Source organism: Hyalella azteca, unplaced genomic scaffold (genome assembly GCF_000764305.2).
Source record: "Hyalella azteca isolate HAZT.00-mixed unplaced genomic scaffold, Hazt_2.0.2 contig5178, whole genome shotgun sequence".
Lineage (NCBI taxonomy): Eukaryota > Metazoa > Arthropoda > Malacostraca > Amphipoda > Hyalellidae > Hyalella > Hyalella azteca.
This window is the reverse complement of record NW_025935377.1, coordinates 153,018-221,263: the sequence shown is the minus strand read 5'-3', so window position 1 is coordinate 221,263 and position 68,246 is coordinate 153,018. Positions and strand designations below refer to the sequence as shown.

At 37.9% G+C, this 68,246-nt stretch overlaps 2 protein-coding genes across 2 annotated transcripts; both read right to left on the bottom strand.

Moving 5' to 3' along the window:
• Positions 1-11,611: 11,611 nt before the first annotated feature.
• Positions 11,612-13,739, bottom strand: LOC125177832. Its single transcript, XM_047880319.1, has 2 exons — positions 13,656-13,739; positions 11,612-13,235 (listed from the first exon to the last, which is right to left on the bottom strand). The coding sequence occupies exons 1-2, from the start codon at positions 13,718-13,720 to the stop codon at positions 12,590-12,592; spliced, it is 711 nt and encodes a 236-aa protein (XP_047736275.1). The 5' UTR covers positions 13,721-13,739; the 3' UTR covers positions 11,612-12,589.
• An 895-nt stretch (positions 13,740-14,634) lies between these two features.
• LOC125177831 lies at positions 14,635-24,802 on the bottom strand. Its single transcript, XM_047880318.1, has 14 exons — positions 24,774-24,802; positions 23,871-23,953; positions 23,403-23,591; positions 22,773-22,957; positions 22,472-22,594; positions 21,116-21,312; positions 20,248-20,410; positions 19,686-19,835; positions 18,784-19,062; positions 17,682-17,912; positions 17,145-17,364; positions 16,063-16,220; positions 14,875-14,979; positions 14,635-14,688 (listed from the first exon to the last, which is right to left on the bottom strand). Exons 2-14 carry the CDS (start codon positions 23,944-23,946, stop codon positions 14,635-14,637), a joined length of 2,130 nt encoding a protein of 709 aa, XP_047736274.1. The 5' UTR covers positions 23,947-23,953; positions 24,774-24,802.
• Positions 24,803-68,246: the final 43,444 nt, after the last annotated feature.

Sequence of the window (68,246 nt, the reverse complement as noted above, 5' to 3'; positions counted from 1 at the left end):
TACGGGTTAGATACAGTAAATAAAAGTTACAGTTATTTTTATGTTTTACCTTCCCTACATGGATGTCTACTTTAATCTACCAATCTAAAAAATTATCCACATATACATATAAAAATCGGTCTTTAATTTGTATATATATATGTGGATAATTTTTGAGATTGGTAGATTAAAGTAGACATCCATGTAGGGAAGGTGAAATATAAAAATAACTGTGTAAAAATAACTGTAAGCAAACTGAAACATGAAAAAATACGTGTAAGTGGTAACTGGTAACAACAATTTAACAAGTAACAACTAACATGTTGACACTATAAGTAACAGGCTGAGGTTGACAACATTAAACCGAAATCTTTCGTACAGTTTTATTCTGTAATTTATATTATGTATGTATCATGCTGTTTTAAAAAACTATTTAATACTATTGAGTAAAATCTAAAGGCTTTATCTGGAAAATGTAGCGGTAGCGCTGTAGTGGCAAAACCTCGTATCGCTACTTAAATATGTAGCGGGTGCTTCCGCTACCGCTACATTGCCTTAAACGTAGCGCCGCTACCGTTACCGCTACATGTAGCGCGCTACTGCCCACCTCTGAAGTTAAGTTGTATTTCTATGCAGCTTCGAGGAATTTAAATAAGTTTCTATCGTGAGATTGCTGATCAGCATCACAAGTAGTTTATGTTGTCGACATATGCAAAGGTGTCCCGTAAATTTTCTTTCGCGATGATATTATCAATTGTCCGCAGAAAACAAGCCACTCCGTTGGTTACACCGAAAGGTACCCGGCAGAATTGGTACAAGCGCCCGTTAGCTTAAAAAGCTGCGAAAGGTTTTTATTTTTCTTGAAGAGGAATCTGAGGAGATGCTGACTTTAAATCAAGCGCACTATTTAGTATTTCTTGCCATAGTTGAAATGTTAGGAAGTGGATAAGGATTCTTCCCATTCTGAACTGAAATGCCAAAGACCGGAACGAAGCCCTGGTTGCCAGATATCTGAAAGAAAAAATCTGCATTAATATCTTTGTTGCAATCGAACACCTTACATAACAGACCATTGTCGAGTAATATATCTATTTCCTATTGACTGTAAAATATGTTTACCAGTGGCCCTTTAAATAATGTTAATTCAATAGGAGTTGAAGTGATTGTGCCTAATTCAAATGCAATTCAATGTTTTTAATTAAATGTATTTTCCCCAGAATCTGTCGCCTGAAAGTCTGTCTACTTCGTTTCCCGAAAAACCCGGTAGCAGAGAAACCTTGGTTGATACAGAACAGTTACCGGTNTATGCCTGCAGTACAAAAAAAAAAACTTGAAAATTCATTTTCTTTACAAACATTCAACAGAAAAACCTTTTCAGTGCTCTGAGTGTGATTATGCTTGCACCACGAAACATGATTTGAACAGTCATTTTTGTTACAAACATTCAACAGAAAAACCTTTTCAGTGCTCTGCGTGTGATTTTACTTGTGCCATGAAAAAAACTTGAAACCCCATTTTCTTCAGAAGCATTCAAAAGAAAAACCCATTTAGTGTTCGGAGTGTGATTATGCTTGCACCACAAAATGGGACTTGAAAAAACATTTTCTTTGCAGGCATTCAACAGAAAAAGACCCATCTGTGCTCTAAGTGTGATGAGGTGTGTGTTGAAAATGCATGTTTCAACAGCATCTGCTCTCCAGAGGCCATCAGAAACTGCTTCAGTGGCCCAGGTGTAAGGATGCATTTGTATCTAGGAAGCTTAACACAGGAATCAAGTGCAGAACATTTGATCTTTTGAGACAACAGGACCATGCTATGTAGAGTACCTAACCCAAGGCACCCACTGCCAACAAGGAAGAATGACATACGTAGGTGCTCAATAACCCTGGAAGGTGGCAGTCACTTGTTACGGCGTGGATATGAAATAGAACAAAGAAGCCAAGATGACACCGACCGCAGGTGCTCAGTCATAGCAGTCGTTACATATTTGAATAAGATAGGCCATGTACATGGAAATAAGAGTTGGAATAGACATAGTGGTTGTTATATACATCTCTGCAGACGAGAAAATGTTTTAAAATGTTGTTGCATGAGCTCGGATTTCGTTTTGTATGAAAGAAGCAAATTTTTAACGGAGATGGAAAGTGAGTGCCTTTTGCTCATTGGAGCTTGAATTCTACTTTATTTTATTATCAGCACCCATTTTTATTGTAGCTTTCTTGATGGGCCTTCTTGAGGAGGTGACACGTCAGTGTTGTAAGAGTGAGTCTTGCTCCTAGGGATAACAGGATAACAGTGTTGCAATTATTGCCTGGTTTGCTAACTGGCGGTTTCTAACTCTGGTGACAGTTTTCTGACAACAAAATACTCTTATTGTGGTACAGATTTATTTTATCAGCAATCATTCAATCTTGCGATGGCTTTGGACCACAGAATTTCATATCTTTCGTTGATGTCAACATTTCCTTTACGTTCTATGTGGTAGATTTTACTGTATGAGAATAGCAAACGCTTCTCCGATGTAATAATATCATAAGTTTTAGTGTTAGAAGCACTAGAGATTAGTACTTCTATTTTTATAAGTTGATTATTTCCAGAGGACGGCTTGTTCATAAATCTGGTTCAATTTGAGCTAAACCTCGCTGCTTTAAGACTGATTACTTGATTTTGTTATCTTGCAGTTGATATAAAATGTACCCCATACCTATGACGGCTGTTATTCCACCAATGAAACTAGGCGGCACTATCGTTCTCAACCACCAGATGGTCGGGAACAAGGTTGTGTCCAACCGGTTCAACCGAGCGGTTGTCCTCATGTCCCGACCAACACTTTTGTCGCCGTCTGGATGCCTGCTGTACCCAAAGCCTTGTGCTAATACAAGGTCCTTGTTACTTGATTGTTCTTTGTTGCTGAAATTTTGATTTATTATTTGTAGAAGCTTAACCTGGCGTAGCTTGGTAAATACATTCTCCGAAGTTTGAGAATCTGGCTATTCCAAATCCCGCTACATGATATCTCCAGAATTCTGTTGCTAGTCGTCAAACTTAAGTAAATTTGAATAAAAGCAGCAAACAATCGACGACGAAACCCAGTCAATCACCAATGTGGGCAACGGTGTGGATCAGATCAAGTATCCGAGTGTAGGCAACTTTACAGAGCAAACCGATAAATTCATGCGCAAACATGTCGGTTAGCTATTCAATCTAATAGAATAATGAATCGGAAATTGATATGCACTTTAATTTATGAATACCCAGTCAAAATTGTGTTCAATCTAGTTCAAGTGATAGAATGCGCTACTTCGGGTCCATTTCTGATGCCAGTTACGATTATTATACCACGTAACTATTCTAATACTTTGAAATACGTAAGTGTTTTACTAGCTTTCCCAGTTTGAACGCTTCCGTAAAGACGAACGTTTTAGCCTTAATGTTATCTTCAGGAGTTCAGGGGCCGGATTATCAAAACTTCGTAACTTTTTGTACCTACGACAAAAAAGTTCTGTGCAACGTAAATACACCCTAATTTTGGCATTATCAAAACTTTCGTACGCAAGTCTTTGCTAAAAGCCTAAATTTTTTTCTCGCGCAAATTTTTCCCGCGCAAATGTTTTTATAATACCACCGCTAGTATTCGCGTTGTCATAGCAACGCCACTCGTAAGTCGATTTTGCGTACTTACGAAGTTTTGATAATACGGCCCCTGGATAATGTAATAATGTTCAGTAGATATCGATTAATTTGCCTTAAAATTTTTTTTCTAACGTGAGTGTAAAGAAAATGTTTTCTACATGCATGATATAAATCTCCTGCCATCAACTAAAAGTCGCATGAACAAACTGCTTTAAAACTTTGCAATATTTTTTATTTAGAAAGATCCCATTATAAACTTCTTCATAGTTCATATTCAAAACATTTTCATACAGCTGTTGTAGAGTGTTCCATTAATCATTTTAAATTTGCTTCAATTATCCAACGAGGCTGATTAGAGGCAATAAATATAATGAAAAATTAATTTCGATGAATGATTATGAAGGAGCGCACAAAGCACGCTTACAATACTTTCGATGTTTTAACTAATTGAACACACTTTTGGTATGGAAGGGATGTTTGAACAAGCGACTAAATAACGTTTAGAGAAAGAAAACGCGCCAAGCGCAATATTGAACTCGACCACCTTGCGCAATGAAGCTACTACGCTATTAACCTCCTCGTAGCATCGTAAAATCGTGGCAGCCGAGGTATTATTGATATCTTGGTATATTAGTGGCCAAAAAGATAAGAATTATTGTGAATCATGATGAAACTCGAGGATTTTCAATGCGATGACTGAAATCATAATGTTTAAGGCGTAGTCTTGCATTCTATAAAGAGATTTTCTGCTATTAACAAAATAAATAGGTCGTCAACAATGCCCAATTTCTTCATATAATTCTATGATGCAAACAGTATTACTTAGAAGTACATGAAAGTATACAGGGGTATTTCTTCAGGAGAAGAGACGCAGCGTAACATGAAGCATTCGAGGAGAAGCAAGATTCTGATTCGAGGCGGCAAGTGAGACTATATGAATTTGTAACAGCATGCAATGCACCGAATTTTCAAGGGAACATGTAATCATTAAACTTGGTAATGTTTATTTCGGTAGGTGCCCTGAAAATTGTTTACGCGCCTTGACAGAATCATTTAGACCGCTTTCCTGATTTAATATTCTGAATTATGGTCGCTGGCTAACTGGCATGATTATCGTAAACATGGTGCAATTGGTATACCTCTTTTTATGTTTGCTTTCAACGAAATATTCATTTATGTTCGGAATCATCCATTGTCAATGTTACGAATCAATTTATATCTATTATTCTGCAGCGAGATTGATAACCAGCGTGACCAGGGCAGCGTGAAAGATTGTCATTCATGTTGACAAAGTATATACGCTTAGCCCGATCATGCCGCTCGTAACTTGTTTCATTAGCAGAATGTTTATGATTAGCATGAAATTTTGATCTAAAATTGAATTGACGCCAGTGCGTCAAATTTGAATCAACCCCTAAAAAAGGAAAGTAATATTTCCAAAAGTTTGTCTAGAAGTCGTCATATTTACAGCCTATTGGTGTGTGTCGGAGGTTTCGGTCATTCATCACTGGATACAAGAAAATGTTTAGAGAAACGAGCACTTACGGATGCTGTCGTCGTCTTGATGATTGGTTGTCCCGAATACTTTTTCAGCCCCGAAGTTCTGAGCGATATTAGATAAAAAATGACATAATTGATGATGCTAATAAACTTCCTTAAAGTCATGTGGTATCTAACTGTTTCAGGTTAATATTGAGCGCGAAAGTTCATATAAATTTCTCGCAATTGACATCGGTCACAGAAGTTTAGCAATTGTCTGCTCATAGCAAAATTATTTAGCACAAATATGTCGGCATTTGTTCAGTTTGCTACAATGCCAGAGCACTGCCCAGAACTAGCGTTGCCAGTGAAATAATTCTCTCACATATCGTAGAATACCTCGAAAAAATCCAGACATTACCATTGATAAAGAAGAGCAGAAATTTATTTATTAGGATTCTATATCACTCAATCAAGGGATTCCAAAAAGTAATCAGGAATTCAGAGTGAAAATTCACTGAGTTTTTGCATTTAATATACACAACTTTTGAAAAAAATTCATTGATGCACCTGATTTTCTCGCCAAAATTTTTTTTGCAATTGAAAGCATTCAAAAACTTGATATATTTTGCTATTTTTCTTTGTATGCTGTAATCTAGAACGAAGTAATAGTCTTCGCTATTATTTAAAAAGCTAGTCATGAACTCAAGAGGCATATATTGTCTCGATGTGATTATTGTCTTTGAAGAATAAAGGAAAATGAGTTTTACCCAGTACGAAGTTTAGGATAGTCTCATTCAAAGATGTCCGGATAGATTAAGGCCGAGTTCACTCCATAGTGCAGGACACGTGCCAGGCATATGTCAGTTGCGTTTCAGTCCAATATTTATTGATACATTTCCATAAAAGCATTGGCACCATGGGCACGGCAGGTGCCTTGCACGTGTAACCGGAAACACCGCCGCGAAGTCGAAATAATTACAGGTAGCGTGCCGACTTGGTGATTTTCGTATTGGTTTCAACACAAGGGCTAAAGAGTCGCTCTATGGTCTGACTCTAAATTTCCTTGCGTTGGAGAGAGGAGGAATGAACACGAGGAACTTTTCGTTGTTAGGGGATGCCTGTATATATAATAATTTTATCGATAGTTAGGTTACGTTTTTGTCATTTTGTTTATGAGTTACTATTACGTGACCTCATGTAGACCCGCCCTGTAACTTTTCATTGTTATGTGATCCACCACAGAGGTTAGTACTTGCATTGTTTATCGTGTGTTGATCTTCGCGTTGATTTAGTGGTGGTTTTTTTGGTGATATTTAATATTATTATTTATATTAGTTATTATTTATGTGTTATTTTCATTTGTTCGAGTTCCGTTACTTCAAGTCCTTAATTTGTATTTATTCGTGTTTTTCAGCGGGGCTCCGAACCTAGGATTCTTACGAGTTGAAAGGGAAAGGCTAGATAGACACACGGTTTATAGTTTTGTAATTTGTTTTCTTGTTATATATCGTTCGTTTATTATTATGGGTTTTCATTCCTTATTTTTATTCATCCTTTGAAAACGATCACTGGTCAATTGTTTGGGGTCAAATGAGTCAGTGGTTAATACACCTATTTATTGATTAGTCCCAACATCGTAATATATTGGTGATTTTCTGCCGATACACAAATTCCACTGTACGAGGGCACCCAATTCATTATTTGTTAATAGTCCAAAAGCTCAAGGTCTTGTCAGGATTGTGTGACAGCTCTTGGTGTCTTCGTCTGTCGTTTCCATGTCCAAGCTCGACGTGGCGTTACGGCTGTTGGTCGACGTCAATACAGAGGTACGAGCCCTAATACGCTGCCAAGAGACACGAAAGTGGACAGCAAGGGTACGGGTTCTGGCCGCACCGCTATGCTAACACCAGCTGCAATGATCAGTGGTACGAGGCCTAATACATTGCTAGGAAACACAAAAGTGGGATGAATATTACGCCCCAAAGGCAAGACTATTGAGAGGTACAAGCCCACAATGACCCGCTGACGAAATATCGAGCGCAGAGGTTATTAGCCACATTACACGAGGGTGCGAATGGTACGGTTATAAAACTCCCGAAGCGCGGCCAGCACCATCAACAGCAGGGATTAGCCGAAAGTCTACCTTTCACCGTACTTACTCCGTAAGTATTGATTTCCTAACGAGATATCTCCAGTAATACAGTAGACTCTCGGATGCCTAGATCTGGGGCCGTATTATCAAAACTTCGTAAGTACGCAAAATCGACTTACGTGTTGCGTAAGTGTTGCTATGAAGACGTAACTCTAGCGGTGGTATTATCAAAAAATTTACGCGGAAAGATACATATAAGCAATTGTTCGTAACTGTACGAATACTCGGAGGAGTCGTGAGCGGAGTTCCGCGCAAGTTTTGAATGTGCCGAAGCAATATAAAACTATTGATTTACTTGCAACACGGTGAATTGTGATAGAATTTTGCAAATAATTTTACATAGGCATAATATGTTATCGTGCTAAACGGTGCTTTTGGAATAAAAATTTCAATTGATTTTTTGCTATAATTTACAAGCAAATGTTGATATTCAATTCTAAGAGACTTATGATCATTCACTTGAACAACATTTTAATGCCTTTTTGACTCAAAATTATATTGAGGGTGACAAGCCAACCATTTTTATAATTCCCTGTAAACAAATTTATTCTTTTTATGACAGTCGCAACTCCAACTCACGAAATTTTCTAAATTCTATCTAACTTTCTAAAAAATTCTTCTAATTTTGAATGGGAATATAGCATTTCAAAAAAATATTGCATTTATTTTATTATATATAAATATTGCATTTATTTGCCCTTATAGCAAGAAATTTCGGTTAATGATCACAACAACAAGTGCATTGCTATTTGGATAACGTCTCATTCATTTATCCAAATACACCCTAGTCAGGCACTGCAAATGCCGCTGACACTACACATCATGCTTTCAACCAAGCGCACAGCGCACTGGGCGAGAGAAGCTATAGAAACAGCAAATCCAAACCCTCTGGTTGGTTAGTTAGCCAAGTGGTTTTGATAATACGCTTTTAACTAAGTCTTGCGTACGAAAGATTTGATAATTCCAAAATTAGGGTGTACTTACGTAAGACGTAACTTTTGTCGTAAGTACAAAAAGTTACGAAGTTTTGATGATCCGGCCCCTGGCTCATTGAATTTGTGCCTAGACGATCGGACCCCCACCCACTGAGCACAAACAACTTGCCCGCGTGGGGTAACTCAGCTGAAATAATCTCATTATGATATCTCGTTTACAAGGCGTACGAAACGGGCTGTAAACACTCTCTATGTGCAAAAAAATACAATATAATATATTACAAGTAAGCAGAATCATATACAAATTCTTCGGTCACACATTAATGGACGAGAGTCGATTTATGACAGAATTACTCTCAAAAATACCTAACTCGCAAGCACGTGAGTCAATAACTTCGTAGCACTTCGTCTAGCCAAATGAACATTGACTAAAAGTATTACCAGTTACAATGAGAAGTATTACCACTTAATAAAATCATAGCAATAAAAAGTTTAACATTTTGGCAACCTAACTACAAGTTATAATCGACTTCTTATAGAACATCTACCTCGAGATGTCTAGCATGCTCGGCCCAAAATGGCGACGCAACCGTCCTCACCTTAACGACGGTATTGTAGATTGACAGCACTTATTTACGTAAAAACAGTGAATCATTTCATTCATTAGTACAAGTGCACGTTAGATTGCAGTCTGTTCGAACATGCACTTGGACAATCACGGAGCTTGTTTGATGCATTACTAAGCAGAATTTTATAGAAATGATGCAATTAAAAACCCTATGCTCACACTTACATATGCTTTTGAAGTGTTTAAAATGGTACTCTCACCTCCATTAATAGTCATTGGAATAATATACAAATGCGACTCTTTTCTCACAAATAACCGTGTATCTAATATCGAATCTCCTACCGAATGTAGGTTAGGACGGTCGATAGCAATCAGGACGGTCGATAGCAATCTTTCATCTCGACTGATGCTTGCTATCTTCATTAAAATCATTTGCAGCTGCTTTAACCGAAGAGCAAATATCATTTGGAACAATTAAAGATTAGTGCGATTCAGTATAGCAAGAAATTAGGCGGTAACTGCTGCAAACTGTAGGTCAAAACCCTACTAAAATACATTTGATTTTGAAGGTGTGTCCACCATTTTATCCAACCAACGAATATCAATCATCAATTGTTTCGCCTGTCAACCCGTAATTACATCCTGGTCGAGGAAGTGAAAAATTTAAAATTCATGCGGTTGTTTTGTGATGCACTTTTGAAATAATGTTCAATTGTGAATAGAAATCCATCAATATTTGCAAGCCATTCACAAAATGATATAGAGGAGTAAGTGCTCAGCGTATAAAATAGAGATAATCGCTTTTGGCGCTGAACTTTCATACCAGTCAACGGCAAGAGAATGTTACAGTTGGATTAATTTTTAACAGTTTCTAGCCTTAACTAACCACAGCAACAGTCATTATCAATGCTGCTTAAACATTCATAAATCATGTAATGACTAGATGTAAGTTTACGAAGTAAATATTTGCATCGCTAGAATGTTACAAAACTGAGGAAGGTTTTTCGAAAATGTCAGCTAGGACGTTTAACTGAACTAGTACTTCTTCCTGTTGGGACCTTACCCATAACTTAACGATGTTCTGAGCCTCGACTCAAATGAATTCAATCAACGAACACTGTATAGCTAAATATTAAAAGCATGTTAGGCCGTTTTTTTCTGCTAAAAGAAAACATGTCAAGACAACGTAATGAGTATGCAAAATGATCTTACTAAAACTTTACGCAAGCACGATTTTAGCACATGTCACTGAAAGTTCTATCAAACGCTTATGGCTACATCGACCTGTCTGATTTTTTTGTGGAGAGATACAGAAAAACATAGGAAACAAATCCTGACCTTTCAAAAATTTTTAACTCTATTACTTTTCGAGTTACAGCCATTCGAAGTTGGGTATCGTTTTTTTGGGACACCCTGTATATGAACCCCAGTAGGACACTTCATCTCATAATGCGGTGTCATTATTGCGGCGGTGATCCTGCCTATAGCTACCCCTTCGACTTGTTAGCACACTTGACTTCGATTTGACGTAACACTCCATTATTTTAGGATTTAGTCTTATTTACATTTCATTATTCGCGAACATCGTCTTTAAACTATACAATATGTATGAGGAGTATTTGTACGAGGAGTAGACGTTACTCCACCTGACATGACTAGTGAATTAATAGAAAACTTAGGAGAACGATAAATTTTCCTAATTGCAGAAGTTTTTCTGCCTATTTACGGTAGCAGTCAAAGTTACGTGTTGCAAATGAGAGCCTATCTTTAAGATTTAATAGTCACAGAAGTTACAAAAATCAGTATTGATTAAACCTTGTTTCCTGCATATCACAATTTTTTATCACAATGATTTATGGTTTCTTGGTTTGATTACCGTATGTCATAAATCAATGTAATTATTTCATCAATTGGTAGTAAATGCCAGTTCCCAATAATTTATTCCAGTGACCTAGGTACTTTGTTCGGGAACGCCTTTTAATAATAATTTCATCAATAGCTAAGTTACGTGTACTGTGATGCATCTTTTTGAGTGACCTATTACGTCACCTCGTATAGACCCGCCATGTACCTTGCCATTGCTACGTGATACACCATAGAGGTATGTACTTGTTTTGTTTATCGTGTGTTAATATTGTGCTGATGTTGTGGTAGTTTTCTGGGCGATCTTTATTATTATCATCTATATTAGTCTATATTTTTGTGTGATATACTCATTCGTTAGTGTTCCCTTACTTCAATTCCTTAATTTGTCTTTATTCGCACTTTTTCAGATTCGGTCGTGTATATGACGAAGCTATCAGGTGCCAAATACGCGCGCCCCACGAACGCCTTCAAGCTCACGCGTTCTATGACCAGATTCTAGTCAGACGCTTGTTTCACTCGTACAGCCAGAGCATAAAGCGGACATAGAGCCGCTAATTTACACGCTAGGCGAGCCAAAGGCGTCTTTAATTCAGAAGCTAACCACCCTCAAAATTTCGATGGGGCAGCCGCAGCTCTCGTCACAAGCACTGATTAACTCCAAGCTCTCGCTACCAGCTTAACTTAAATTCTTGTTCCGCATACTTACCAGCTCCACTGCTACTTACCGTTGAAGTTGTGTCATAGCATCACTAATACTCCCATACTCTTTTCTTTTGTTTTGTTGAAAGTTAGTAAAGGATAATTTGGGGAAGTGATTTTCCTCTATCGAAAAGAAAAATTCCCAAAAAACATCCGGCGTACGAATAAGAAGACAAAAAAGAATTAATACTATAAGCAGCTGCCTCCTGTATCATCGCGTTCTAATTAAATTAATTAATTAAAGATGTCGGAGGTCGTGTTCATGAAATAAAGGACAACGATTGGTGTCTGTGGTGCTTTATTTTCAAGCGTAGATTCTGATGTATTTTGCGAGGTATGGTTACTTATTCTAGACAGGTTGATTTATTTAAAATTAAACTATTCTCATCGAGAACTATCAACTGGATAGACACGGAGTGTAGTTTCGGTATATGAATTATATAGATAATATTCTCACGTCGATTACCATGTATGAGCTTCAACTTCATAACTTAAATTTGCATATTCAACTCATTCAACCTAATAAATGGCACCCGCACTTAACTTGACTGGCTTAAACATTTGACTGGCAAGGACATAAAACTTGATGAACATTATCAGCACACAATATCATTGGTTTTCCAAAGAAATCAAATTAGGTTCAGTGAATTATAGAATGGTAATGCACACCGATTGAACTGAAAAAAGCTGGTTGTCCGAATACACTGTTTACTTGTAAAAACTGTAAAATTATTGAGTTGGATGAAATTTTAAAGTATTAATTGACTCATGGAATAAAGTCGGGTTTTGAGTTCAGTTTTTACAACGAAAATCTTAAAATATCATTACTTATTCAAAAACACCACATACATACATATACGTAATTGTTACCTAATATATTAATAGGTATGCAGAAAGCAGCTGATATAGCGAGTGTGTGCAGGAGGGTGGCTGTTAATTATCCTATTCTAGATTTTTTAACCGTTATAATTTATATTTTTTTATTCATCTTCTTCAGTATCAACTAGTAGTCGTGTCGTTCGAGGCATAAATATAATATGAACCCTGATTCAGTCATGAAGATAAAACATTCCAAAAAACATATCCAATTAAAACGAGCACAAGAAAATAAATCCTCCTGACATGTTTTTAAAATTGAAAACCAAAATAAGTTATAGTTAGTTAGTTGGCCGGAGGTCTTACCAAAATCTTGATTGGGGACGGAATTTCGAACTGTTTTTCTTTACTCTCGATAATAATTGAAAGCATTGGTTTCCAAGAAAAGAGGTAAATTTCTTACGTGCTGGAATTGCATGAAGGATACTGGATGAAGACCCGGTTCCTCAGCATCATAATCATGTAACCAGACAACCCGAAGAAAATGAAATCAAACACAACACCCACAACAAAGAAGAAATAGCTCCAGATTGTGAACCGCTTATAAATAGCAGCATATTTTTTCTCCGCTTCCTCGTTGTCCTCCCAAGCTTTGCAGGGAAATTTGCTGAAGCTTTTGTCCATTGGAGTGAGGGCGACTTTGGTCGATACGTCCCAATCAGTCAAGTTTTCTTGAGTTGAGTACACTGGCGTGATTATGTTCGAGTCGAAGTAAGGTCCTTCATTTGTTGATCGCAAGCTTTTTATTTCTTTTACTCCAATGCTGGACTTCACGCCACCTTTCGCTGCGCCCGTGGGCTCCACATTAGACTGTAAAGCTAATTCATTTCTCTTTGCCTGGTCTTTAGCTTTTCGATTTTTGAAGGCAATGAGCCAGCGGTACACGCCCAGGTGATTAAGGCAAACGAAAAACATCCTCAATATCCCGTAGAAGAAATAAATATCGACGAATTTTGGGGCCGCCGAGATGGGGATGACGACGCAGATTTGCGAGTACAGGCCAGCCTCGACGATGAGGCAGGCAAGCGTCACGGCGATGCGGTCTCTGCGGTCACATGAGCTCTGCATTACTTTGAATACCTGAGAAATTCTTGCTTACCGATATAACAGGTAGTTTTCATTTATAATAATAGCCAGGCTTAGTCTAGGTAATCTCAATTCTTATGTTGCCTTTATGACCTCATTAATTTTTTCCTCTACCAAAAATTCAATTTTCAGTCAACATATAAACAATCACTTACTCACTGCCATTTACTTATATGGATAAATAATTCAAATATAAAAATAGTTAGTTTACGCTTAAGCATGAGATAGTTTTGACCAAATGCATTTTACACGATGCGATTGCTCATCTTAATTCCAGCCGTATTATATTTCCAAATGTAGTCTGTTGTACGGAGGATCTATACTCTGTAGTTCCTATGTGCACTGATGATCAAATTTCGAGCAAATAAGTTATGGTTACTGGAAATTTTCAAAGGCATAGAGGAGCGTGGAGACGCCGATGATGGTGATGACCACGACCGGCATGAAGATGCTCAGTACGAAGCCTCCGAAGAGGCTCTCCAGCAGCACCTGCTTGTGCAAGCATAACTCAACACAATTTCTTCTTAGCTCATGAACGATACTAAATATATTTTGTGGCACAAAGTTATTTATTTGCTTGAACGAAATTAATTTTTTAATTTACAGGAATTAAACCGGATTTTTATAAAACCTGTCAAAATTTAGACGCAGCTGTCGGTCGGGTTTCGGTTGCAACTCTCGGATTAGAGATGAATCAGATGTGAAATGGCCGCCTTCCCCATTTAGCCGCCCATTAGGATAAATTTTGGGTAGTTCCAGGGGAAAAAATATAAGGGAAAATGACACACGAAATCAGCGGCTGGTCAGGCCAACATTGGCTTACCCTGCTCAGTAGCTGGCATGAGTTCTTAGCGCGAGCTTGACAAGCCCCTGCCTTTAGTTGTAACGTTGCATGCGCATTGTGCATTTGTTTCGAACTTATCAACACGCGAGCGTTTCAACACTCTTGCATTGCGTGTGCGTCAACATGCTTGCGTTGCGTTGCCTTCAACACGCTCGCAGCGAGTGCGTGTTGCTCACACGAGAGTTACGTGAGATTCAACCCTCGTGCAATGCGTGTCTGCCAACGCGCTTGCTTTGCGTACGCATAGAAAAATACGTGGGCATTGCGTTATCTGCGTTCGCAGATTGCGCGACCATTGTATGATTCAGCTAGCCTTAATATGACTTGACTTGATATGCTAGACTTATACTAGACATTAACGTTAATGTAATACGTAATTAAATACAAAGACAAGTAGGCAAATTTAGTGAGTCATTTGAAGGCAATGATTTGCGTGAATATCATTTGTTCGCTGAAGACAACTAATTTAATAATCCGATGCTACTATCGAGTCAGTCATGATGGCAGTGAGTGTTCAGTTTGGTAAGTGAACTGGAGCTTGAAGTTGACAAGTGTTGTTAAGCGACAACTTTTAAAATTGAAAAACACGTTAACGGAATCAGAGCAATAGGGTAGTTTCCCTGCTTGAGGCAAAGTTGATTGCAATACTCTTCTTACTAATTGTGCTTGTGCGTTTGCGAATGTGACCATGCGGAGTAGCGTGAACTACAAATTTAACTAAACCATGAACTGTTAGTCTTGACTGGTTACACACGGTAACGGTGATGGTGCGCGGCGTTGAGTTGCTTGGTACCTGGAAGCAACTGTACCGCACCATGAAAAGTGACATCCTCTGCTCTTTCAGCGCCAGTTGCATTGCCTGCGATAAAGAGCAATCAGCGCATGAGGTGATGATTCTTAGAACATTCTATCATTTGTTTATTTCCAACGCATAATCCGAATGTAAAATTAATTTTCTGATGTCGCAGTTCAGGCCAGCACCGTCAACCCTTGATATTTAAGCATCAACTTCTCTCCGATAATAAGTTATGGAGAGCCTCACCAGCTCACGTTCTACGGTCAATATGTTGTGTTTCCATCGAAGTTTGCTGCCGAAGCGATAGCGAGTCAATTACGGTCTGTGTGAACTTTTCCAAAACTCACCGACGTAGGACTAAATTAACCTACCCGTAACAGGCAACATCAACCACGGTCGGTACTGCTACCACTGCAAAGCTGTGACTGGACATACTAACACTAAATCTCTCATTGCGACGTCCTTGGCTATATAAGCTAAGTGTTTGAGAGACAACGGTTGCAAAATATTTGAGCAACTTGGCTAGTATATGTATTGAACTTTGGGTGCATGGCTTCGGGTGCATGTGCAAAGTTGTGGCATAGGTTAATGTCACATGTCCTCTGTATGTTCAATTGTTCATGTGCCCAGATGTGCACTATGTGCACATCTGGTCTTAGTGTATTGCTGATCTGCGGAGGAAGTGAGTCTAGGGTTAAATAATACATTCCAAATAATAAATAATACATTACAATAACTATTGGAATTTATACAGGTGTTTAATGAAGGTTAAGAATTTATTTATCATCACAACGACATCGTGTCTATTAAGTGTTTATTTGCCATTTTTCTATTGTTTCCTTATTTGTTGCTTGTCTCAATTGACAATTATTCTCTTCTTGAATAAGTTTTTGCGTGGTGGTAGACGCACTGCGCTTCCAATAAGCTAATTACAACTGTTTACGCTTAATCATGTGAAGCTGCTCCGCAATTACAGTCTGATAATAAACTAGTTCAGCATGGCTTTTTTTTATTAGATTTAGTTTACTCCTCATTATTATAGTATGGCTCCATCGCGGTTTTATGAGGTCTCTAACTTGCCAAAGCATGACCCTCGACCGGTCCTAATTGCACCAACTGGTATCAATAGAGCGCTTCATAACTCACGGACACGTTGAAGTACGGATCATTGTCACTCTGGTCATCCAGGGTGATGTTGTACATGCAGGGATGCACCCCAAAAGGGTAGATCGTCAGGTCGAAGTCGCAGAGCAGAGTGAAGGAAGTGAGCTCCATGTGGACCACCTCGGCTTCGTACAGGCGCTCTGGAGATGTTCGATGTTGTTTACAGAGGCGGATAAAGTTAACATTATTGGGTTGTAGTCTTCGTGAAGCCATAAAACAGCTTAGGCCTTTTCAAACAGAGGCATACTAGGCCTGTTATTTTTTGATGTATCAGAGAAAGCTCCACTCCCCTATTGGAAAAACCACTCTTCAATGGAAAAATTGGTGAATTCTTCTATTAGAGTGATATTCGGTGTTACATCATGAAAATAAATACAGGAAACCCTTAACGAAAAACTACTGAGCGGCAACCTATAAAATTTATACAACAACTCCTCATGCGAAAGATTGATGAATTCTTCTACTGGAGTGATATTCGGTGCTAAATAATAACATTTATTATAGCAAACACCCAATTATAAAACTACTGAACTGCCACCTATTTAATTCATTTGTATCTTTCATTGCTGTCAACATGAATTGCTTCCCTAACACATTTTTCCATTAATGTAAAATATTAGAAATGGAACAATTTGACGAAACCCGGTTAGTAGTTTGGGTACCTTCTTCACAAAGTTATCGGCTTTCAACTTTATTAACGTTCATTAATCGTAAAGATTCAACCACCTGTCGGTTTTTTTTCGTCAATACATGTCGCTAAAAACGTTAAAAATTATTTACAGCCGATATGAATTAATATAAAAATATAACTCAGTATTCACTGCAGTGAGTGAAAGAGAGCGCATTCTCTCGTCGACGAAAACGTGGCCACGGACGGACGGACGGACAGAATGACGGACGGTCATGACGAGCACAATAGCGCCTTTTTCCATAAATGAGAAAATGCGCTAAAAACGGAGAAATAATCTTGAAAGAAGTTCGCTAGAGGAAAAATTAGATAGGAAGGATGAGAAAATAAACAAAACTCAGGTTTAAGTGATTGTTCAGTGTTACTGATCACTCACTTCTCTGGGTCTTGTAGGTCTTGATGGCCGTAGCATTGCCTCGTGCTGCCAGGAGCTTCGAGATGCTGTTGTTTCCCTGATAGTAATCCCTTTCGTCCTCAAACACCAAAGTTTCGAAGTGGTATTTCGGGTACCATATGTCTTCTGAAATGACGTTCCTCTCCAATTCTTCCTGAAGTTGGACGAATTCAATCCTTCCGTCTTTCCAAGAAGTTTTAACCTGTTGAAAGTAAATATTCTGTCAATTAGAGAATTAGATAGATGGGATATGGGAGATCAACGAAGAAGCACGTGTCATCATGCCAAGCTCTTATTAAGAAATGGCACCGCATTCTATGGAAAATAAGGCTTACGAAATGATTAGGCAGTAATAGTATTCTCTTGTTGGTACCCACATGATGATCTCTTAATTTCATAAAGAGCAGCTATAAATATCCATAATTTTTCAATAAACCCAACGAATGTTGCAAATTTGGAATATTTGTTCTGTCACCTAATCGGTACTAATGATGTGTGTCAACGGTGTCATTTACTCACTTCAATTTTGAGCTTGAGACGGCCGTTAGAAATATCCACGTCAGAAATAGATTTGATTCTGATATTAAGTTTGATAGGGAGACTGGTGTTACTAGCGCGCGTGTTATCATAGTTCTGTGCGAGGTAGCTGTTCTGACTGCACTCCTCGTCCTCGAAGTCGGGGCACTGCTGCAGCCCGTCGCAGTGCTGCGTCAGGGGCATGCAAGAGCCGTCGTTGCACGTGAACTCTTCCTGAGGACAGGATGACAAAAGAATAGAAGGAATATTGGCATTGATAGAGTAAAAAAATAAAATCCAGCTGTCAGTCATGAAACAGCGAGTGAAAAATATATTGGATATATAAGAAACTGAGTGGAAGAAAGATTAATGAATGTCTTTGTTAGATTTTGGATAGTAAAAGCCAAGCAAAAAGTGGTGCCAAAAAGAAGAAATGTATTCAAAATGTGGACAAAGTAAATATAAAAAGAGCCAATATGGAGCTCAGTGGAAGAGTATTTGGAGACCCCAAAAAGTTCAAGAGAAGCTGAATGGAACCAAAGAAAAGCCAAAGCACAGCGAATGCTAACACGAATCGCATCCAAATTAAATGTTATGAAATGAAATCAAATGTTCAGGTGCTGAACGTGACAGGCTTTACCACGATAATAAAGGATGCGGTCATAGAAATCGATTTGGTGGATTCGGATTTGGTTGTTAATCTTTCGGAAAAAAATTATATTAGAGAAAGTGTGTTATGCGTTCGGATAATGCAAATTTTTCATGTCGTGGTTTAGCGAAGATGGAAGAGTATGTTCTATATAAAAATGTTTAATAACGCTAGGCTATAAATCTGTCTTGAATGATGATAGTAAATGTCACATTAAAAATTATAATGGGTTACAGAATTGGTTTCTTGGCTGCGCAATGTGAGCAATCTTCAAGGGATTATTTACTCAAATAGCACACAACACAGTGTAGCATTGTTACAAAATTTTAATGTCAACGCTACATAATGTCGACAGAAATGCAACACATTACTAGTTTCGACATAAAATGTGATTTGAAAATCATTTATCAATATTCCTGGATTCCATGTAATGTAACACAACATTATTCAACGTACCACTGCGCAGGCTGAGATGACAGTTTCCTGTTCATCCCCTGGACCGTCTGCCGCGCCGCGCCAAAACTTTCCTATGGGAACATCCAGGGCTTGTTTGTCAGCTGAGAACAGTATTTTTCCGGCCTTGGTGATCTGATACTCGGTGTTCTCGCTGTTCAGGGCGATGGAATCCCTGTACCGAGTGCGGTACATGCTCTGGAATCCGTCTCTATCCAAGTAAAACTTGTCAAAAGAGTCCATTCCTTCACCAAGCACAGTGAAGGATGCGTTCTCTGGAATCTAATCGAAAGTACAAGCGTTCAGTCATATAAAATTTTTACATTTAACAAGTAATATAAGATTTTTTATTTCTAAGTATTCCTTTCTGGTATGCATGCGAATAAAACCAGTACTTTAGAGCGATGGTCGAAATCATCTGTTAACTAGAAATTTCCCTATATTTAACCGGTGAATCGCCTAGATTCAACATATTTGCATGTAATTTGCATTTACTCATGATTTCATTATGATTACATTCTTCACTATTGTTTCTAACTTAATTTTTATATCATAGATTGCATTTTTCATATTAAGATGACTGAGTAGTTGTGTAATCTGCAATTGTTCTATTTACGCGCTTAAAGTTCTAGAATCAATTAAAATTATAGTGAACATTTCTCTAGTCGGTCAGAAATATATATATATATATACCGAAATATATATATATATATACCGTTAGGAAGACGGACGATTAGATTGTTTCTTCTGTAAGAGATATGATTGTGAATTTTTTCTTATTTGTCAAACAATGAATGTGAAATAAGAAAGACAATCACATATAATAGACAAGGTATTGAGACCGTGCTTGTAGCCAAACCTAATTGTTGATTTATTTTTATGCAGAACATTGATGAAATGCTCACCTGGCACACCAGCATCTTTTTCATTTTACTGTCGCAGTCCACTTCTATGCGCGTCTCGTTGCTCAAATCGTAATAAATGGACGCGGAACACGTGTTGTTCCGGGACTTTCCTTGCACCCAAAAGGCCACATCAGATCGCAACGCAGTCAGCTTCCAACAGAGAAATGTTATTTAATAACCTAAATCTTTCTTATGTTCAGACACTTTATTTACTTCCATTTGCCTAATTCCACTGAAGTGAAAACTTCAAAGAGAAACTATTTAGGTAAATATTGAAGCGATGCGCCCTACACGTACAGACGAATATCCATCATAAAACTATGCAGTACCTCAGTCACAGGTTATATTTCATCTTATAACATCTCCCGATGTATAGTGCCATGTCTTCCAATATGTTAATCAACGATAGTTGTATATGTACATGTTAAATGTATTAACGTTTTTAGGAACAATATAAGTAGAAAGATGATGAGTTTAAATATTTCCATGTTTTATTGGTTGATATAGCCGAAATTTATCACATTTTCCAATGTCATTGTTAGTATTCATTAACTCTGCTCACCGCTTTCTTCATGCTTTTTATTTCGGTGTGGTTTGCAGATGGTAAAACGCCTGCGAACTTCTTGCACCAGCTGGCAGCCTCGTCGTAAGTGAAGCCACCTGTGCCCAGGTAGCGCAGTACGGTGGTGAGGGCGGCGCATGGGTTTAGGTCCAACACTCCCACGCTTGCGGGAGGAGAAAGTAGCTCTCAAACTTTAAACAATGTTCTCTGTTCAAATTAATTTACATTAATCAATCTTACATAATAAATTTTTGAATAGCTTTGAATAATTTTATTTACTGATTGTGATTATTTTGGGCTTTAACAATCACTACTGATTTCGGGCTTTAACAATATAGGCCATTTCTAAATTTTTCAAAGTTTAACATACATCTTTTTACTTTTTTGCGTAATTATTTGAATGACAGTTATAACAATATTTATGACAAATAAATTTTTCCATTTTGGCTTAATTTTAGACGTAAGAAATTGAGATTTTGTAAAAAACTAATTGTGGTCTAACCTTCCTTTTCTGGAAAACATGTAATTGCTATAATTTTAAAATTACGAGGCTATTTGCCCAAAATTAAAATCGGGAGTATAAATACACAACAGCGGTCCAGCCGTTACTCCTGATAGCTGCAGGAAATCATCAGAATGAAAAATGTAAGCATAGCGTGCAAGCTTTCATAGGCTTAGGCCGTCTTTTCAGCTCTATAAAACTGCACATTTTACTACATGTTAACGTGACGTGACGCACTGATATGTTAACGTGACGAATGAACTAATATTATTTCTTACCTTTTAAAATTTCGCGCGATCCAGCTCATAGCTCTTACTTGTATTAATTTATCGTTATATCTTTGCTCCTGCAATACACTACACTTACGCAGGTTTGGGAAGTGAAGGTGGGCGGCTATAGGAAGAGTTGAGCAGCGCCCACGGGCTGAGGGGGATCGCTGGGTCCAGCTTCACATCGCGGGTCAAAATCACGTTATTGTCGCGCAAATATCGCATTTCCTGCCACGCCAATCCTGCCACGACGTTATCCGCGGGGGGAACCTGGCACTGGGCAAGTGCCGTGACCTGCACAGGTGTCCTAAATTTCAAATTTAAATTCCTGGATGACGCGATTGAGATATTCAACCTGTTCTGCACTGTCCAAACCTCTTTTTAAACGCGCGGTACAACTCGAGCTCTGAACTAAAGTTTCAATAAATTCATTCAATACTCACCAATAATCTATTGTTTCTAATCATATTGACTTTTCAATGCATGGTTGTAAGGAATTTGTTATGACAAAATAGGGGGTATCTCGACATTACGGTAGTAACTGTATTGCGGACCGGAACATACTAAGGACGAGCTATTTTAGATGTTAAGGGTTGTTGACTTTACGCTCTCATCCTCGTCTTATGTCTACTTCTGATCGATATCTTATTGTACTTACTGATTGCTGCTGCTGTAATAAGTATTATAAGGGAATGCGAGATCTATCTCCTATGGATGTTTCAAAGGTGATGTGGAGAACCCAAATGAAGCACTACAATGTTTGAAGTCCTCAATTTATATGTTAATACTGGTTTAGGATGATAGAGGCTCGCCAGGTTAGACGCGAACTGACAAAAGAATGTATTCAGGCGCAAACTGCGAAATATTCTGGTTATAGTTTCTTGACAAAAAATGTATGGGTCGAATGATACCAGAAAAATATAACTCAGTACTCACTGCAGTGAGCGACAGATAGCACATTTTCTCGTCGAAGAAAACGTGTTCGAGCACGGACAGACGGACGGACATGACGAGCACAATAGCGCTTTTTTCCATAAATGAGAAAATGATCTAAAAAGGGGCTGCACATGCTGCCAGATGACCACACTATCATGACATGGAGTGAGGTCATAGATTGACGTGTTAATCTGAAGCCTAGAAATGGAAAACACTTCAACACCAACGTTCCAGAAACATTGATGCTTCAAAAACCCACATGGAACGTTTCCTCGTCATCATGTTCAAACAAACAGTAGCTAATGGAGTGCCCTCGTAATAATAATTAAGATTTTTAGTGTAGTCTGGACTTAGGTTTAGTTCCTAAGCTCCCTTTAGTTTGAGTTTAAAACAACCGCAGAAAATTGTGCAATGCAATTGTGCAGTCATCGATGATGAGATGGAGGAGTAACAAGTGATGTATGAACTCATCTGACCTCAGACGCAGTCACAAGACAAAATAAAGTAAAGTTCTCACCTCCTCTTGGGAAATTTTCCTTGGCAGCACGACAAGGTCGGCAATGCGTGCTCCAAAATCCTGGTCAGCGATGGATGATTTTACTTCATAATTGGACCCGAACGAAAGCGTGTATTCCTGTAACTGTGAAATCGAACACGCGCACGTGGGTATATGTTGTTATCTGATATTTCATAATTTTTATTTTTAAAGAGACATTTGCATGATAGTTCATAAATTTACATGGAAACATTTATCCCTTACATAGAATTCACTTCCCTATTCACTTCTCTACCAAAATGAAATATGTATGTCCACTTACCTTCTGCATCTGACTTGATGAACCGGTGATCACACTCGTACGTTTTTCCACCCCGTTTATGTAGACTTTATTGTCACCATAAACTGATATGCACAAGTGCACCCACTCGCGTATGGGCACCTTATACTCCAGCACCGTGGAGAACAATGTGTACCCCTCGCTGAAGTACAAATCCTGAGAACCGACTGTAAAAAAATTTTGGCCCATAAGTTGTACGTTAGTTCGTGAGTGGTGTGTTCGTTCAATGAAAATCTGTGAAAAAAATTTCGAGTTCTTGCATGTTAATTTGAGTCATTAATAATGAAATATGGGAAACTCATTACGTAACTGTGGGTCATAGTTACCACTTCCTGGTAAAGTTTTGAACTGAATGGGAGAGACAGGAAATGATAATAAGACATGTATAAATGAATTTATTCATCAATTAAATATTATATATGATGCAGCATAAATTGGAATCGGATTATTTTCAACGAACAGCTGGACGATCAGAAAGAGTTTAGCGTTTTTTTTAAGGGAGAATGGCTTTAGACAAATTTTACAACTGACAGCAGACAGATATAAAATTAAGCAAGTTGTAATGTTTACGGACATAGAATTCATAGTTGACTTTTAAGAAGAAACTCTCACACATGACGAGACTCAGAGGGTTGATAAGGAAGAAGTTGCAGGACTCGTCTTGCAGGAAGAGCATCTTGAAGTGAAGGCAGTAGGAGACGGTGGTCAGGTTGGTAGGAAGCGAGAACCTGGTACCCAAATACGGCGTGTCGAGCAGGTAGTTGATCTTCTGGTATTCGCTTATAGAAAACGCCGGAGTTCCTGGGAAAAACGCTCCATAGAAAACGCCGGTGCTCATTTAACTTCTATTGGCCTCATCACTAGTGCCAAATGTTATCATATTTGTTGGGACGTGGATGGGTTACGCTGATTTATGAGACGCTCGTCCTCATTGCCCAAATATTTTTTTTTATTTTTGTGATCAATACTTCTTACTTTTTATTTCTCCGCAAATTTTAATATGAACATGTTATTTTGGATTGAATAAGCATAGAAATATTGAAAGTTACTGAGAAAGATTTTTTAGATTGTACCGCTTACCTTGAATATGATTCTGGCAAATCATGCAAGTCAGTACAACTGCTTGCAGGAGCCACAGAGCCCGTAGCTCTGCCATTGTAGCGCTGCCAACGCCGGCAAACAGCCTCATTAAAAAGTATTTGGAAGATGATAGTTGTTGTGAACGAACTTACCACACTATACATACACTAATACACTATATCCATTGTGCACTTTCTGGCTACCAATGCACACAGTACTTAAACCGCATGATGGATAGGTAATGATTAAATTATATTGAATATCCATCGGAATAGAAGAAGCGTGAAGAATTATGAAGAAGAAGCTTGAAGAAGCGGAATAGAAGAAGCGTGAATCAAGAAGAACAATACACATACATGAAAAGTAAGTACCGAAGGTTTACTGCTTACTATACAAGGACTACATAGAATCTAGAAATCTGTTCATATTTCGTAATATTAAAAGCAGAAGCATAAAGAAACCCCATTGCCGACACTATGAACTTGAATTTCTACGCCCCAGCTTCTGCTCAGTCATTTACTCTGCAGGTGCATGCGAGAGCCATTTGCTGGTTGTGGCTACTTATCAAAACGCTGCATAAAAAGTTTGCCCGTATTCGATGTTAATATAGCAGCCCTCAGCTAATGAGTCAGTTACAGCAAAATAGTAATTGTGAAAATTACTTTTGAATTCTTTTTACTTCAAAAGAGGTTCCTCCTATTCCATTCAACCGAGCCTGTTGAAACAAATAAAAAAAAAACAATTTTAAAAATTAAAAAAACGTCTATTGCGGATACTCAACTTTGAAAGAATGATACTACAAAGTGGCTCACTATGATAACGACACCCAACGGCTAAGTATAAGCGGGTAACGGTGATACTAGAACAGCAATATGCTTCGCAAGATAATCACGACGTTTTTACCTGCTTTAAGAGGCGCTGGTATACAGAGGGTGATGAGCGGAGCAGGCTTCTGACCAGCAGCAGCCGAAGACTAGGCCTTTATAAACTCCCGACCTTGTACATACAATGACAGATTCTTCAACCAAAAAGAAGTTTTACTCGTTAATGATGCACAATAATTTTGTGTTGTCGGACTGAAGGTTTATGTATCGTAAACTGCACCAAAACCTGAGAATGTGCTTAGAGTCTTTCTATTGCGTCTGAAAAATACGTTGACACCAAATGGCTTTAACGGAATTCACCTTATTTTTCACACCTAAACAAGTGGTAAATCTTCCGAAGATCTTATGTACCCAGTGTGCGGGTTATGACAGTAACAATGGGGTGTGACTGTGAGACACTGAGGTCGCTGTTGACCGAGTAAATAGAACCAGCCCAATCATCCGCCACCTAACCTGCAGCCAATATAGAATATTTTTGACTTATAGTGCATTTGACAAAAGACTAAGATTTCGACGGCGATTAAGCTTATTGGACTGAACACGAGAAAAATAGATTATGAAGGAAGTTTTCAATTTTTAAATGTTATACTAGCCGCCACAATAGCTTAACTTGGGAGGGTTTTTACCATTGGAATGTTCATAAATATGACTGATGTTCATCGACGGTCGAGCATTGAGAGCTGAAAATGACGATAATATTTTATTTAATTTAGATTCCAGCTTTTGATGCTTTTCATTATCGTTTGGAGTTGATGCTGCATGCACAAATTCTCATTTCATATTGCTCATTAACTTTTTCATTGTTATTAGATGAAATAGCTTTGGATAATCAATGGATATATATCAAAGTGGATACAATTAAAAATTTTTAATAAATATATTGGTGGAAAAACGGTAGAAAAGTTTTGCTTTTGATTAATTTTATGAATCTCAAGTCGTCGGGCTTACCATCTAAATTAATCCAGAATTCATTATGACATTCAAAAAATCTCAATAAGTTTTGCATTTTTTATGTACAAATTTTCGTGTAAAATTGCCTGAGATAAATAATCGGCCCAAGAATTATCCAAGGATGAGCGGCATTTTTTTTAAAGCTACAAACAATTATTAGGCCAGGTACAGAATAACAGCAAAACCAAATAAATAGTCTCATTTTGAATCATACGAGTATCTACCAACAAACGCTAGACTGCAACTACTTCAATTTTTACAGATAATTGTTTTAACATTGTTGCCACAAACACCTAAGCTTGTTTCCACGATATCAATCGTCATAAAAGAGAGTAGGATCATTAAAGCTTTAGGTGATAAGGTATCACAAATTTCAGCTAATACCTTATAAAATTCGTAATAATTTAAAGTAAGAATTAATTCTGTAATGAAATGTTTATCGTGTGGTTTCGCGACGTAACTCAATAGTGAACTTAAAAAAAATCTTCACCATTACCTGCTGTTTGAAGCAACTTCTAAGCGGTACATTAAATATGTACGGCATCGTTCAGGCTCATGATATGTACAAACTTGGACACACCGCGCTCACAAACAACACAAGGAGGAATGCATTCCCAAAAGAAAAGTTCTTATGGCCTCTGAACAGAAAAATAAACGCGATTTATTCCTACCAAAATAAGTGGAGCTAGAATGTTTATTATCAGATTCTATGTTATAGGCAAGATTTATCACAGGGCAGGGCAAACCGAGTTAGAACTAAACTTGTTTTGCTACCTAATATTTGGCAGCGATCTCGGCTAAAAGTTTTAAGTTTACTGATAATGATTTTTTTTGCTGATAGCTGATGAATCGATAGTAATTGTATTATCGAAGCAGATTTTCGATCAGTCATGATGAAGTACACGATAAGGTGACACTCAAAATTACTGACTTGATATAAAAATTGTGATAAATCGAATTGAAAAAATCATAAGATCGAAACTCTAATTTTTCGTAGCATCCAAAATTCAGGTAAGACTTTATATGCAGCTTGCAGAAAATGCGTTATTATGACGTAATTAACGCGTTAAGAGGAACCAATAAGGTCCCTGGAGTGATAACTGTTGAAATATATCACAATTCGTAAATAGATACTCTGAATTTAAATAACTCATTAAATACTTTACGCTCTCAAGGGACTAAGTTAGTGCAATGAATATTCTACGTAGAATGTGCGCAGTGAAAGGTGTGCAATATCCTTCCTTACGATTACCTAAAATATAAGAGCTTGCGAGTCATTTGAATTATCAAGGTCTGTGCATGTCTTTCCCATGCAGGCTCTGTAGCTCGGCATTTACCTGCGATGTTACGAAGTGAATTGTCATTACAGGGTTGGTCTGTACAGTCATTCTCTGCGGTGCAGGTGTAACTGACAGCTGCTTCATCATCTCCCCAGACGGTCGGATGCCAGCGACCGGACGACGAATGATCAAGTGGATAAAGTGTCATGTATAACATGACGTCTACAATTGAACTCAATAAGCTGCCAGTCAAAAAATGCGTTATGCGACGGCCGTGGCTCTAAACTTTGCACGCAAGCTCTCAACGCACAGGTAAATATGAATTGTATTATATGAATTACATCCAGTTTGATCCTCCGAAGATCAGTAAACTATTTGAAGCTCCATTTCCATATCGCTCCGTATCAGCTACAGAGATCTTATCCAAAACTTATAATTAGGATGGTCAATCGATTGACCCAAGCAAAGTTTTTAAGTTCGCAACCGATGCTAATATTTCTTGTCAGATGACTGCTCCTTTAGGAAACCAGCTTCGGTCTTTTTCACGAACACCGGCCTGTGGCGGACCTTTAACGCAGCGATCCCAGACTCCAGCCCAGAATATTTCTCGTCGTCCTATGTTCTCACAATCTACTTTTTGTGCTCTTTATTTTTTAGTTCGAATTTTGCTAATGAGAATAGTCGAAATTCGGCGTACTTCTCTTCCTTACCGATAGGAATTGATCGCATCTCGAATACAAAAACAAACATTTTTGTAAAATCCTCAGAAATAGCGAGTACCTACAACGACCTTGTTTCCAAAAATGGCTAACTCTTTGACCACTATAAAGAAAAGAAATAACTTAGTTTCGATAGTAATTTTCCTCGCACGGTGTATATACTGGCTAATTCAAAACGCATCACCGAGCAAAGCCTTCACAAGTGTCTTCAGCTTTGAAGTTGAAATTTTAAGGCAACGCTTAAGTGCGAACGCTAAAAAGTGCGAGCAACGCTAAAAAGTGCGAACCTAGTTTAAGTGCTAATCGTTGATCTCTGCAAAATTCTTCTAAACACGAAGATCTTTTTGTAATTGTACGAGGACAGGTATCCCTTATATTGTCAGCAAGTATTATCTCTGTTAACTATAGTAATACGTACTGCCTAATCTTCAGTGCCGTGTTCGTTCTTAAATCCGATGGTTCCAGTATGTCATTACACTCGTTCTTCAAAATGGAAATTTATTGCTGAGACACAGAGTTGGAATAAATTCATCTGAATGGTGTTTATTCCATTTTATTCATTTATTAAAGGAACACCTTTATGTTTAAATATTTTCGAATATGTAATAGGACAAATATTACCAGAGGAAAACAAATGATAAACCAACCATGCATTAGAATAATAAGGAGATACAACCTAAGTGAAATCTTAGAAGCCAATTCCGCAGAGTTATTCAAATGCTGAATAATTTCAACACATTTGTCTCTTCCCACCCAATATATGAGCGGTCTCTGCCAGCAGGCAATGGCTAAAATATATGCAATATTCTTGAAGACTTAAACTATTCAGCTCCCAAAATGTTTCAGCTCACTCCATAAAAAACTAAATAAACAAGAAATTCACCTAGAAATTTAATGAAGAGTAGGTAATTCTGACTTCAGTTTGTTAAACATAACTTATGTAATGTAAAGTTATAAAAAAGGCCCACGCGATGTTACGAAATTAAAGGCAGGATGTGTCTTGACCGCAAAATTGAGGTAGAAAACCGTGAGAGCGAATTGGTTTATAGTTCGGAATGGCCGAGGGTATCGAAAAGGCTGACCCTTGTGGAATTCGGCACTGCCGCGGCGTCCCTGGCTAGGCTTATGTGTGCGCGATGTCTGCCTATATAAGGACCCTAAAAGTCGAGCCAAAATGTTTTTCTATTGTGGTGACCGTCACGACAGTACGGTCAGAAGCTATCTTCGTAAGACATATGCGACGGCCCCGGCCGTCGGCCGGTGGGGTAAAAAATAACGGCCGCGCGGAACTTTGAGACATTCATACCACAACCAAAAATTTACGCCATATTAGTACGGTCAACTTTCATTGATACTGTTGTGACTTAGCCGTGAGACAACACGATAGACAACATGACGTACAACGACATTAAATGTTATATCGTTGTATAGCGTAATTATCAACGTAACGTATCGTATTGTTATATAATATTGCGTACTTATCAACGCCAGCTAACAGAACATTCAATATGGAGCACTGCGCAACAATTATCATAGTTACGGTCATCGTCAGTAGCGATACGGTCACGATAACCAACAACAGCACAAGTACGGCAATGAGCTTAGAGGAGCATCATAGACGATAAAGACTACGCCACTATTCGGAAGTACGGTCGCTATAAATTCTCCTGTCCGTCCGGCCGTGAGACATCGATCTAAGCACGACTATGAAGACAGAACGTCTGAAAGGCGATCGCGGGGACCCGGGACTACCCAGTTAAAAATCCAAGGCGTATCGCCGGCGTGTTTGGGTAGATTAAGGTAGAGACGCTCGGTTGGGGCGCCCGAGTAACATCTCCGCATCATCGGCGAAATGTCCATTTTTTTATGCGCGACGGTTTATGAAGACAGAACGTCTGAAAGGCGATCGCGGGGACCCGGGACTACGGCTGCCGTACGGCCGCAGACGTGCTCATGAATTACGGAAGTTAGGAATTGATACTATAAACATCTGCACCCTGTATCATCGTGTTCTAATTAAATTAATGAATTAAAGATGTCAGAGGTCGCGTTTACGAAATAAACGACATCGATTGGTGCCTGAGATGCTTTATTTTTAAACGTAGATCATGAGTCATTTTACGAGGTTTGTAGTTGCTTATTCTTGGCTGGTTGATTTATTTCAATTTAGAATATTCACCTCAAAAAACTGTCCATGCACTGGATAGACTTGGAGTACAGTTTCGGTGTTTGAACTATATAAATAACATTCTCCCATAGATCACCATGTATGAGCTTCAACTTCATAACTTAAATCTACATATTCCAATCATTCAACATAATTAATGGCATCTGCAATTAACTTGACTGGCCGGCTGAACTGCAAGGACATAAACTTGATGAACCCTTATCAGCACGCAACATGATTGGTTGTCTGATGAAATAAAATCAATTAAGTTCACTGAATTATAGAATGCTATTGTACCCCGAGTGAATTAAAAAGGCTGATTGTCCGAATGCACTGTTTACTTGTAGAAACTATGAAATTATTTGGTTGGATGAAATTTTAACGTATTAATAATTGACTCATGGAATAAAGTGGAGTTTTGAGTTCGGCTTTTACAACCAAAATCTTATAATATCATTACTTATCCAGAAATACCACACACATACGTATAATTGCTACCTAATATATTAATAGGTAAGCAGAAAACAGCTGATATAGCGAGTGTGTGTAAGAGGGTGGCTGTCAATTATTCCAATCTCGATTTTTTAAACCGTTATAATATATATTTCTTTATAATTCTTCTTCAATATCAGTATCTTTTTGTCCGCTAGCTCGAAGTGTAAAACAAGGGACGGTTTGCTAATTTGAACGTAAATCAACGTAAATCTGAGGAAGGCCAGGCAAACGTTCTAAATCAGTTCTTTAGCAGCGTCTTCACAGATGAGGACTTGAACAGCATTCCAGCCATTGAGGAGCGGCCAGTGGGCTCGAAGTTAACTAGTTTTGAGATGCACGAATAGGAGGTTCTCAAGCGCCTAGTCCCAACAAATCATCTGGATCAGACGGTTTCCACCCTAGATTACTCAACGAATTAGCAACCGTCCTGGCCGGCCCTTTAGCAGTATTCTTTCAAAAAAAGTTAATCGAAGGGACATTGCCGGACACCTGGAAAGAAGCCCACGGGACACTTCTGTTCAAAAATGGTGACAGAAGTGACCCCGGTAACTACCGTCCTGTCAGTCTCACATGTGTAGTGTGTAAGGTGATGAAATCGGTTGTGAAGGATAGGATTATCGATCACTTGACTATTAACCATCTTCTTTCAGACTGTCAGCATGGTTTTATTACTGGCAGATCATGCGCCACTAATCTCCTGTCTACCTTGAATAATTGGACTCGCCTGCTGGACGAAAGGGAGCCAGTGGATGCAGTGTACATCGATTTTGTCAAGGCATTTGATAGTGTTCCGCATGAGCGGCTGTTACGTAAAGTGAAATCTTTGCGAATAGAGGGAAATGTACGGATCAGAGATTTCCTAGCAGGCAGAAGACAACGCGTCAGCATTAACGGTACCGTATCAGACTGGGCAATTGTGCGCAGTGGCGTACCGCAGGAAAGCGTTTTGGGCTTGTTTTGTTTGTCGCTTTAATAAACGATCTACCAGAAGTGGTGTCAAACGTGTGCTCCATGTATGCCGATGACCATGTATGCCGATGACCTCCATGTATGCCGATATAGTTCGTGTGCTCCATGTGTGCCACAAAAGTTTTTAATCCAGTTAAGGATGAGTCAAATAAAATTCAACTGCAAAATGATCTTTATAGTTCAGTTGACTGGGCTGCTGCGTGGCAGCTGCGTTTCAAAGCTGATAAGTGTAAAGTACTTCACCTCGTCACTTCGGCAAGAAAAATGAACAGCAAGCTTACAGCATTAGAAGACGTGGTTGCAATGAGAGGGTTATGATTGAGAAGTCTTGCGTGGAAAAAGATCCTGGAGTTTGTATCGACAATGAGGTAAAATTTTCTAAGCATATTGAAACGCAAGTTAATAAATCCTATAAACTGCTTGGGCTGATCAGAGTACCTAGATGCTTGGGCTCCTCCGAGTACCTAGATGTAGAAATGATGAAGCTGTTGTTAACCTGTCGTGCAACCGAACCTCGGGTTTGGAAACGCTGTGTGGTCACCGAAACTTGAAAAGGACAAAAATTTAGTCGAGAGTGTTCAGAGACGTGCAACAAGGATAATTCCAGGCTTAAAGGGCAAGTATTATGAAGAAAGATGGAATATTATGAAACTTCCCAGTATCTGTTATCGTCGCCAGCGTGGTGACCTCATTGAAGTATACAATTATGCTCATGGTTTGTACAAGGTCCCGGACGGATTACTAGAATTTGAAACATGAACAAACACCAGGGGCCACAGCTGTAAACTAAAAATACTGCGGTGCAACTCATTCATGCGCTAACACTTTTTCTCACTTCAAGTCAACGACATGTGGAACAGCCTGCCTGAAGATATTGTTGACGCTACGAGTATGAACGCCTTCAAGAACAGACAAGAGTGACTAGACGAAGCTATGCAGGAGCATATGTTTAGTCTTGAAATGCCTAATACCCTACGGAACAACTGAAAGTCTAGAAACGATTTTAAACCTACCGTCCCTTGAAAAGATTTAATCAAAAGGTCAGTCTTTGAGATCTATGAACTAGTCAAGAAAAGTACAAGAATTGGCGACCGGCCTCCTATCCAGGCCTATTCTTCAACGCCGAAGATACTATACTATATTATACTACTATACTAACTAGTAGTCGTGTCGTTCCAGGCATAAATATAATATGAACCTTGATTCAGTGGTGAAGATAAAACATTCCGAAAACCTATCCAGTTACAACGAGTACAAGAAAATAACTTGTGATATGTTTAGAGAAATGAACACCAAAATCATAATTACATTAAATTTCCCATAGTTATAATTCATTGTATCCTTGAGAAACAATGAAAATAGTCTGCATACAAAATCTTTTGAATAGGATTTATTGGACCGGAGGCCTTCCCAAAATCTTGGTTGGGGACGGAATTTCGGATTGTTTTTCTTTACTCTAGACAATAATTGAGAGCATTGGCTTCCAAGAAAAGAAGTAAATTTGTTAAGTGCTGAAATTGCATGAAGGATATTGGATGAAGACCCTGTTCCTCAGCATCATAATCATGTAACCAGACAACCCGAAGAAAATGAAATCAAACACAACACCCACAACAAAGAAGAAATAGCTCCAGATTGTGAACCGCTTATAAATAGCAGCATATTTTTTCTCCGCTTCTTCGTTGTCCTCCCAAGCGTTGCAGGGAAATTTGTTGAAGCTTTTGTCCGTTGGAGTGAAGGCAACCGTGGTCGATACGTCCCCACCAGTCAAGTTTTCTTGAGTTGAGTACACTGGCGTGATTAGGTTCGAGTTGAATAAAGGTCCTTCGTTTGTTGATCTCAAGTTTTTTATTTATTTTCCTCCAATATCGGACTTCACGCCACCTTTCGGTGCACCCGTGGGCTCCACAATAGACTGTAAAGCTACTTCATTTCTCTTTGCCTGGTCTTTAGCTTTTCGATCTTTGAAGGCAAGCCAGCGGTACACGCCCAGGTGATTGAGGCAAACGATAAACATCCTCAATATCCCGCAGAAGAAATAAATATCGACGAATTTCGGGACCGCCGAGATGGGAATGACGACGCAGATTTGCGACCATGCATTAACTTTACTCAGCCTCAGAACTAGAAGCCGCAGACTACGCTTGAACTCCGTTATCCAGACAAGCGACACACTGCCGAAAGATAATAGCGCCGTAGGTCTTGAGCCAATGCTTCAGCATTCTCGCTCATAAGCAGGCAGTTCCCATCTGGCTGTACATACTGGCCTAACCTATTCACGCTGTCCCGGCTCACAACCTTCTTGCAGCCAATGACTGGCTCTACCAGCATACTTGGACCGCCTTTCTAACTTCTTGCAGCCAATGAGATTAGGTTAGGTCCGCTCATGTTTGTTTTGGGCGGAGAAAGGTTGCAGCTCGTATGGGTTAGGCCTGAATAGGTTAGGCCAGAGGAGGTCTGGCCAGATGCAGTTTGGTCATGTTTACCTCTGGCAAGCTTATTTTGTGGCTGTGGACATCCGGCGCTATGGCTCTGAGCACTTGACGTAATAGGCCGTTATGCACTCTAGCGTTCTTACCTATGGTTTGCCAAACTTCATATTTAATTCACACTTCTTTCCGTAGGCAAGAACGCTAGAGGGCATAACAGCCTATGAAGTCAAGTGCTCAAAGCCATAGCTCCGGATGTCCACAGCCACAAAATAGGCTTGCTAATGGTAAGCATGGGCATACCGCATCTGGCCAAACCTCTTCTGGCCTAACTTCTTCAGTCCTAACCTACACAAGTTGCAAAATTTCTCCACCCAAAACAAACCTGAGCGGACCCAACCTAACCTCTTTGGCTGTCGGAAGTTAGAAAGGCGGTCCAAGTGTGCTAATAAAGCCAGTCATTGACGTTGTAACGGTTGTGGGGGAAGGGGGACGGAGCCGGTGAGAGCCAGGAGGGGGAGGGTTGCTCAGTGCCCGGGGTGCAACAGGGTGCTGTCGGCCGCCAATATGGCGAGGCACCAGAGGGCGTGCCTGGTGTGGGACCCTGGGGGGGGGGAGGGAGCAAGTCCCTGATGGGGATCGACGGCCCGTAAATGGAAATGGTGAATTTTTTTAGCTGACCTAGGTAGATATGATCAAAATTTTTATTTTTAATAAATTTTTTATTAACTGGAGCCTTTGCTAATCGAGGTTCTCCTGTAAATGCATTTTTAAGGGTGTCCCTTAAAATCCAGGGGGAGGGGTGTCCCTTATTACCCTGTCCTGCGGAAATGGCCGCCATTTTTTTTTTGAATGAGGTATGCAAATTCTGTCAATCACGTTTTTAAGCCAACTCCAGTGTGCAACTTTTAAATTTTTTGATACGGCAAATATTTTTTTGCTACAGACCTTATGTACGTTTCCAAAATCTCACTTTTCACCCTTTTTTTAATTTTTAGAGGTAGTAAATGTATGACTTCTTAACTTACTTTATGCTACATAGATAGTAAAAATATTGAACTTTACGCCATTATTTTTAGTTTTGCAATATTTTGATTAGTTTAGCTGCTACAACATTTCTACAAAATGTGGGATGCCTGTCACGATTTATCCCGCCCGTCCCTTATTACCCCGTTTGATGGCACACTCTGTATGCTTCAAACATTTTAAAATTAAGTCTTATTTCAAGTGTCCTGGATTACCTTGTTCCCAGGGGTAATTTAGGACGCTATTATTTGCGTTTGGCATCTTGCGAATAGTGTATGGAATTTTTTAAGGAGCCATGCGATAGCCCTCTCGCAGAGCTATAAAATGAGCCCAAACTTGTTTATGAAATGTTTCATGGTAAAAAGTTATTAACAAAAAATGCTCAAAACCCGTCCCTTATTACCCCGTTTGACGGCAATACCTAGCTATTTTTATTGTTTCGTAATTTGTATTTTATTAATAAAGGAAAGAGGATGATTGAGAACTTGAGGGTGAATAAGTTATATATACCAATTTTATTACATTTTCTTATTTGACTTTAATCCCTATAAATTATTTTTATACATGAATGACTGCTATTAAATAAGAAAATACTGATGTTGTTGGTAGGTTAATTGCAACATGAAAATTATCATTTCAAAAAGATAAAAAAGCTGAAAAAATATTAAATAAATCAAAAATTATGGAAAAATTAAAAAAGTCATTGATTTTTTTCAATTAAAAAATCACCGATCCTGTTATTGATAAAAAAACAGTAAAAGGTTGAATAGAAAGCTGGAGTAAGAAGGTTTTAGATAAGGTGGAGACCATCAGTGAATCATTGTTTTCCTGAATCCTATTGCAACAAACGCCCTCAGGCACACTGCATGGCCAGCAATGCTTATGACTTAGTGTCACGTAATACTATTCAAATGTAGCCAAGTTATGTACATCAAAGATTGTTTATAATATCAGTCTGCTTTTATCGCAAGTTCACAAGTTTACACAAGTTTACCTTTTACATATCTGTTGATTAAAAATAATGCCAGTTTTATTGAGGACTTCTTTTGAGTTTAATCTCTCAAGATTTCTGATAAGAGGTACAGTAATGGGTTCAATGTGTCTTAAAATTTGTCCAAATGAAAGGTTCGATAAATCCTGCAACGCGTTTCGCTCATCACTGAGCATCTTCAGGCAACGAGGTCGAGCAGCTGAGTAGACGAGTTGCTTGTGGGTTGGCTGCAGAGAGGAGACTAATTGAGGTAGTGAACGAAGCTACAAGTAAGGTTCTTATACAGTCCGTTGTACACTTGTTCTAGTTATGAAGTTTCAGAGTGCGTTCGGATCCAGTCGTTTGATTGTTGAGGTATGGCTTTTTCCGTTGAATTAGAATTGCTTCCATTATTTGTAGTCTTTTACATATCTTCAAACGAAAACCGTGTCTCAATAATGCGCTTAGTTCGGATAATCTGGAAATAGTGAATCGCTAGGCTTTTATATTCTTGTCGTACCTCTAGGACTAAGTTGGTCCAATCTAGTCCTGTTTTTTCGATATAATGTATGGTCTTGTTTAGGTTTAATGTCTGTCTTTGAATTTTGACTTATAAAATGATTTTATTCATTTTTAGTATAGTCGAACTGATGATGGAGCTGGACTCCGAAACGTTTTCAATATCGATATGGTGAATTTTCTTGGCGTTTTCTTTGCTTTTAAATTCCTTCAAAGATTGTTGTTGTTACATCAAGTGAACAATTGTGTACTTTAATGACAAGGAGGGACAGGTGAAAAGCAACAGAAACTAAGACACTCAAACAAGAGGTCGCTAACACGGGACGTCGGCCGCCCGCAACGGAGAGACAGAGAAGGCTTTTTCAGGATCACACCGTACGTGGGGAGAAGTACGGCACCCGCGTCTACACCAGCCTCACCGGGCAGTCGACGGAGCTCAACAGCGCTCAGGTGCCTCGCCACCACCCTGCTACACACTTTACAGTGCCATTATTCCTGTTTGCAAATCGTTATAATAGTTTTTACCTCATTTTGATGATTTGCTGGTTATAATAATAGGTTGCAAGCCATTATTCTAATTTGCAGACAAGTGAAATAGTTTGCAAATCATTATAATATCAATGCGATGTCCAGTGCTCAGTACGCTTCTACGTACCTTTTATATCATGCTCAGTTAACGATAATTCCATACAATGTCCAGCGTACGTGTCTTATACTTGAACTAATACCATCTCCTGGTCCATTCCATGCGTGCAGAAATATATTGTTATTTACTTCACAAATTGCAAATTAAAAATTGCACTCTAATCGCTATTACAGAATTTCTGTATCATTTCTAGCGTGTGTTTAGATTTTTGTTCATTGCTGTAATTTTTGCGTGTTTTTGAATTCTAGTAATTGTTGAGATTTTTTAATATTGTAGTTAATTGCGGTTTTGTAGGTGGACGGCTCGCTGGACGTCGCTACTGGGCGCTGAAGGGCGCGTCCACGGTCTACATGGGGCTGGAGGAGACCGCCAAGACCCTCGTCACGTCCCTGGCAGACAACACCGTCAAGGTCGTCAAGCACAAGTAAGCCATCAGCATCCTTAACACTTCTGCATGTGAACTAACGAAAAGAGCGACACTACTTCTTCTTATTTAATCAAATCTCAGTGACCATTGTAAGAACTAGCCCAGCGGATAAAAGATCCTTAGAAGTAATTTTTGTTTGAGTGTTGTGTAAGCGTGCCTTTACCTTGTTATCTCAGGAGGCTGGGGAGTTCACGGACAACGCGATGTACGCCGTGGGGCAGTGGGCGATGGCGGGCCACAACATCACGTGGCTGGGGGTGAAGGGCGTTGCCAAGAAGGCGGCTAAGAACACGGGCAAAGCTCTTGTTGAGTCGCACTATGAGAAGAAAACTGGCAAGGAACAGCAGCAACAGTTGTGTGGCGCTCAGGAGGTCATGGAAGGCACGGAGCTCGGCGAAGAGGCTCGGGAGTATTAAGGTTTTGTTCTGGTCGAGAAAGCCCAAGAAGCCAAGCTGCGGCCCTAGAGGATGGATGGTGCTGGATTCTATGGACTAATGAAGAAGAAAGCGTTGGTGAAGTTATTAATCTGCTCTTGAAAAGGATGTGTTTTGGAAAGGCTTAGAAAGCCTTTGAAATGCCTTGAAACTTTTTAGAAAACGGCCTTAAGTATCACATTATCTTTTACGATCATAGAATCATTAAGTTTGCCAAAGACTTTCGGAGGTAATACCTTAAATAGCGGCTGAGTTTAAATCTTCAGAAACTTTGTGTTAACTGTTGAACAGTGAGGCAGATTTTATCGCACTGCGCTCTGAAAGGAATAAAACAAGGGTCGTTACCAACTGTGATCGCTGCCCACCGGTACCCTGTCGGACTCGCTCCTTCAGCTTGCCAACGACTAATTCATTCCTTGGCCCTAGTGAATTATTACATGGGTTGATTTCTTGAAAGAATATGATTGTTATTAAATTTAATATGGTATTTCAGTTAATTCTTCTTGATTGGCAGCCATCTTTCTGTCTGCTATGAGGTTTTGCTTACTATTTCCGTCCGATTTATGTTTGGAATTCGCTGGGATGTAAGTTATGATAATGTGTTTTCAATGGTTTGTTTCGTTTATAACTCGTCACACTGTTACACAATATGTCAACAAATAGTCTCTAATCTATAGGAATTTATAAAAAGCTTTATTTAGGTTTACGCTGAACGCTTGATTGCGAGTCTCGCTTCTAAGTATTGTTCTTCACAATGTATTAAACATGACGTGTTCACTCTCCTATATTACTTATTCTATAATATGTTAGCAGCTGCATTTTAATCATTTCGAAGGATTGCTTTAATGTTTGTTCATAAGTTATCGTAATTTGGCTGTTTCTACAGATTCATTTGCTGCCATAAAATTTAAGGTATTCATCTAGTTACATGATTTATTACTTACATTACCTATTCTATGTTTAATCATTGTTAGGCCATGTTCTATTGGAAATCCGTTGATAGGGTATTGGGATTTAGGTATCAATTCTTCGTCATACCACTTTACTCATACTGATGTTGGAGCATTTATATTTCTTACATTTTTTGACCGTTTTCTATTTTTTGCCGTTGAAGTGGAGCGTGCAATAATAGACAAAGAAAAAAGAAGAAACATCGAACAAATCTGTGTGTGCCTCGGTAAATGATGTGATTCTGGCGGTAAAGTTTAAGTTGTTTGTTCATCACGTTATTAACCTGATGAATGAAGCTTTCATTTATTGTTTTAATAATGCTAAAAACATGAATAATTTTGCAGCAAAGCAAGCATCTTAGCTAGTAGTTATTTAAATGAGCCATGTGAGTATTTGGCTGAAGCTGTTTATTATCTTCAATTTCCTCATCGAGCATCTCACGGGTTTTGCTATTTATTGATTCGTATAAATTTTGAACTATTCTGAATTTTTGCGAATCAATAAACGTGTGTCCAAAAGTATCACTATTAATGCACGCCAATGGCGAATGTTATTGCGATATGAACGAAGTTAAATGCAGTCAAATTACATTTCACGATGAAAAAGAACAATATAGCTAAATTATTTAAACATTTAGACATCAGCCTGAATTTTTTCGCTTATTTAGTGCCTACGACTTCTGACTGAAACAATATAAGCTTTATGATAAATATTGTGCTTTATTGACACCCGAATAATGGCTTGTGTGTTGAGGTGGATGAACTGCGCCTATATTTTTATACTGTTGATCAGCACGTCTGTGAGATGAGATCATTCTGTCTTGCTCCTTTGATGTGAGTTTCTTCAAACCGAGAGCGTACGACCGAGTTTGAGTGTCACGGTGAAGATTAAGGTGGGGTTGGGATTGGAGGTTGGCTTCATTGATGGTCAATTTGTCGGGTCGGAGTTTTACTTTATTGATGGTGAATTTGTTGGGTCGGAGTTTTACTTTATTGATGGTGAATTTGTCGGGTGGGAGTTTTACTTTATTGATGGTGAATTTGTCGGGCCGGAATTTTACTTTATTGATGGTGAATTTGTCGGGTGGGAATTTTACTTTATTGATGGTGAATTTGTCGGGCCGGAATTTTACTTTATTGATGGTGAATTTGTCGGGGCATGGATAAAATAGAGTAGTGAACACAAACGTCAATAAATGGTTTCTTCGTGACTATCGGCACGTTATCAAGAGAAGGTTGTAAACAAAGGAAAAAATTAGGAGAGATTATTTAATTATCTGATAACTCGTCCAATTCTAGTCCATTTTGGAGTGGCGGAAGGTTATCAAAATTAAGACATTATAAAATGGCGTGACGTTACTTGCAATAGATGATCATCAAGGTTGCAGCAACTGTAGTGCTCTGCGTTGGAAGATTCGGCCGTGCCTAAAGTAAAAACTTTACAACTCGAACTTATGACTCGACTGCAGCTAAGATACAACTGTTTGAACTGCAAAGCACAGAAAATTAATGGCTGCGTTGTTTAGTGCTCAGTGACAAACAAAGTTTTCAGTGCGTTTCGCCGAGTTCGAATAGAAGTGTGCCACGACTATTAAATATTTGCATCAGGCGTCACACACTTATTCTTTTTAACTTCATTTACAGCGTTTCCAATGACAACGTCAAATTAATGGTTGGCGCATTTTTTAAAGTCCTGCATTTTCTACGAGATTTATCTAATATTTGACTTTCAACGAAAAATATCCCATTTGCTTGTATTTCAAGTGTAAAGGAGATATTGTAGGCTCAATTTAGATGGCCGGGAGGCTCGATTTCATCACCCTCTGTGCCACGTACGAATGAACATATTACAATCTCAGGATCTTCTCAGATTGTATTGTAATCCCAGGATCTTCCAAGTTGGTTCCTGGTCATAGAAGGATCACGCATGTAGAGCGATATTTCTGCGTGGTTTTTAATATTAGCAATGATGATTCATGACAAGAAAAATATCTTAGTTTAAAAAGTGCCATCACTGAGATTTTATGAATTCGCTGACCACCATTGTTTACGTGAAATAAAGAATGTTCTGTTGCAATCCAAATTGGAAAGGTAATTTGAAATTTCTCAATCGGACACATAAGTGTTATGACCCTAACAAAATTCGGGGCATGCTTCAGCCTCTGCCCCAGAGTTGCTATGTTCGCGTTAGAGTTATTCTGGGTCAGTTGTCCAACTGATCGCAATCAGCGACTAGTCAGAACCTCCTTGCCGACTCTATAGTCGCCTGAGAGTAGGGCAAGAGTTGGCAGAATCCCCTCAGTCCCCTCACCAGGCTCTGGTAGCTGTCTGATTCAGGGACCGGAATGTAGACCAAAAAGCGGACATAGAGAAGCTGATTTACGTTCGGTCCGAGTCCTAGGCGGTTCCTAATTCAGGGTCGCCACCAACTAAAAATTTTGAAAGGGGAGTGACAACAGCAATAGGATATTACCACTGAAACAAGTTTTTAGTTGGTTTGTGTCGGTAAGTAAAGTTCCTAATCAGAGATGAGTAGGTGCGGTGAATTGATTCATTGCATTTCATATGGATGATGCAAACAACAAAAAAATGTATATATAACCGAAAGATTGGTATATATAACCGAAAGTTCGCGTGTGTGATGAGAGACAGCTTGCGTAAAATTTGTTCCCTTCAGGAGACGTAAACTCTTTTCTGAACTTCAAATTACTATTAGCACCTGGTAAAATGATGAATAAAATTTCTGATAATTTTCCGGAGTCTCATTACTGTGATATTGTTTTGCTAGTTTAAGAAAGTGTTTCAGGAATGTTGCAAGCGACTTGTTAGAACGAATGTGATCGGCTGGGTCGATCCTGCCGGATCCCGAAAAAACGAGGTTGGTGCGATCATTTTCTACCGTTCGCTTAATGCGCACCGGATAACTTCCCTGTCAAATATATTTGTATTTAAAAATAGGTTTATTAATTCCTAGTAAAACTTGGAAATGACGGTACAAATAATCAATTTTACGAAGGAAACGTTTGTCATCTATAAATATTTTATTTTTATCGTAATTAGTTGCAGTTCATTAAAAGGGAGTTTCATGAGCGCCGTCTTGTCGCTTCGTCTTAAGATCTTTGCTCGAGATCATGATCACGATAGCAATCCACTGGGATAAAACTGTTTTGTCGATGTTCTTTGTACGCCAACGATGTTATTACAACACTTCTCTTTTACTTCACTTCTTATTTTTTTTGTTTGTCTGCTACAAATCTCATAATCAATATTAGAACACTTCTACCCAATTCTTCTACCTGTCCATCGATCTGAAATTTTGCACACTTGCGTAAAGTCGGAGACAACGCTTGAATTAACTGACAGAATAAATAATTTTAAAAATTAGAATTGTTTAAATATTAAAAAATTGTCATACCAATTTTGTTTACTATTCAAAAATACAGAAAGAAATTCATTGTACATTAGTAACAGCGGAGACACTGGCCTCTTTAGGAGTGTTGCCCGCAATAATAATTTTTAAACGCAAATTATTTTTTATTTTAATGCCTTGATATTTTGTATAGTATATGTACTTGAAATTCTAGATTAGTGGTCAATAAGGAATGCATCAGAGTACAGAGTATACTACAAAGTATACAAAGTGTACAGAGTATAGGTATAGAGTTTCGTTGTTCTGAATACAAATCACCCTGAATCCTGAAATATCTTGTTCCGTATCCTAAATTATCCCTAATTTGATCTTGAATCATCCTATCAAATATCCTGAATCGTCCTATCGAATATCCTGAACCATCCTGATCCATATCCTGCATCATCCCGACCAGTATCCTGCACCGATGCAGTTCTCACCAGCACCATCCCAGGTCTCCCTCGTATCCAGGATACGCGTGCCAATTTCCGTGGAGTTGTGTAGTCGTTTGCTCGTAGAAACGCAATGCTCGAGGCTTGCGACTCTTGCGTCATGAATGAATGTTTTTCTATTGAAAAATTCTTATGAAAATCGTACACATTTCGAGCCGCTTGATAGAACGGTTCAGTTATTCTGGGGTACTGTATATGGATACTTGAAATAAACGTTGACCGTTGTACGCCATAGAATCAAAATTGTTTTCAAATTATGAACTCTAACATTGTTATTTTATAGAAGAATATTAAAAAGACTAATGCAGTGGCAAGGTAGAACTATAACTTTCTCTATCTAATAAAATCGTAGGTTGTTTATGGTTCAATTTGACAAAGAACTTGGTGTTCTCACTTAAAATAGTTCTTATTAAAATATTTGTTTCCGTTTATATTGAAATGTTCTCCCTTTATATAGGGAATTCTCCATGCTCATTACAGTACAGTTCTACGGAGAAGAAGCAAAGCCACCATTTGTCGGATCCAGGAACTGAGTTTAAACTGTTTCGGGAAACTGAGTAGAAAGATCTTAGAAATGACTTTATATTGTTTTTGAAGCTATTTCTAAGTTACAGAAAATAATTTGTTTTTAATTACCCTGCATGCATTATTCATGAACATACTACGTAATTTGATTCCAGGATTAGTTTGTTAACTTCATGATTCATCAAACTATGTTTGTAATGTTTTTCCTAAAACAACCTTGAATTCATCCGCCTTGACAAAATAATATTTTAAATTCTTGTCACTTCGTGTTCACTGCGCTGCCAAGTGCAGTCGGGCGTATGGGCCCGGACAATAAATCCACGTGGTTTACTCCCCACGTTAAACTATCTAACGCATGAGAAGTGATAAATACTATAATAATACGTATAATAAATGTCTACCATAGATGAAACAGTGATAGATTGACTGCGATTCACTGCCAAAAGTTTTTATAAGTCACGATCTCTGCCAAAAGTTTTTATAAGTTTGATTTGGATTCACTGTTAACTATAGTCCGAGCCGCTCTATGCCAGTACTGATTTGGTACAGTTTCACGGAGGCTGTTGTGAATGTTTGATTTTAACTTACATTTTAGGTCTGGTCTGTTACTTAAATAAATTTGTAACCTAGAAATTAGATAGTTAGAAAAAGTAAATGTAAAAACTTGGGTAAATGTAAATGTAAAAACTTAAATGTAAAAATATTTTAAAAAAAATATAATAACTTACATAAAAATGCATTTATTTCCATCGTTTCTCTTAATTTCGTAATTATTGACGCTGCAAATATTTATAGTTACTTTCATTCAAATGTCTAAAATTAATAAATTTTGTACCTGAAAATTTATCTGCATTTTAGTCGCAGCTATTATAAATAGTCGCTATCTTAAACTTTTAATCAAAATAAAGCCAAGACTAGGTTCATATCTATCTTCTCATTGCATCGCTTTAAAATTGTTTCGCGAGCGTTATCAAATATTTACATATTCGACATACGCAAAAATCACGAAATTTCATAATAAGCCTACCCAGGCCTCCTGACTGAAGGCAGAGCCGGGAACGCGAGAAGCTAGGCGGGTCAGCGCCGCAACAAAGTATACATGTAATTCATGTTATACATGTAATTTATGTTATAAAATGCATACATGTCGTACATGTCATACATGCTCTACATGTCATACATGCTCTTTATGTCATACTGTACATGTTCTACGAGTTATACAGAGGTGTTCGCCTGCTAGCCGAGCCTAACAAAATTGCTCTGTTGCTCTCATTGAGACAGACTAGGCCTCGCCAGTGACCCGCCAGACGTCGCACGGGGAGGTTATGTCTGCTCTGGCTCCGAGCGGCTTCAGTGGTGCATTATTCTCGATGACAACAATGCGCACGGTTTCATGTCCAGCCACCATACATGACCTGTCTCTTATACACATCTAGATGTGTATAAGAGACAGTACCTCTGTCGTACAACAGCTGGTACAGTTACATCTGTCGTGCAACAGCTGGTGCTGTTACCTCTGTTGTACAACAGCTGGTGCTGTTACCTCTGTTGTACAACAGCTGGTACAGTTACATCTGTCGTGCAACAGCTGGTGCTGTTACCTCTGTTGTACAACAGCTGGTGCTGTTACCTCTGTTGTACAACAGCTGGTACAGTTACATCTGTCGTGCAACAGCTGGTGCTGTTACCTCTGTTGTACAACAGCTGGTGCTGTTACGTCTGTCGTGCAACAGCTGGTGCTGTTACGTCTGTTGTGCAACAGCTGGTGCTGTTGTTTCAATAGTGAAGCTAATGTTGCAGTAATTTGGGTGGCGTAACTGCTAGTGTCAAATTGTCAGCGATTTTTCCTGGGGTTCAATTTCTTGCGAAAGAATGCAATGTTACTGTATTTGTTTGATTTAATCTTGTATTTAACTTTTTATAATATAAATAAAAAATTCAATGCAATGGCAAACATTGCGCGTGCAGAAAAGCTTCCGTATGATTAAGAAAACATCTTCTTACGAAACAGATCGTTCTGAGGAATCATCTGCTTACGAAACAGCATAGCGGTAATATTTTGCAGATAAAAAAACTATAAGATAAACATACAGGCAAGGATTGTAGCTGGACTTGTCATACTTTCAACTTTAAATTTTACTCTGTTTTTTTCCTTATTATTATTTCATTCAAGAAAAGTTGGTAGGCAAGGCTAATCATATATACTTTATTCTAAAATTTTGGCATCACAGTTTACCATCACATTGTACATGCCGCTCTAGAGAGCAACAAATGTTGCAGCTATTCACAGTAGCAATATCTTGTAAATCTTTTATTGTACGCGTACGCGTATCTTAATGTTATCCACGCTACCTCACATTTAACTCATGGCACATTCCATTAAAAATTTTATTATTACAAAGGTTAGCTGTTAACGCCGAATTTACAAGGCACGTCGATATTAAATGTTCGTCTGATTAGAAGCACTTATTATTGTATTAGTACATAGCTCAAAGCGTCATCATAGCCACCCAAATGATCCACAATTGTTCAGTTCACATACAATTTTACTGGAGTTTGACTCTAAGCACACGGTCGATGTTCCCTTGATCGAATTGATGAATCCGAGACAACCTAATATATTCCTTCATATCAATATATATTCTAATTTTTTAACCCTACAGTTTCCCCGTAATATTCACAGATTGAAGTTGATTTTCAGCCATTCCTTACCTCGTAATCGCTCCTTTACCTGCATTGTGCGGCGCAAAAGTTGTCATTCTTTCATTATTCTTACTCGTATGACGCTCCGACGCGTTCTTGAATCGACATCGTCTGCCAACTTGAAGTTGAAAGTTTTTCAAAGCAGCTTCGGTAAACAGCCTCAAGTTCTGGCTCAATGAAGACTGCGTCAAGGCAGTTCGCTTCTTATAATGACTCATGGAAGCTCTCGTGATGGCTTGCCGTGACAGTTACAGGCTCTGTTCCTGATGAGCTGACAGCATCCAACTGCTCCTCTGATCGCTGTCGTACTGGCAGGCCTACCTCGAATATTAAGTAATACGTGAGACTCTAATACTGCATCCTTAGATGACTGCCAGCAACCACTAGTATTAAGTAATACGTATGACCCTAACACTGCATCCTTAGATGACTGCCAGTAACTACTAGTATGAAGTAATACGTAGGACTCTAATACAACGTCAATTGATGACTGCCAGTAACCACTAGTATTAAGTAATACGTAGGACTCTAATACTGCATCCTTGGATGAGTTCAGACAGGTTCATTCAGTAATTTTGAATATGTAGCGAAGGATAGGACATTTTACGATTGAAATAGATAATAAAAAGTTACTTGAATCTTGTCCCATAAGGAAATTATTTTCCATAATAAGTCTGGGGGCTTCTTAAACTCTTGTTTGGCATGTGTAGAAATCTGAAGTTAGATGTCCACTTTAATCAAAGAAATTTCGAATATTCAAGCCGATACATGGTCTAATAACTTACCGTCAACTTACAAATTTATGGCAATAGGAACTAACAGTGCATTGCTCAAAGTTGCATCTTCAATGAAATTGCCTTGCTTGTCAGATTATATTTCATTTAGTTCAGTTCATTTTTTTTGGACCAATGGTCTTATTCCCACGGTTGTTGACGATTTTCGCTAAACATAAACGGAATTTGCCTTTGCTTTAACTTCCTTCGCTTGAAGCCGATGTGTTGCATGCTTCGCGTGCATTTAGTCCGAGTCCTGATAAAGAAACGAAGCTATATTTTCCATTCATCATTTGCTATAATTTGTGCGTGCAGTGGCTTTACGGCTTCGCAGCCGTCATCCGGTCACAGAAAAAAACATTTCCCGAGCGGGCATTTCCGGCGACCCTAGATGACGAACACATTTCCGCATCCCGGTTTTAGGACGTCTGCAAGAAGGCGGTTGAGGTCTGCAATTGACAGTCGCAATCTGATTTGGACGTCAAGAACGACGCCAATGTTCTTGGTGAGATTGCGGTGGGCGAGACGGTTCTGCTCCATTGCCTTTTCAACTGAATTTACGGTGCGCAATTGACTCTACGGAGTCAAACTTTCCTGCCCAAAAGCATCATGTAAGTCACTTCTCCTACCCAATTGTTGACTTGAGTGCGAGATGCATGCACTTATACATGGAGTAGGATATGTATAAAGTATGAAGTTATAAAAGAGATGCATCAATTGAGCAGTAACAAATTATGCTTATCTATGACGAGAGGTACGCAATTGAAAGAGCGATGCAGGCGAATGATTTTTTCTCGTTAACAAATATTTTCAAATTATAGCAGTAAAATTCGTAGCATGCCTAGAATATTGATAACACTGCACATTCACTTTCTTGATATGCCGTATTGTTGACGTATCAGCTTTTACGTTAGTGTATTCGTTATTAAGCAATAATTGCAGGGGTTTTGATTCAAGTATTAAGATTTACCACGATATTCGGCAAACATTCTCGCAAAATTCAAACCAAAATTCTAAATTACGGTATTTTGACGTCGATGGGTTGCATTATGTCGTGGTGAGGTGGCGTGGNAGGTGGCGTGGCGAGCAGGCCTTGTGAGGTGGCGTGGCGAGCAGGCCTCGCTGTGGCCTCAACAGGTCTCTTCTTTCCCAAGCCGAGATTCCATCCACCACATGAATGCTGTCTGGGTGCATGAAGATGAACGCTAATGGCTATATTTTGTGGGCTGACAAAGTTCATCTTCATCATGAATGAAGAGGTTATTTAATCATTGTGCACATATCATTTTGATCGTATAAGGGGTTATTTTAACACTGTGCACATATCTTCTTGATCGTATGTTTACTTCGCACTCTATCCTTCAGTTTATCATTTACTTAATTTTATGTAGTTTTCAATCTAATATTCACCGTTTTTCCATCCTCGTTTGTATGTTATGCATCATCACTCGTACTTCTTTCGCAGTTCTCAGACGCTGTATTTCCCACAGATTATAACTCAAAGCTCAAGTTTATATATCTAGTCCCATTACACATTCAATTTATACAGCTCTTCTCATCCTCATCACTTTGAGTTTCATGCCCAATTTACGGAGTTTCAACTTTTTATCTCCCGAGTTTCACGTCCATTTCACAAAGGATTTTTTAAGTACGATCGACCTGCAGACATTTGACTACACCACTGAGATCTGTGGCTGTAAATCTCTTCCTTTACTGAAGACGCCAAGTGCTCGGAATAATTTATGATTCTTTCACTTTATTGCCGTCGAGAGAGAAAGGAAAAACCAACTGCTTCAGAACTTCAACGCCTCTTCGAGGACTTTTTCAGGGGTGTCTAAGATATCTGAGGAAAGGTGCAGAAAGCGATGTCATTTTTACTTTCTTCAAACAAAATTAAATAGGAACGTGTAGTATAAATTCCACATCCGTTTGTATGACTTGCAATGAATTGCAATAAATCCAATGAATTTCCATGACTATGATATCTGCGGCTTACACATATCATGGCTTAAAATCTTCATCAAACGTACAATTTTTCTAAACTACCGCAATATCGAAATATTGAATATCTGGTAGTAGATTTTCAACGAGCACGATGGGAAAATTTGCTTCACAATCATCATTATATCTTTTAAAGCCTTTCGCCAGTTTACCGTGTGACCTCTAATGCTAAAATAATATACGCGTGCAAAATCAAGATATGTTTTTGAGTACATAGATTGTTCGACGGACACTTCATCAATGCATGTGAATTTCTTTTCGCCCGTCAGGCAATGAGCAGTTCGGCTGATCTAACAAATTTTGAATTAAAGCCCTGAGACCGAACCATCAGAAAAAGTTTCGAATTTGTAACTCACTCGACTGATCATTGACGGCTTTTCAAGTTAAACCCATAGCTCACAGACAATGTTTACGCCGTTGCGTTAAATGGGCCGATACGTGTACTTTTTAGTACACGATTGTATGGCTCTCGCTCCGCTGGCCGGTTTACCCGTTCCAGAACTCCCCGTGAACTGCAACCGAATCTGTTTATTTGGAATCTCGAAGCAATCCAGGGCTAAGAGGCCATTTTTGTGCCATTGGCAGGGCATCAGGAACTTGAGTTAATCAGCTCCTGGGCAGCTCGTAAATTTGTCTACACTCAAGTTACAGGGAAAGTTTGCCGAAGAGTCGGGCATCCAGTCCTACCACTCGGAGCTTGTCTACTGAGAATGCGGCACTAATCGGAGAATGTATTAACTTTGAAGGAGACTTTTAAAGCCGAATAACTCGTGATTTTCCAATATAAGATTCAAGTATATTTCCAACATCATAATATTCAACTATATTTTAAAAAATAATGGGGATCACGTTTCGCTTATTTTCTTAACAAATACCTTTCCTTCCACTTTAAGATTATATCCGTGAAATTGATATGTGATAAATGTACAGTATATATGTGAAATTTTCGGATAAATTATCTGTGTATCCGTTATAATATGAAGCACCTCAGACACGATATGTATTAAATTAAAGTGTTTTTAGGGAAATTTCGTCGTATGGCTCATCGTATGAGCCTTTCTCACATGAGAGAAAGGTAATTGTTTCCAAGCAATTTTGGGACATTGTCGCTGGGAAACACCCTAGTGTCTCCATGTCTGTCACCTAGTGTCTCCATGTCAGTAAACATATCCAATTCATTGAACGTTCATTACATTTATTCAAGTTTTCATCTCACTCATTTGTTTGGTTTCAAAAATATAGCCATAAATAATATTGAAAGTTTTTAATTCGCAAATAAATTGATATATTCAGCCTTGTGTATACCTGCACACGAGAAACTTAATTTTTTCCGTTTTTTATATTTCTTCCTGCACACTTAATTTTTTTCTTTTTTTTCATGACTGGCGACAGCTGCGCGTGCATCAAGCTGCAAGATGTACAGGGTTTGGATACATGACATTTTGATATCATATTTTTTAACTTATTATAAACAATGAAAACGTGACAAATTTTCATGTTTTACTGTTTTGTTTTGCTGCTAAATAATATTTTATCATAGCACAAATATTTTTAGTAAAATTTTCCGTCTGTAACCTAACCTATAACCTTGTTGGCGACCGTATGGCAAGTGCTAGTGTGACAAAAACTTCCCGCATGCTCGACGTTTCTAGAGGTACGGTCTCAAAAGTAATGACTGATTCTGAAAGAGAAGAGAAGGAAGACAGCAAAGCAGAGCTAGGTCTGGACGAAAGTCGAAGTTGTTTAATATAGACCATCGCTACCGAAATCGAATTGTGAAGGAGATACAATCAAAAGCCAACGATTGTTAAAATTACTGCAGACCTCAATGGACACCTACAGAACCCAGTTTCCATAAAGACTGTCCGCCGATAGCTTCACAGATCTGGATTCTATGGAAGAGCTGCAATTAGAAAACCTCTGGTTTCAAATACAAATGCTTCAAAGCGCTAAGAGTGCTGCAAAAACCTTCAGAATTGGTCCCTTGATCCGTGGAAATCCTCACAAATTGTACGAATCAATCCTCAAAATCTGTAGAAATTATATCTCTGAGATTTGAGGCTGTAATTGCCGCAAAAAGGCAACATCCTAAAATATATTTGGTGAATTTCTTAAGTGTTCCCCTTATTTTGTCTAATTTTGTATATAGCTAACAATCTATACACCTTATTAGCTTGTATACCACATAACACGATTTTACATTCCACTTTTTACCCACCTCGTGAGCTTTTTGATGGTCGGCATAGTGTGATGCATACTATTACCAAGGATTAATATGCAAACATGTAAATGGAAAAGAGGAAAGAATTGTAGAACTTTCATCCTGACTTTATTAAGCACAAGAGAAAAAATTTGAACGAATTTTCGTTGCAACTGAACAATGAACCCTTGCATACTCTCTAACTTTATTTGGAGTTACAATCGTATGTTCCTTGGCATCGTATATTGAGCTTACATCATGTCGGGATATTCCTCTCCGCCATTTCTCTAAGTGTTGTGTTGGAGATCGCATGCGGAGCTCCGAATAAGACAGATTATAAAAGACGACATCAAAGGCTGCCTCAATGACGCTTTATTGCCATGCAATTCTTCCAACAGGAATTCTTAGAAAAAATTCAGCGTTAGATTTCTGCTCAATTTTTGCCCCCCTTGTACCTCCCACTGAAGCTCTGGTATGAACGTGAGCTGCTGCAAAACTAAATTAGATTCAGAAAACAATTTTGCCGGAGCTGGTAAAGTGGAAGACGAGCGTCCGTTTATTTTGTTGTCTTCAAAAGGCAATGATATCGTCAATGAAAATAATCGATATAATTTGTTTCTTTCATTGCTGCAATGAAGTTCCGGCATTGCGACGAGTATCTTGTCGCACAATTAGCTGACTTTGAAATCTTACAGTTTATTTAACTCTCCTAGTTTTGGTATCGTAAAATACATTTGATGCAAACTATCATTTGAGTAATAACTGATAACTGAACTTTTTCTGGTGCAATACGATTTAAATAACATTTAATCTCATTATTTAATTAATTTATAATTGAGTTGTCCAGCTAGGTTAATACCCACTATATATTTTCATGTCTAAAAATCACGGAGCACTATTTTTTAACATTTCAAGCTCCATTTGTCTCTCATCAAGCCATTTGTTTTTCAACCTCAACACTCCTCCCTTAATTCCAAAGATGACATTCATTCCATATAGACATGTTATTCCTGCAATTTATCGCCGTAAGCGACAATTTGTTGTCCATGTCGGTAAATTATTCTTTCTTGTCGTTCATGGCACCATGTCTGATGCTGCTTTCCTCATCTCGCTTTGCGTTCGCTCTTTGGCCGAGTTACGCCTCGTAATCGCATGCAAATGATGGAGGGAGCAGCTCTTCATATCCAGCCTCATTGCATCAGTTTTCATAGCTCAAGTGCGTCGAGTCGGAGTCGTCGGATCAAGATGTCTTTCATCCGTCGCTTGATGAGAGCCATTTTACCAGGGGGAAGTTACCGCTACTTCACGATTGCTAGTGTTCGCTCCTCGCTGTTGCATGTCAATGAGTTCCGTCGTTATTCACATTTGAATATTCAACTTCTGGGCAAAATTGTTTACAATTGTATTTTTCTTTTTTGTTTTCAAGTATCACGGTAATGAAGATTCTGATACTTATGATTTATAATGAAATAAAGCTTCAAAGTAATTTCGAATTTAAGGCTGACACACTTAATGAAAACGTCTACAGAAAGTTTTACGTAAGAACCAAATAATCAAACTGATAACGTTAATGATATCGTAAGTAAATAATTATGATTCGTAAGTTCAACATAAGATTCACGATATAATTTAACATGTGTGGACGGCTGATATTGTCAGGGGTATATTAACAGGTTGGATATTCGTGCGTGCTTCCTGCGATAAATTGAATAGAGGAGAATAATTATAAAGATCGGGCACCTGCCAATCTTAATGCTATTTTTGTGCTGAGAAGCTTGTGGCATTAAATGATTTCCAGGTTCTGCTACCCTTGACTTAATTTTACCTTGATTTTAAGCTAATTATTAATAATTATTATAAATTATTTAGGCTTAAGCAATGAATAATTTGTAATCTGCGATCCTTGAGCCTATTAATTGTTAGAGGTTATTCGTTTACTTCACGATATGCTATAGTTGCTTGGTGACGACGATGCTCGAAGAAAATGTTCCCTGCGAAAAGGTTGTGTTTTGAAATAAAACTTTTATTGACACGCATGTTGAACGTCTCATGAAATGAGGCATTATTAGGACACTTCAATCGCTTGGTTGTGGGTAATTCTGATTATTAATTTCGTTTAAATTATTGCACAAAACATCACGCGGATTATTTTCAAAATTCAACTTATACATCTCATGAATATTATGGAAAACTTATTTTTTTTTAAGTTTCCTATCTTCGTAACATAACTGTAAATAATATTTCCTCAGTCAGCATTGTTGCCAACGGTGAGTTATTATCTATATGTTTAGGCAATATTTAAGCATTCACACTATATGATATGTTCTATATACAAGAATTTTAATTCGGAAACTGTTTGTTGATTTCATTATAACTTTAATCAAACGCTCATTAAAGTTGATAATTAGCTTCCCGCGTATTTCATGTAACAAATTGTAAGAACAGTTGTAGTAAATCAAATTCCTAATTAGTAGAAAGAAGACATAGTGCAAGTTTGAGAACTGCCGTCACTGCGAAACCTCTTGTCGTCGGTGGTGAGCTCGATCTTTTTGATGTGAGTTGATGACCAATTAAGCGATCCAATCAATGAAATTATCGAAGAAACAGCGAATTCCTTTGTAGCGGAGACAAAGACGCCGTCCCGAGGATTCATTCCACAGCTACACAGATAGCGATGATCAACATGTGCGATGACACCGTATATTCAGCTGTAATAATCAACTAAATTTGATTCATGTTGCGTGCATTATACTAGTATAGGTTTAGTTTCAAACAGAAATAATGGGATATCTTTCATTGACGTACTGTATGTGCGTGTTAGAACTGAGATTTAATTAATCGAGTTGTATTAAATATCAAATTTCAATTGAAAAGTTCTTTACTCTTGCTTGAAGAGTACTTGGGGAAAAGATCTGATATAATCACATAAAATTCAACTTTATTGTAGAGTGTTGAAAGTTTGAAAAGGTTGAATTCGTTTTGCGGTGGGAGATTCGTGGATGCCAGTGAGAAGGATGAACAAGCATTAGAACTCATTACGACTTACTGAGCTCTGCGCTCGACATCTTCCTACCAGTTTATTGTGCATCACTCGTTCGCGGTTAAAATGTTGTTGGAATTTAGACGTGCTTCCATCACAACTTTTGCGAACGTTAGCATAACTTTAGAAACCAATGAAGTGGTAATTTGTATATTAGAAGAAGTTCAATCTTTTTCCATATTAATTATTCAAAAACTTTATAGTAGATTTCTATTGACCAAAATGCATTGATTAAGCTTCACCACGTATTCTAAAGGATCTGTTATGGTTCTATCAAAAGCTCATTGAAGATTCTTGAGAAAGTACTTCAGGTTTAATGCGAATAAATTCGTTAATTAAAGGTGTTGGGTTCCAATACTCGCTCTAACAATAGCGAAGAGATTGGCTATTTATCTAATGATTGGCGCTGCACTCATTACGTTCATTGAGCTAGCAACATTACCCCTAAGTGCACTATTATTTGGGTGATGATTACACGCAATCATTCTCAGTCAAGGCTAAAGATTGATCTTAGCGATTACATACTGAGCGCCCTTAAAGTTCAGTTGCCAGTTCGTTGATGCGACATAAGTGTAATCTCAACAGAACTATTCAGCCTCCCCAGCCAATATTACTTCAACAGCATTTAGATTTTCCTTGCTAATCAGCTATCAATGAGTTTGTGCACGAGGCGTCAATCCACAGCAATCCACTATTTCAAAGCCTAATAAATCGTTGAGATGACGGGTTCGAATACTAATCAAGTTGTACGCTGCTCAGCTGGTGCAGTACGCAGCTTCTGCATTGCTCAGCTGGAGCATTACTTAGGTGATGGGTTACTCAGTTGGTTCGCTGTTTATCAGGTGGATCATTCAGCTGGTGTATTGCTCAGCTGGTGCGTTCCTCTGCTTAATCTATTCTCAGCTAATTCAGTAGGCAGGCGTATTGCTGAGCGGCCTACTGACCGGTGTCAGTCAGCAGGCTCGCCAGGGCTTTATCTCGCCCTGACCACCTAAAACATTATTACTAATCAAATGTTCCAGTCGAATTATTTAATTACCATGGTAATGAATGAGGCTGGCAGCCACTGAGCCACATGGCTGGCGAGGAGCAAGACGTTGAGGAACAACATTGACCAGAAGCTCCCATTTAATGACATGCAGATGACGTCCTCTAAGTTTTATACGCTCAACAAAGACCTAAGCTTAAGCGAGGCACTTCTCACCCCCTGCCTCACTCAACTAATTGCATTCAAATGCTCAGAGAGTGCGACGTGAGCCGCGCTCCATCTGGGCGAGAAATATTCCATGTGTGAATATCCCTGGAGTTAATCAGGACATTTTATAAGGAAACTGTTGATGCTCTGACTGTATTCTAGAGAACACCTTTGTTGAACGGAACAAAGGAGGAATTGTAAATATAATAGACGGAGACTATTCACATACAAATGTTACATAAAAATCAACTCGGATAAATTGTCGTTGAAGATACGTTGAACGGAAAATGATTATCAATTCATTGTAAGTAAAGGAGCATCGGTCCACTGGAAAATTGTAGTTTACTAGTAACAACTTTAACTGCATCACATTAACGAAATCGAATTAATTCGTCTTTGAATCTAAATAAACGTTGTTGAGGTTTTGAAGCTGGTGAAAATTCATGACTTAGCTTGAAATATATCGTTCATTCAAGTAATTTTATTCCCGATAAAGATCTTTTCGAAATGCTTGTCGTTACGTAAATTTAGAATTATAAAATGATTGTATTTATTTTTTAGATTGTCGAACTGATGATGGAGCTGGACTCCGAAACGTTTTCAATATCGATGTGGTTTAAATGAAATTTTTGAAAAAAATAAAATTATCTCGAGTCACGTACGCAGAAAGATAATTTCTTGCTTATTATTATAAGCTCTTAAGAAACATATGATACGCATACAGTTTTTTGGCGGCTTTCAAGCAGCAGTTCACAGCATCCGTTGCGTCGTAAAAAAGTTCTTCGAAAACTTGTCAGTTTTCTTCTCACGCGAGCACAAAAAAAAATAGTTCATTTTTCGAGAGTGAGCTCGACGAAGGGAAAGTTTCTGCCGTCTGCCGGAGTAACTCGGATTTTTTTTTAGCCAGACAATTTCTACGATCACATAAATTACGTGGGGAAAATCGAAAGGATTTCATGCGTTTTTTTCGTGAATATTTCAGTTCAAAGAATTAAATTTCTGTCTTTAATTATACTCTGATAGCGTAACAGTTACGTTGATTGCAGCAGCTGTAAAGGATAGCTTACAAATGTGAGAGAAGAACTAAAATCTGCCAAAGTTATATGAATAGAGTAAAATATTTTTATCCAAAATGAGATGGCTTCCTGACGCGACAACATCAGCATAACCATCAAACAACAACAGTAACAACAGCATCAGTGCAGCACAACAACAGCAATACAGTAATAACAGCAATTTAATCACCAACAGCAAGAGCTGCTCCGCGGGCTTCTGAATGGCCCCAAATTAAGTGTTGTTCTAAGCGGTCTTATTCCGAGGATTTTTGCGGCAGCCTTTGTATGGCCTGAAGAATGGCGATGCCGCTATAGGCAAGCAGTGAATTTAACGCGAGTCTTCTTCGCAAATTGAGACCCTGAAAGCTGAACAAGCTAATATAATATATTAGGTGTGTTAAGCAAGGCAGTGAGAGCCAGAGCGAGAAACTATTGGATTATTGGACGGACTTTTTTGCTGCAGTTGCTCTGCTTTTACTTATTTGGTGGAAAATGCGGTGCTTGAATCAAAGAGGATTCTAGTGTGAGCATTATAAATATAAGCATTATAACTATGAGCAGTACATTTAATTACTTTCAGTATTTTCTGCACGAGAGACTTCAGTATTTTCTTAAGAGAGACTTCGTCAAGTTTTCAGCGCTTCACAATTTGTGTTGAAATATTTGTATTATTGTTGTAAATTGTTTGCATGAATGACCAGAAATTAATGCTTAAATTATTTTCTAGTTCACCAATGTTCTCTTTATTGAATGTTCGCTGCCGAATACAACGATGGCATACAGTGTTGAATGAATCTAAAAAAATGTAGAATTCAATAGACAAATGTTTCGCCATCGATGATTGCATGAAATTATATATACCGAATCTAAGCTCGGATAACGTTTTTAAAAAGCTCAGAAAATTCATTCATATTAAAAAATAATTACCATTCAACCTTTTCAAAGCTGACAAAAATTATCTAAATGGTTTGGTGAGTTTCGTCAAAACGCGCACAAAATTTGTTGCAGATGTGTCGCGTTGCCGGCCATATTTTATCCGGACAGAATTTAAAAAAATAAACCTTTAATTTATCCGTCGTTTTTTGTTCCATAGAAGAAGGAAGTCCGTAAATTCAACTGAACGCCATCTGTCGGCGCTGAGTTTCCATATTTTTTTACGCGAAAAAATAAAGATTCGAAAAAAATGAAGCATGAAATTTAATATTTCCGGGTCAGTCTAAAAAATTGACTGAATTGTAGTTTTTAGAATTAATAAAAGTTATTTTACTAAAAATTCTAGCTATTGATAGAAAAAATTAAAATCCGCTTATGAATTGGTGGTTAAGAGAGTGAGAATGATGAATGATGAAATATGTGAAATATATTTCTATTGATTTAAATAAGATTTGAGTAAATTTAAATAACAAACTACTATTTATAGTTCTATTGCAATAAAATTGCCCGGAGGTTCAGAGTGAAGAAATATTATGGAACATTAAAAGGACGAGCCATTCCGATGCTCTAGTCTAACACGTTTATGTTAGAAAATGTCAATTTCAAATGTCGTAACATTTAAAACTGAAATTTCCAAAAAAATATTGTACAACTATTGAGCTTCATGAATATTAATGAATGTGAACATTCAACAGACAATTTATAATTTTTAAATGTCCACTTTGAACACACTCATGCCGCTCACTTTTTTTTCGTTAAATTTTGTTTTATTCTTCAGCCGCTAACAATTTTTCATGAAATTATACTTTCTTCTCACGTTACTCGGAACTTTATCTCATTCATTAAATTCTACAACTTTTGTTCAGGCACAATACACTCCCAAAGATTTTTCCTTTGTTTTATCCAAGTTTAAAATTCTCCTTTATATCTCCTAAACAATTCCTCGACTCGCAACCACTCACAACTTCTTCTTCCAACTCACGTTCCTCTACCTCATCTTGCCGCTCACTTACCTCCGAACTTCTGAGAATTTATAAATTTTTTTATCTACTTAAGTCATTCCCGTTCTTTATTTCATCCCACCAATCACGTGAAAAATATCATCTGCCCTGATTAATTAAAAGTTCAAAAGAAATGTTATGGCTCATTGTTCGGAAATTAATATTGCTTCATATTAAAAATATTTAATAAGTATAGAACCGCGGTGAATTTTTTCACATTCAAACGCTCTAGATTTTGACAGCAGTTGAGAAATATCATTAGTTAGAATCTCGGTATTTCGTTATTTATAACATTTCATTGGGGTTATAATAATAACAACAAATTCAATGATGTGCGCAGTAGATGAAAAGTTTTTGTTATGATTATTATTTATCAAGCCAGTTAGTTTCTAGTCACTAAATAGACTAACTATATATAAGCATGGGGACAATTCAACGCTCGTATCCACAGTAATTAATACATGATTTTTATCATGAGCAGGCTGGCATAATTTTTACTATGTATCGATATCAATAGCAGAATAAATAAATTCTTTGTAGTACAATTTTGTATTTATTGCATTGAAATTTTCATGAATACACTAATATTAATCATTAGCATAAGCTGGAGGATGGAAACAACACGATCTCACAAACTATATTTCTCTTCAGCATTTTCTCTGCCTCACGAAACAATATACTGACTAATTACAAGCTAAACGAATAACATAAATTGACGTATCTCAATTGAATTAGACTCCTTGCGACTAAGAATGCAACTTCCGCGATCTTTAAAATTCATTAAGATAAAATAAACCTTAATGAATAATTAGTTCAGTAATGAATGCAATCGAAGTCGTGCTAATTTTCATGCTGCATTAACGAGCAACATGCAGTATACGAAGCTAGGCCTGGTAACTTATGTCGCACTCCTTTCATTGTTATCTTGCATTTATAATCCACAAGATAGGGCGAAAATTTCACTAAGTTTATCTACCGATTCAATGATACGCGCAGATTCCCAGAAGCTGTAAATAAACGAATGTAATATGCGTTTAACACAACGGGTTAAAAATATTCAGTGCATTTGCAACTTTTTTGCGCATTTTCTCATTTAAGGAAAAAACGCACTATTGTGCTCGCCATGTCAACCTATCCGTCTGTCTGTCCGTCCGTGATTTCACTTTTTCGTCGACGAGAAAATACGCTCTCTGTCACTCACTGCGGTTAGTACTGAGTTATATTTTTTATGGTGTGGATGCCAGGAATTCAGTAGAACGATTACAGAAAATTATTTAGACTTCAAAACTGACTCTCATAATGTACATCACTTGGTTATTAGTTCTTGAGCGCATACATTATAATCCCAGACTATATTTCCTCCTATGAAATGCAGCCAGCATTTACTTGAAGAATTGAACGAATGAATATTTTTAATCGAACTTTATAAAGGAAGATCAGCTCTGACTAAATGAGTCACACGCTCCATGAATATTATTTTGCCTTGGAAAAGAATACCAGATGTTTGGTGTGGATAGACGAAGATGATCCATTATTGCAAGCACTACACTATTCAGAATGTGTGATTCCACAATAAGCTATTTCATCAATTAAAATTGAAACATTTTAAACCGAGAACCGGTACGAATTTCACCAGCATTCGCGCGCCAGAGGCACACGCGTCTGTCACAGTATTGCGCACGGTAATCTCCGGAACGCATCGGACGCCAAAATTCATTCCGCCGACCCACCCTAACTCGGCAACGTTTAACAATATCGGGAATCGTTCCGGAATAGGATCGGCCTAGTGGCCAACGGAATACTAATTAGTTCCTGATAAGACCTGGGAATACATGGCCAATAGTCGTAATGAGATTTTGCGCTTCTTATTTCGCGACTTCTACAACTCCGCCAGGATATTGCAGCGTAATAGCTATAAAATATGAGTATTTGTATATTGAATTACACTGAAAAGCTGGAATGAAATTTCCCGAATGCTGTGTCAAGCGATTAACGAGAATATGAATAGATTTTTAACCACAACAATCACAGGAGCTAATGCAAAATTGAATTTTCTTTCTTTTACTTGAACTGCTTTAATTAACTAATTTCAATATTAATACTCAAGTAGAAATGAAATCGATAAAGCATCGGCGTTTTTAAATACGCTAAATTGTATTGCGTGTGAAAGAAAGAGTCGATCAATACTTTAGAATCGCCTGCTTCAAGGTTATGAATTGATGAATTTTAAGATTATTTACAGAATTGAAGGACGTATCAGATACGGACAGTGGTAGGAAACCTTTGTCATAACTGTTATTTAATGATCACTAATATTTAGCTTGGTGAGAACTGTATGCCACTGATAGATCACATTTTCATGTCGAAAACTCAACAGTTCCAAAATAGATTGACAAAAATTCAGTATTACCTCTCATTGAATCGATACATCTTGATTCCCTTTAACCTGATAGGACAACAAATTACTTTGATTTTCTTCAGGCTGATTTGAGGCCGAGGCTGGCAGTGACGTATTGAACTGAGTTAATTACGTGTACTAAATTGGATAGCGTCATCGAATGTCGGGATATCGCGTCAGTCAAGGCGCCTTTAATTAACAAATTTAGTTATTGACTGCCGGGTAATTTCTGATAGTTATACTATCGAAAAAAATCGCTCTAGCCTACGTCTCCAACTTCATATTTTCGGTCATGAAGAAAAAGTTCGATGGTAAAAATGCACTAATGCTTCGAAAACTGCACATGGTTGCCAAAGCGTCAAATATTGACACGTGGTTGAAAAAATCGATTCTCTCAATATGTTGATTATACGTACCCGATTTAAAGCATTTTTAAACATGGCAAAACTCAGCAGATTTTCTTCATCATTTAAGAAGCGTAGCATCACAATGATTTACATATATAAAATAAAAATGATCGATACAATATCTGGATGAATGTCAAAAAGACTGGAACAAATTTTGTACTTGAAATGCTTTTTTTATATTACATTGATTCATAGTGATTGTTCCACTTACATATTCATGAGGGGAAAACATCGTTTTGCATGAGACGAATCGCATCCATAACTGCATATACATCCACGACTGCATCCACGCAGACGAGCCGGTATACAGTATATGTAAGACGAGCTCAAAATGTTTTATGGCATCGCAAGTTACTGTCGCTTGCGTAGCGTGCTTCAAATACCGTTTTGTTTTCCTTATTGGTACCGCAGTAATTCAACTATGTATTGCATTCAATATTCATTCGATTGTTATTTTAACAGATAGCTGAGTTTAACAGCATCATGATACCCAGAATCTGACAAGCCGAGGCTTTTGCTAATGTGGTTTGATCTGCATCAGTTAAAACGTCAAATATTGGACATACATGGGCTACTATAGCCGATTGTTGGTTTTCCAACACATAATTAATTATTCTAATGTGTATCTTAGAGCAGCTACTTTACTGCAGTTTGCCTTACTAAACAGATTATGTAACAGGATTAATCTCGTCAACAACTTAGTCCTAAGTTTGAGCTAAAGCAGCTACCATAGTAACAACTTTGGTAAAATAATCCATTAGAGCTGCTGGCTTACTCTCATGAGTTAGTATCGTTGAATTCCGCTTGTAAAATTTTCGAATTTTATCGAACAATTATATTGCCTCAAATGACTTCAGATATCGTTGAATTTCTCTTGTAAATGCTGTCGTATCTTGCCGAACACATACATATTTTTCCTCAATGACTTCAAATTGCACTACAACAAACATTTCGACCTTATACGAGATGCGCGACAGGTATTTTGCTTGCAGTTTAAGTTGGAGCGACAGATGCAATAATTTCTAAGTTATAGCTAGTGGTGTGGTAACTCTATTAAAACTTGTATCATAATGAAAGGGAGCACTGAAGGTCGTTAGGATTTTATTTGAACTTATCGAAGTTGCTCCATTAAATCGGGCGTTAAAACAGACTCGTAAAGAGATTATGTCAGTAAAACTTTGGGTTTTCGCCATAAACTCGAGCTTCGTTTGTGTTGCTTACTGTGGGTAAAAGTGTAAGCAAATTTAGTGTTCGTGATCATCTTCGTACTATTTGAATGATGGAATTATGGTTCAAATAGTTTTGAATCGTCATTATGTTAATGCGACTTGAAAAAACTTCACCAAAAGGGGCAACGTATTTAATTTTCCGCAATTTTTATGATTAGCTGGAGAAATAAAATAAAATTTTTCATTTTTCCACATTCTCCGAATTAGGTAGATTAATTACAGTTTTGCAACGTCCGTGTATATTGCAAGGTGTATATTATGCAAAAAATTTAATTTAAGCAAGTTTTCAGTTACTGCAAGTTGTCTCAGTAACAATAATTTACCTAATTATATGATAATGACATGAATGATTCGAAAAGTATTCAAAACATTGTAAAAACGTATAAGATTTTAGTATTTCTGCTGTTGCTGCATTGGTTGTCGTATAAAATGCACGCAAATATCAATATATCCATTACCCAAGCTCGGCTGGTAACCTGTGCTTGAACTTGGAGCTACCAGAGCCCTGTAGCAAAAGATATTAATATATAAATAATCTTTTCGTTAAATAGGATATTTCTTTGCAGTCATGCAGGGTTGAGATGTTCAGAAAAAAGTCACGGGTTGTGTTGCGGGAAGTCACGGGGCGCTATGGCTTCACATTATGAGAACCTTTTCGAGCTACACGATTTTTTTTCGACACGAAAGTCTATAATGGATTCTTTACTTCCTAGTTTGGCTCGTTATTTATAGGGATGATAAACATTCACTTTATAGTCTATGATTTTTGACATTATGCACGTCTAAGTTAGATACAGAAAGACTACTGATATATCTGGCCTTAAATCGATTGGGAAAGTCTCGAAATATTGTTCCTTGTTTTACACGAGTTTGAAAAGTCCAGGGATGTTGCACGTCACCGTTCAGTTTCGCTAGATTGATAGCCACTGAGATTGATTACTTTAGCTTCGAAGAACTGATGAATCTTGGAAGGTTCTTGCCTGAGAGCGCACGCGCCCTGATGGCTCGTTAAGCAGTTGATGGATGGACAGGCTTGCATATGACATCAACTTTGTGCTGCTCATACGCAGGTCTCATCAACTCACGAGCTAAAGTTTCTTCTCATTGAATTATTAAATTAATAATAACTAGGATATTATATTTGTTCAGTTGTAAAACTTTTGTAAAACTCCGAATGAATTGTAAAACTTTTGATTTTTGTTATTATGATTGCATGAGTAATTAGTCGATAGTAAAAACCATGAATTGTTTACGAATCCTCTGAATGGAACCGTTACTATTTAATTCATAATTACTTAACAGTCATATATTCAACTGTACCGGAACTTGACGCTTCTCATGGTTTAGATCTAATTATTTCTAAATACTCCTAACTTCAATTATTCATTAAAAATTACAAGGAAATACGCTAAATTAAATGATTTTAATGATTGAAATATATTACTATTTATTTTGGTGTTGCATCAAACGCTCTTTTCTGATGCTAGGAGCAAGAGTTAAATTATTGACAAATATACACAGGCTGTGGGCCAAAAATCAATAAAATAATATTGACAAGACGAACAAGATCATTATATTTAAGTTCTCTATTGTTTCCAAGATCAATAGGGGTAATTTTGAGTATCAAGATCAATTAAGTTACAAAAGTACACCATGTTCACCAATGGTTTACCTTAAGTTACACAGGTAACCTACACCATTGATTGCCATCTCAGCGTCTGATTGAGACTTGATGAAGAAGTGACACGCATAGTTTAGGCACTCATGAAGGCACGGAAGTTGGGTCTTCAACACGAGTATAGGATTAAGTTTGGAAACCATGTATGATTTTGCATATATTAAGAAACCATGTAAATTTTTCTACAAGAGCTGCTGTATTAAAACAGCAGTTATTTGAGATTTTTTATCTCTCTGCCGCCAGACGTGTGAAGCGCTTGCTTTCGGAGATTTATGAATGCCTATAATTGGCTTCTATTATCCTAACAAAGAAACATCATTTATATAACTCGCGAAAAATTGCATAGTATATTCGTTAATAAAAAATATATATTATATATTTCCATTGAATTTACAAGGCTACCAGAAATGGAATAGCCCTATAAATCTTCCAACTGCTGTTGCATTTGTCATTTTATCGAAATAGATTAATAATAGCTTAATAAAATTAATGTCATTAATAGATTAAAATCTCGAGCATTGAACCACATAAGAACTGCAATAATTGCATTAGAAATCAACAAAAAATTAATATTTATTCCACCAGATTACGGTGCTCCTGAGTTTGTTCACTTATTCAGCAGAAGGCTTCGACTTGTTCTTTATTGAGAGAATGGAATTTAATTTATTCCTATGCAATTTCAGGCTCAATTATATCGTAAGTATCAAAGACACGCCCCACCACGAGGGCTCTCGATATTCCCCACGAACTCAATATATATTTGGTCAATTTTATCGAGGATACAACTCTCGACCGCGAGTGGAAATGCAATATTTTCGTTTGTTCATTAATAGAAAGTACTGATATTTGTGCACTCGTTGTTAATGCAATATTTAAAATTGAGCGACATCGAAAACGAACGATTACTTGAGAATTTGCGTGATAATTACAAAAAATTCGTAGAACAAATAATCAGCTGAAATATAATAAACGTATTGAATAGCATCAAACTAATGTCACAATTCAAATGATATTTATCGCCATATTTTTTCAACAGTTATTTTTTAACAATTTTTGTGGCTGATTATTTATCTTTCATCTGCCATTATACGTGAGAGAGAACCCCTAATATTTTAGGTATTCAAAATTTAACTTACATCATATCCATAAGATAAGTATAAATCTTTTGCTAGAATTGACAGTGAAATCTTTCCCAGCTGCCTTACTATATTACTCGAGGTTCTATTCATTAAAAAGCCCCAGTTTTACAGACATATTCCATAGACAGGTTAATTAAGCAAGAGGAAACTCGCCCACAATTATTACATCTTTTATTATAATTAAAGTCTTATTTTTTCTCGAGTACTCAAAACTAAACGTAAGTGGATAAAAAATAAAAAGTAGCTATAGCTTCTACCTATAATCACGAATCCATGTAAAATGTAAGAGAAAATGAGTGATTACATCATCATCCGCATCAAACGAAGCCAATTTAAAAACCTAATTGACTGCAGCTGCTGGCAATAGGAGCGTTAGTATTAAGGGCAGCAGCAGGCCTGAGTATTCTATTTACTGCCACTATGCGGACACTTCACGGGCCATAATGGACTGGGCCCTGTGCTGCTGTCAGTGACAGCGCCACAGGTCCCTGCTGTAACCATGACAGCTCACTGCGTTACAGGAATGTTTCACCGACGTTTTGGTGTATTCTAGAAGGCATTTCACAATGCGATAGTTTTTTAGTGCTCTTTATGCTGCGTTTAATAGCGTTTATTTATTTAAATTTCAACTGTGTTCTATTATGTTCTAGTTAGCACTTCGGCTAAGTCAGTTTGAGTGACCTCTCAACTGTTATATTTGCCACGGAGACCCTCCATCCACTCACTATTTAGTTCTCTTTAGCACAGCGTTACAATGAACTTTTCCTGCGGATCAATGAAATTATGGAGACTTTTTACAACATCAAACTGATGGGGAGGTCGGGACATGAACGTCGACATTGGCGCGCCTGGAAATGAACTCCGGATGCCCGATAAAGTCGGGCACTGCCGGCCAGAAATCACTGACATTCTGACACGTTTCCCTGCCAACGCAATTGATTTCTGTCGAGCGAGTCTTCGTCAAAGGATGGTCAAGTGACTGGTAATTCATAAAAAATGCTCCCCGGTGTAGATTTGAGAAAATATTTTGAAAACTACGTCCTTTCAATATATGTGTGCGTGACAAAGAAATAAATTGAATTAAAGAAATAAATTGAATTAAAGAAATAAATGAACTAAAAGAAATAAATTGAAATAAATTCTCAATTGAAATTGAGAATTTTTCAATAATTTTAAATAATCTACAATAGCTATCAGGTCTCTGATCGATATTACAATCGTGAAATCTAATTTGTGCGTTGCCCGAAGAATTATTGAATTGTCAGTCATTAGCAGAAATTTTTTTTCAGTCACAAAGGCTGTATTCCAAAGTAAAAAAATTCGATGAAATGCAAGTGGCTGGGTGGGAAGCTCACATTAAATCCTGCAACTCAAGCCGCGAAAAATACTTGGATTTTCTCAAATCAAAGGAGGATCACGGAACTAAAAAATTCGTCTCTTCATGTAAAAACTTGGACGATTTGTTGAGTCAGCAGAAGTTTTCTGCGACGAAACCTTTCATAGGCGACGACGACGATTTGTTGTGAGGCTTCTTGCCGGTGAAGGGGCGTAAGGGGTGAGCTGCCTAAATGCTAAAACTTGCCAAATGGAAGTCCGATTCGTCCTAAATGACAAATTCAGCGAAGCGGAAACCGTGAAACGACGAAGTCTTCCGAGCCGCGATGCGAGGCCAACGTTACAGTTATGGCTCGAATTCTTTAGGGGACTTTGAGTGGGCGGCGTTAAATCGCGGCAAAAGTGTTGCGCGCTTTTCGAAATTCAACGTAGCGCTCAAACTGAGATGTTTTGAATGGACAATTTTTGTCGTTTGAAATTTTTTATTCTGGCTACCTGACGCGGTGTTTCGGTAAATTTTTTTCTTATCTTATCTTATGACTACACTTATTTGTTAATGTATACGTGATATGAAAGACATCTCATTTGTTTAGAATTGTACTTAAAATTCCTGCAATATTTTTCTTTGCATGTCATCATGCTATTCAAATCTTCTGGTACAGCTTGAATCCTCACGGTGGCAAAGTATCTCTTCGACAATACACCTTAACGTATACGCTTGTCTCAAAATTTTTTAATAAATTGGTATTTTCACCTCGAGTCGTTTTGCGACGCTTTCTGAAAGTACTCGTTGGACTACTGCCTAAGTCTAAAATACCAACGCGCCGTCGCAGGCTTCGTTTAACTTGAAAATAAATGCCTTTCTGTGCGCTTCTTATCTTCTGACGACAATTGCTCCTCCGTTGCTCGAATCTTAACGGCAGATACTCTCCTGAACTCATATTTGCGATACCCCGACAAATGCTGATCCGCTTCTCGAATTATCGCAGCGCTCTGGGCAAGTGCCCCCCCGCAAAGCTTCCGCTCGACCGGATCGAGCGATCGGCGGTCGTTTGCGCGTGAGCAAGATGGTCGTCCGATGGAATTTTGGACGGATTTATGCGCAGTAACTATTGAGACGAACCTCATGATGGTCTCCTCAAGCTACGATAAAAGCGGTGGCAGTGCGTCGCAGCAAAGCTCTCAAGTGCTCTTCAAATGTTACTTGAATTTTCTCCTGTGCGACCAGCGGCCTTGAATATTGAGAGTATGAAATTTTCAGGCAATAAAAGTTTGCCTGCGGTGAGGTTTGAGAGTATATTCTCATTTTTTTGTTGAGGCTTAGAGTTATTTTGATGTTGCGTCGGGAGTCTGCGAAGGCATTTGTGTTTCTGGATGATGATTTAAGTAATTGGCCGAATTCTTCGGGAATATTTTAAAACTTGCAACGAGAACTAAAAAATCTTGCGGCACTCACGGTTTTCTATAGTAGCAATCCCAGAGCATTTTCAGCACTTTCGCGAGTTAAATTATCATTTCTAAATACCTTGCCCTATGCATTAATATCCTAACTATTCAAATGTTTCTTTACTTTTGTGGAACTCGAAATCTTAGAGCCAAATTCTAAAGTAAAGCGGCATCGCATGGGATTGTGTTTTGCCAAATCGAGACATTTTCTTCAATGCATGCAGCCGCGTCGTCCTTTGCCACTCTATTGTCTCCGAGGTTTAAATAGAATAAATTGTGTAGATAAACTAGAGCCTTTTGCACTTGAACGATTCTGAATCCTGACTATCGATAAATGTTTAGTTCATTCATTCTAACACTAGTATACGTATCGTACAAGCCATACAAGCAGCATCCACTTATATTGAAGGTGTATATTTTTGATCAGAGAATTAATTGTCATCAGATATTTAATTACTGAATATATTAGTTCTGCCGATGGATGGTTATTCAACTGTGAATTAAGCGTCATATCTCTTCGAATATATTCATGAAGGTAATGAAAGCCGAAGACAATTTCTATTCCATGGCAGCAAGATCGGTTTAGTAGCT

Coding starts and splice junctions, on each gene's coding strand:
- LOC125177832 (XM_047880319.1), bottom strand. CDS start 13,720: ATGCCGGTCGTGGTCATCACCATCATCGGCGTCTCCACGCTCCTCTAT. Junction 13,236..13,655: donor TATGCCTTTGAAAATTTCCA/GTAACCATAACT, acceptor ATGTGACCGCAG/AGACCGCATCGCCGTGACGC.
- LOC125177831 (XM_047880318.1), bottom strand. CDS start 23,946: ATGGCAGAGCTACGGGCTCTGTGGCTCCTGCAAGCAGTTGTACTGACT. Junction 19,836..20,247: donor TAAAAAGCATGAAGAAAGCG/GTGAGCAGAGTT, acceptor CTCTGTTGGAAG/CTGACTGCGTTGCGATCTGA. Junction 14,689..14,874: donor CGCGCACCATCACCGTTACC/GTGTGTAACCAG, acceptor CAATTTTAAAAG/TTGTCGCTTAACAACACTTG.